The following is a 72,089-nucleotide window of genomic DNA, read 5'->3' as shown; positions in this document are numbered from 1 at the left end:
AACGCTGTTTTATTTTGGTACTTCCTCCTCCTCTCGTGTGTTTCCCTACCCCACCTTGGTCAGTTCCACCTGTCCCTGAAAACCTCCATGGGTATTTAGTGTGTGGGCTCCCTCTGTCTGTCTTCACTGTTTGAGTGAGCGGTCCACTGATTATTTCTATACTCTTCTATTGTTTCTGTCTCCTGTGAACTCCCATGTTTTTGCAAAGTAAGGAGTTTTCTTTTTGCCTCCGACTTGTGTATTGCTCACTGTTTGCCTGTGTAGCCTGATAATCTGGAGCTATGCATGACTCAAAACTGACTCCATGAGCTTTTTAACAATGCACAATGAAAGAAGAACACCGTGAGACTAAAGTCAGACACACGGTCTCGTTCTTTCAAAGGAGAGAAACTCCTGTCAATCTCCACTCGGCGTCTCAGTCAAACACTGTTACATTTCCACCTTGTGACTTCACCACTCCCCCGAAGTGTTAACACCAGACCGCAGGCCTGTCTTTTGCATGTCCCTCGTCCCAAACCCCCTTTAGCAAAAGGTGTGCTCATACTTCATTGGGAGAGCTCCAAGTTAAATGAACAAAAGAAAAGGCAGTGACTCCCAACCCTACGAGCAGCGAGCATGTGACACAGTTTGAAGCCAAGCTTTCCGTTTTCTCGTCTCGTGGCCCCACGCTCATATCAAAAGGAATGTCTGAGAAGACTCTTTACCAATTCTGCTTCTTCTTAATACATGGGTTGGCATATTAAAGACCGTCTGGTTGGCTTCGACACAGTAACAGCAACGTTGTAAAGACATGAGAGGAGAAGAAGATGGATAGAGGAAATCTGAGTGAGCTGACGTAAAACAACCATGTCCAGAATATCTTCACATACACAATGTTCAGTCGGCCATAAATCAGCTGGTAACTGTTGCATCATGGTTAAAGTACAAATGGGTAGAAATGATGCGAGTGCAGTGATCTGTCTTGAGAAATATAGACTATTTATCGTGCTCCGCTACTGTAGCAAAGCCACATTAACATAAAAAGCAGGTCAACACGAGAGCATGGAAAGCTTGTTCTACACATTACTAAAATGTGATTCAGTAGCAATCCAAGAGGAATCAAACAGAGAAATATTCTGTTAAGAATCCCAGTGAATGAACTCACCCTGGAGTTTGAGACCGACAGGAAAACAAGCGTAGAGTGTATCCTCAGTGAGCGACCACGCTCGAGAGAGTCCCAGAAGAGCACTACATTTAGGTCCCATGCAATCTTCCCAGGCAGCACAAGACTCCTCCTTCTTCACTCTCGCTCAAACACACCCTATTCAAGTGGCTTTGTAAAAAAAAAAGTCCAGAGGCACACGTTCCCACAGGTTGACGACACACACCTCTGTACGGGCGGGATCTGCACATTTATGTTTTAAAAGCTGCAAATCCACAAACGGCTTGTATGACAGCCGCTCCACTTCTCGTTCCGTCTGATTGGTCTGATGATTAACAAACAGCACAGTAGAGCAGCCCGGACCACCACGCACCGCTTCTCTCATCTGCCCGCTCGAATCTAAATGAAGCCCTAAGCCTCTAATCTAATATTTTAAACCATCATCCCATTAACTTCTCCTCCTCTGGCACAGTGTCTGTGCAAATATTTGAGACATAAAAACAAGACAACCGAGAAAAAAACCAGTCGACAAACTGAGCAAGTTGACACAAGCAACAAGTTATCTGATAAAACCCAATAACAACATACAGAGCTGAAGAAAAGGAAACAACCAAAAAAGAACAAGCTATTTATTGAACTTGATGTACCTTGTGCAGAAGTCCGGACAGGGTACTGCGACGTTAGATTCTCCATGTTCTGTTTCTATCCTGTGAGCAGAGCTGCTCCTGTTGAAGGTGCCAGCTCATTTGAGTGATTGCAGTAATGTGCAGTGGTTACACAGGAAGCCTTATTTTAAGTGTATGATATGGCAGAAATAGATCTTGTCATCTTCCTATTTGCAAATATGTGAACGCTCTGTGTGTGTGCATGTATACATCCACACACATTGTTCCTGGATGCTCACTGACGTGCATTATGTGTCACCAGCGCGGGATTAAAAGAAATGCTCGGTATTCCAGTAAACCAGTTTGACCAGTAGAAATTCCATTCTTTAAATTCCTTTGGAATAACCTTTACTTGCAGCACACTTCATTCAGATGAATGCAGCTTACATCGACTTCTTAACCACTGACGATTACAAAACATCCTGAATGATAATGTGCAATGGTGACCAGAACCACTTGCATTCTAATGCTCACATGACAAGTGGTGCCACAATAAGTCGGTGCCAATAAACACAACCGAGCTCCTGCAGCTCTGTTGTTGGCAGGGTCTCGCGTACATTCAGGATTGACGATCATCAGAGATGCTGCGACCTCTGACCTCAAACATTGTCTGCAGAGACATGCACTCAAACACTTCCTTACACTGTCTGTTATACAGGAAATGTATTTTACAATATAACCCACATTTAAGTGCTACTGTTTGGTAATTCAATCTTCAGATTTCTGCACGTCATTTTTCTCAATATCTGACTCGGCTTTCAGGTGTTTTTATGTTAGAGCATTTGTAGGCTTAATGAAATGATAGGTTCTCTAATGAAAGAGCACATGGTTGAATTACACCGTTAACCAGCTGTTTAGCTGGATAATTGGCTTATTTATTTTAGTAGAGTCATGTATTTTATCCACAAGAACACATCTTATTTTCACCTTTTCCTCTCCTTCACATGCACAAACGGCAAAATGCATACACGGCAAAAAAGAAGCCAGGTTTCTCCAGCAGTGTTAACCTGGTTCTCACACCATGATTAAAGAGACCGGGAACTACTCAAGTCCCATAATTGTCATCTTTATTAGTATAAGTACAGTGATCAAAAGTCTCTCCAGCTAAAGCCGACTGACAGCTGATCACAGCTGATCCAGCTGTGATCAGCTGTGATCAGCAGCCGCCGTCATCAGAAACAGACGTCGCTACACGTGACGCTTACGAGGAAAGGACGTCTCATTTCTCTGAAAACATATTTCCTCGTTTTCCTCTCTCCTGGCAAGGAAAAGAGTGAGGGAAACGGGGATGCAATTAAGAGACTTGGGATGTACCCCTGGTTTCTCAATAACAATAATAATAAATAAATAACAGAAAAAACAGGTTGCTTCAGTGCATGTACACGCACACCTTACATTACAATGCTTTGTTGACACAAAAGGTGGGACACACCAGATACAAAGACAAAGGGACACTGCTGTTTCCCACCTTTGTCTCACACACACACACACACACACACACACACACACATCCAGTTTCTAACCATTTCTGGTGCCATACATCACTCAATGAGATTGGAGTGTGTAGTTACAGTTCATGTCTGGTCGTCACTTGTACCCAAAGCATTCATTGTGTCCATAATGCTGGCTCAGACAGTGTGTGTGTGTGTGTGTGTGTGTGTGTGTGTGTGTGTGTGTGTGTGTGTGTGTGTGAGACAGGCAGGGTGACAGTTAACTATTACCACCAGGCATGGGGGATTAGCTGTTTCTGTTCAACTACCCAGACTTTCTTTTGCCTCATCCTCTAATCCAAGGGCCAGCGTGAGATTAGAACCCCAGTCTGTGCCGAACCAGGAGGCGCACAGGGGAACAAAACGGGGGGGTCGTGATGAAAAAAGAAGATGGAGGGTGGCGGAGGTGAAGTAAATGGAGAAAAAGGAAGTGGAGAAACTGAGAATTGTACAAAGAACCGGACACAGTGGTATTATCTCACAGCAATGAGCTCAAAGCAGACGGTGAGAAAAGTGCTGAAGAACAATAGTGCCGAAGTGAGGGCGTGTTGACAATAGACAAACACAGAGAAGACGGACAGATGGAAGAGGGGTGAAGGGACACAGAGGGAAGGACAGGCAGAGGAGAGAAAATGATAAAGAAGTGAAAAATAGGAAGACACTGCGGGCATCACACAGATGCAGACTGTGAGCTACGCACACACACACATGCACACACACACACACGCGCACACACACACATGCACACACACACACACGCGCACACACACACACACACACACACACGTTTGAAATAAAAATAGAGCAGAGACCAGCAGCTTTCTTCACACCCCTACTGCAAGGAGGAGTGCTCTGCCCTTCACAGCATCCTCCTGCATATGAACCCTTTCTTAAAGTTCACTTCACTGCAGCCGTAAAAAGGAAGCAGAAGATTTCGCCAGATTCGCTCAAGTAATAAAAAGACTGAATGGCTTAAAATTCTCAGAGTGATATCGACTTCAAATGCTAAACATGTGCAGCCCTCCTGCTGTGAACAAAACAGACAAGTAACAAAGCTTTGCGACCTCTCACAAATCACACAATGACAGCAGCAGCCCAAACACGAGCACACAGGAAGCCACAGAAAAGGAAGAACCCTCTCAGACAAGTGGGACGTGAGAAGCTGTACACCTATAGAACTGAACACCCAGGGGTGATTTATGCGACAACATCTTCAAACCAACGGCTGCATATAAAAGAAAGAGATAGAAAAAAGCATGGAGGTGAGTGAAGGTGATGCTGCGTACCTCTGGAGGGTTCAATTTTCACCGCCACGCAGGTCTCATCAGCGGTCCGGGACTGGAAACAGTCAGCTTCGCTTTTCTTCTCTGCAACAACAAAACACAATTCACTGTTAAAACAAGAAGTGCGAGCAGGTATTTTAAATACTCATCTGAGGGCAGGAGTTTCAAGCTGTTTCAGGCAACCCCTATGTTTTATTTCAGAGGAGCACCGACTGAGTGAGATCGATGAAGAACGAGAGCGACACCTTTTCTTATTTCCCAACAGCTGAGACTGGACGTGCACGAAGGTGGAGATATTTGGGGCAAAAGCTGGCACGGTTTTGAAGCGCTCTTCTGGTAGCTGCATTTATCAAGATCAGGGGGGAGACTCGTGTTTGTTTTGAGAAGGAAGAGGAATATACCTCCCCTTGGAGATGGGAATCCTAATTAGTCTGTCTGTGATATGTAGGGCACAGTCTGTGGGGAGAGCGAGCACTCTTTCAACACAGACGTTTAATATGCACATAAAAGATTAAAGAGGAAATAGCAACGTCGTAAAAACAATGATGGGCTCACACACACACACACACACACACACATGCTCTGTCTGATCTATTATGAAGCATCTGAGCGGCCGGATTATGATCAATGTCGCTGTTGACATGCAGCAAGTGACGAGCATCACAGCTAAATGTAGAACAAATTTAAGTTGAGGGGACTTCATTCATTCATGTTGGCAACGACATCAAATTGGTGATAACAGTGTCACCAACCAATCAGAGCAGTGCACACCCTGTTCTATTGTCTACCGGCCCCATTACTTTGTAGACACATAGCAACATCAAGTGCAGTCTCCGAGAAGTTCTAGCATGGCTGTAGGCCATTACGGACAGATTTACTAAAGCTAACCGGTACGCGTCCTGCCCCAAACCAACACAGTTATCGAACATGCATTATTAGAAATGCAAATAAAGAAATTACTTTATTATCAATGGACGCAGTATTTGATTACCTGCTGAGGACGGGGCATTGTAGTCTGTGCTCATCAAACATGAATTTGAATTGTAACCATCAAAAGTGTAGAATCACTACAGGCTGCAAATAAAGGTTTCTTTGTTTGGTTTCCACATTTCAGTGTTTATTTGTCACAATATCCTCTGAGTCTATTTACACACATTTTGTCATGGAAGTCATCTTTTAGTAGACTGCGGATCACTCATCATTGTTTCCCTTAATACATTGAACTACTATTTGCATCCAGTATTTAGCACAGTTGGGGTATATCAACGCAGCCGTGCTGAACTGAGGCCGACATAATGGAGTGTGCATAATGCCATGTAAAATAAAAGTGGACAAACTCAGTGTGAGGTTGTGCACACAGTTGAGGCGAGGTACAGACTTTGTGTGCGTGTGTGTGTGAGTGTGTGTGAGTGTGTGTGTGTGTGTGTGTGTGTGCGCGCGCATGAAGGGGGGTGTAATATCCTGGCTCAGGGATTAAAGAAGGGCTTTCTCCACCCACCATCTGGACTCCTCATGACAGGCCTGCCTGCTGTTCACACAACCACACACACACACACACACACACACACACACACAAACACACACACACACACACACGCACGTAAACAGTTAAAAAAGTGTACCTCAATCTGTTATATAAATTCTCTATCCAGAATATACTGTAACACACGTAAGCAGCTTATCAAAAGCATTACGTACATATCAGACACGTTTCTAGAAAGAAAACCCACTCAGTCAACTGTGACCCCCTCCTCCACTCTCGGCCATGTGACCAGTCATCACACGCCTATTGTTTCGTGAAGTGGGGGATGTCTTATATGTCAGCACTGAAAACACACACACACACACACACACACACACTCAAAAAAAGAAAGCCACCCTCTCAGACAGAACACAAGTGCATGAAGGATGTAAAGGTTGAACGCATGTTTTGCTGAGATGTGGGTGTGGGGTAGACCAACTTCAATATGATGGGGAGTATCTACTGGTCCTGCTACTGGCCTGACCCTAAACTTCCTCTTCCTGTCTGTCAACTTCCTGTTTTTCATATTCTATCATCTTAACTCTCAGCAGACCTAATCACGAAAGAGAAACTGCAAGAAGTCCCATGCTCATATCAACACGATGTGACACACAGTTCACTCAGAGCTGCAACCTTCAAGCAGTGATCATGACATATTTAATAAATAGACGGTGAATTGACAGATCCTGTAACACAAACTGCACAGGGGTAGGTGAATATAAAGGTATTGAACATGTCAGATTTACATTATACAACCAAATAAAACATAAATCATCTGCCCCCTGTATGTCTTTGAGTGGCCACCATTCTGAGTTTTGTAAAGATATAGGGGCTGATAAAAGGCACAGCAGATAAAGACAGTTAATGAACTGTGACATTTATCAAATCATCAGAATTGTGTGTGTGTGTGTGTGTGTGTGTGTGTGTGTGTGTGTGTGTGTGTATACAGTATGCCATGTAGAGTGGTGCCATTTAACATTTTACAGATGCCCTCTATTTAGAAGAATCAGAGCAGAAATAGTCTACTGTTGGAAGTATTCCCCTGCACCAAGTGCATGAGTAAAACATTCATAAACAAATAACTTTAAACATACTTTTAAAGGAGTTAACAAATCCTGTGAAAAGTCCACAATTAATTGACCCTAATCATTACCAATGCAACCAAGGTAGACACTACTCCACTATATCTTTACATCAATACTAGTTGTATGCTGCTATATTAATGCTCTGCGTCCTGCATATTGCATCTTTAATAAAGCACATCAAGTTTCTTCATTACCACGATAATGGGCATTGCACTGTGCTTTCATTTTTGTACCCATACAGCATCCTGCTGCCGTGAGTACAAATCCACAGCTGAAATTGTCGTACCCGACTGCGTGATTCACCTTTCCACAAGTCATGAGTAATTATCCACATAGTTTCTCCACGACAGATAAGCCGCATACTTGAAATGTTTGTTTTTGATGACTGTACCCATTGATCTGGCAGCACCCGTGTATGTGGGTTTCAGCGTTAAAACCTGCACTTCCTCCAGTTCCTCCAGTTCACCAAAAGCTCATTCCTAAAATCAAAACAGACTATACATTCTTGATGTTTTTCCGCTGCTTTAACAAAAGAAAACATCCCTACAGTACCTGCGAGCACTCTTGTCCAGTAAAGCTGCTTTTCCGCCATCCTGGCAACAACACGACGTTTATCCATCTCAGAATTTCTCCGTAACAAGTTTTAACGGCACCTATGGGGCAATTGAAGTCCGTTCTTCTGATACAAGTCTCTCTGTCGCCTGGTTAATTCACGACTGTATTTACCCATCAAACCCTTGGAGTACTTGTCCCGTCACTGTACAAACCGGTTCCCCGGAAACCAGAGTCACCAGGTGTGGGAGAGACTAAAGGAGGGAGGGAGGAGGCGGAATTCGTCCTTGAAGACCATTTAAGATTCACAGTCACTTTTACCTATTTCCATAATAATGTTTTGAGGGTTAGCCAGCAGCCAAGTGCAAAGTCACCCAAAGGGTGGGAGGAGGAGAGACTGGGAAGAGGAGGTGGAAATATTGGGGAAGTGAGAAAGATGGAAATAAACCAGTCGTAGCAGCATATTTAACCATCTGCAGTCCTGCCAAACAGTCTAACAGCCTATTATTACAACTGTAATACACTGACTCTGCATCATTCCACCTGAAGGCCAATTTTAACCTAATTTCAACCCTGATATAATAATAATAATAATAATAATAATAATAATAATAATAATAATAATAATAATAATAATGTACACTTTTATTGATCCCACAGTGGGGAAATTCTTCTCTGCATTGGACCCATCCTTAGTTATTAAAGAGCAGTGGGCTGCAGTGCCCGTGGAGAAACTGATACTGCAGCAGAAATGAATGGGATTTTGAAATAAAAAATACCTAAATCACTGAGGGGAGTCTGCACTTAAAAAAACCCAGATACTATTAAATGTTTAAAAATAAAATACTTGTTCTACCTATAGGGGACCGAGTAACCTCAGCTTCATTAGCACGGCCACGGCTGCCCTTGATCAAGACAACTATTTAAATGTAACTCATAAATAATGGAAAGGAAATCATGTATTAATATGCCAAGTCACACCCCTTTAATCATACGGAGGTTCATGCTGGTGATAATGTGTGTCTGAGTGTGTGTGTGTGTGTGTGTGTGTGTGTGTGTGTGTGTGAGAGCACGTCTGAGGTTTTCATGCTTGACACAGAAGAGATTGGCTATTGAATGAGACCAGACGCGTCCGTCTCCCTTCTCTCTTGTCCTGCCATAATGGACAATTACCAAAGAGTTATGGTTTTCTGCCACAAACATAATACAGTGAAAATTAAAAGGCCTTGTCCTTTATGTGGTAAAGTCAACCAGATGAGACCCCAGTCTCCAGCTCATGGAGCAAACATGGACATGTGATGTAGTTTACTCTCCATCTAACAGCGATGTACTAAAAATGTGCAAAGAATTAGCCAATTAGTAGAGTCTTCACAATATATTTATGGCTCTCCTTTTAGCCTTGTTTTGACCTGGAAACAGCTATGAGCTGCGGCCAAAAAACTAAATTGGTAAGTGTGAACAAAAAAAACTGAAAGTGGCACTCTTTAAACGCAAACGCAGAGGCTTCATCCACAGTGACACTTTTTACGTAGCAATAGTCATTTGATCCATATGGAAAATGCTTTAGCAAACAGTTGACTATATTCACATCATGCAAACACGCAGCAACATTAGCAATGCGAAGAAGTCCAATGTTCACACTCGTTTTCGCAAAATGCTCCACGATGTTCACCAGCTGCTCACTGACTGTCTGTCTGAATGTGCGGGATGAGAGTGATGAGAGTGATGAGAGTGATGAGAGTGAAGCATCGTTCATAGGACCAAAACAAGCAGCTAAAAGACACTACAATGGGCTGTAGAGCTGAGGGGGAAAGTAACTCTGTGGGTTAAAGTGACCCCTTTCCCTTTACGTTTGAGCCATTGTTCATATGAAAATGGTGATTAGAGCAGCTTTAACTTACTTAGATACTTTTCAGGCCTGTTACATTTATTTTTGTATTTATGTAAATAATGCTCCCAGTTCACATATACAGTATGCTATAACTTATAATGAGTAGTCAAAAGGTTGAACACCACTAAACTAGCAAATGCAAGATTCCCCCGGAAAGTCTTCCTCTCCAGCTACACGATCGTCTTCCTCACATTCCACCAACTTAAAAGCACGTGCTTCATAGAATTCATACCAATGTGCAGACACCGTCCATCCCCTGTCTGATTCCCAGCGTGCTTCCTGTTCGGCCTCAGCATGTGAAGATAAGCTCTTAGCATGATCTGAACATGCTCTGTGGCCCATGTCTAATGAGGGCAGGCCATGCGGGACGGGGCGGGGCGGGATCCTGAACCTGAACCTGTTAAACACTTCCTGTCCTTACTTCCAAGAACACATAAAGAAAGCGAGAAAGAGAGGGGGATAAAGAGAAAGAGAGAGAGAGAGAGAGACATTTCATGGGAGCGACGATCATCCTCCAGAGAAGGTTGACCGTAACTGAATATCTAATCGTGATCTGGATATCAGATCGCAAACACATTTAGTTCCATAACTGATCGAAGCAGGAAGGAAACCGGGGGTGACTTGTTACAACAACCAAAACTGCAACGGGAAAAAAGAGAAGAAGTTGGGGTAGAAATAGTGGCCTCTCGGATCACTGGGCCCTGAGAAAGGGATCGATTGTTGGAAGTGTACGCGATAACATCGACAGGCCGGTCATTCTCTCCTCCTCTATCTCTCTTACTTCCTCCCTTTCAACGTTTTCTTTTCTCTCCCAGCCTGTTGTCTCCAGTCAGAAGATAGAGAAAGAGACAGCACCCCCACCCCCTGTGACCTGCCAGTCTACCTTAGACGCCAGCTCACAGCTGCTGGGCAGGAGCCCCCAAATGTGTCAATCAATATCCTGTCCACCCAATCACCACGTCTGACTGAGCCCCAGCAGGCCAGTCTGTTCACAAATGAACAACAGTGTGCTCTTTCATGACAAGACTGAAGCTAATGGTTTTGAAATGTCTCCCAGATCAAGTGCAGATATGTGGATGGGACGTGTATCCATCATAAAAGACCAGTCGTTTGTTTGTGTGGAAAAAAAAAGAAGAAATCTGATGTTGACTATAAAAAGCAATAAACAACTCAAGCCCACCAGCTGCACTCTCATGTTTGTATTAATTCAGTGAAGTAATGCCCCGAGGGTATTTCTTCCTATAATTGAGTTTCCATTCAATGCAATCCATTTTTTGAGCAACATGTTTACAGAAGTAACCATACAAATTTCCATCAGCTCAGCATAAGTAAAAGACTTTCTAAACTTCAACTATAGCTCCTTCTCCAAAAATAGCCCTATGTGAAATTCTCACAATCCGATGCCGATGAGTGAGTTGTTGTTACTCATTCGATGCTGGCAACAACTCCTGCTGTCTGAAGATAAAAAAACAAAGAAATGACCTTGGTAATATTCTCATGCACCGGACTAAGAGGCATCAGAGGCCTTGCACACGAGGAGCGACAGCACGTGGCATTTGTGAAAGATCGCAGTGGACAGAGATTGTGTCAGAAACATTTCAGAAGCTGTTATGCTGTTTGTTTGCAGGGATGATTATCATAAGAGGGTTTTACTGTCTGTCCTGTAAATACAGTAACAACTGAAATGATGACGTTACAGGACTTTATCCATATTGACCAGCTGATCAATTGTCCAATCATAGCTTAGCAGTGGTAACTTAGCACAACCATTGCACATGTTGAGGTGATGCACATGCTGCTGTAGTCAGAACAATGTATATACATACCTGGTATGTTTATCTGGTCTTTGTTTACAATTAAGCAACTTAAGCAGCTTGATTTTTTTCTACTTCTGTCTGAAATCAAGGACCCATCGCTTAAAATTGCTTGGTAAATCAGGAGAGAATGGAAAAGCTTGCAGGCTTAGCAACAGTATCGATGAGGGCTGGTGCTTAGCGAACACTCAATTAATTCAACAAATCAAATTAAAGTACTCTTGATTAATTCTTCATTTTGATGCGTCTTGAATGACTCTTTGTTCATCTCCTCTATTGGATTCCAGGGCTTTGAGGAAACAGTAAGCAACAGAGATTCATTAATGTTAAACAGATGTGACTCAATGCATTATGGATGAAGTAAATAGATGGTGAATATAATGCCAATCAAACAGCGTGGGTAAAAACTTGTGGCTCAAACAGGATCATTGTGCTCGGTATGAATGAACCCTTCTGATTGGAGGCCCGGTGCCCATATTCTCAGCGCGTGGCTGGAATGCACCGAAAAGCCTGCAAACCCAAAAGTGGGCCTGCAGCCATTTTCGGGGAACTAATAAAGCAGAGAGAGAAAGAGCGAAACTAACATTTCAAATGACACAAACTTCCTCTTTTACAGTTCATGATTGAACTGAAATGATGTCCACGCTTCCTCATTTCTCCCAAACACGTGTGTCAGAAATCTTCTCTGCGCTCTCCACATTTAAACCCACAGTGAGCGACCTGAATTCACACACACGCACGAGTGCGCGCACACACAGCATTTAATCTGACACGTCCTGGTGGAATTAAGTGTCAAACTGTATCAGCGTTTCTTCTCTGTGTTGAAGGAGGCTCAGTGCACCAAATGACAAGATGCCACAAACCGAACCAGCGATGCCTGTGCAAAAAATGACACTGCATTTTTTTTTTTTTTACTTTGGCATTTAGAAAAAGAAGATAAACAAAATATTCCGGGAGGTAAAGTGACACAGAGGAGGCAGGGAGGATCAATCCTACGGTGATTAAGCTGCGGTTGCTGATTCAGATACGAGGCGGGGGGGATTTATAATATGCTTACAGACACACCTGCCAAAAGCAATGCAAGAAGAAGTCCTACTGTGAGGAAGTGAGCATTTTTAGAACCAGACTGTAATGTGTATGTCCTTGTGTGGACATTAGCATTCAACGAGATGAGGCTGTTAGCACTCCTTCCTCCTTTCAGCTTCTCTTTTCTCTCTCCTTTTTAATCCCGTTTTGGTTCCCATCACGTACCTGGCCCCTGCCGCCTTTATGATAGGTTCCCTTCCCCCTGAACAGTGCTGCTGCGAGCGAGGACGTAACCTCTGTTACTCAGTTATTTATCCCATTCCCACTTCATCCGCCAACAGTGAGTGAAGAGAAAGGGGATGAAAAGGACAAGGAAGTTGGAAGTCATCAAACCTAAAAATCTGCCTTTGCCTACTAATCCACCACAACAACTGCCAGGGTCTGTTTATTAAAACATGTTAAGAGTAGAGCTGCAATCCAGGCTCACTGGCTCACATCCTGGCACTTGATTCATTTGCTGTGATGACAACTATAAATGTGACGGATAGAAAAGTCGAGGGAACAATCAATCTGGACAACATCTAACCCCAGCACTCCATGACAACTTCTTCAGTGACCACGACGAGTCTCCCCTTAAAAAACCCCGTCGCGGATGTTTATTTGAGCCACAGAGGCCTCTCCTCTTCTTAACCTCTCTTTGTTTCCACCGGAGCTCTCAGAGTTGTTGCAGGGACTAGCTTGATCCTGGAGAAGCCCCCTCAGCTGCGATCCCACACAGACCCAGAGAGCAGCCTCGTCGTATGAGGACCACTGAGCGGTTGCCTCCATCGCAGCACACACAGCAGGATAACACTCCGGCCCCTGCCTGCCTGGATGGAGAAACTCAGAGAGCGTAGGAAGCACAAGCACTACAGAAAATATATTGCTGCAGATAAAGTTAATGGTTTCAACTGCAGAGACAGCATGCCCAATGAGGTCTAGTGAGTGCACACAACGGGGAGTTATAGTTAGGATATTGAGCCCAAAGAGGAACAAAGCACAGGGCAAATGTTCTCTTTTAATTGTAAAAGGTAATTATTGCAACAATTTATAATTTTATGTATACTAATTTACGAAGCCATTTTATTTTGATGCTGTTAGGAACCAGGATAGGGTGCAGCGACTACAAGCAGTTAGGATCGTGTCTATCATCAAGAGATTGTATTACAGCCGTAATGACAAGGTGGCTTTAAATCATAGTTTGCCGACAGTTTAAGAACATCTAGGCACAATATACACACAAATACACACACACACGCACATACACTTTCCCACAGCTCACTGTGGACAGCTGAGGCAGATTACACCAGTCATGGCAAACAGAGTTAACTGAAATCCGCAGCAGTAGCCTCTACGTGCACGACCATGAGTGAGTGTGAGTGTGCGTGTGTGTGTGTGTGTGTGTGAGCGTTGCAACGCCTTTAAGAAAATGAATAGTGCCTCCAGCTAATACAGCTCCTACTGCTTGGAGTACAGATCTCTATTACACACACCGTAACTCCCACACAGACACACATGCACACACCCACACACACACACACACACACACACACACACACACACACACACACACACACACAGCCACCGCTGCCACACTGAGCTACAGCACCCACCCCCCAGAGGAACATCCTATGGTGAGATCCAGGGCTTGTCTTTTGTGGTGTGTGCTCCCCTCTTTGTTAACCATCAGCCTCAGCAGGCGACGTGTGTCTGTGTCGCGTAGCAAGCGGCTTTTCAGTGTCTCTGTGGTCATGACATTTTCAGCTCTGGTAACCCAAACGCCCCCACGGCTGCATCGTGCACTCGATGGACACGGCGCTCTGGTGCTGACTGGTTAGCCGGTCTAAAAAGAGAGAGGCACTAACCTGAGTGGAGGTTGAGTCTGGTGAGAGCAGCGAGGTGGAGTCCAGGGAAGGAATTAAAATCCACTGCTACACTGAAGTGAAAAGACCTCTCCCTCCTCTCTCTCTCTCTCTCTCTCTCTCTCTCTCTCTCTCTCTCTCTCTCTCTCTCTCTCTCTCTCTCTCTCTCTCTGCGCTCTGTCAGGTTCAGGCTTGTGTTAAACTGCTGCTTCGCTGCATTGGTTGCATCCTCCCTTCCTTCCCTCTCCCTCTCTCTCTCTCTCTCTCTTTCTCTCACACACACACAGACACACACACACGCGACACTTGCACGCTCAGTGACAGACTGACTCGCCCTTTCACTCAACCTCCCGCCTTGCCTCCTCAGATGCTATCCGTCTATCCTTTTACCCTTTCCTCATTCCTCTCCATCGCGAGTGAAGATAATCACATTCCAGCGGAGACGGGGCATATGGCGGGGGAGCGACACTCAGCCCCAGAGTAAAGCCCCCTCTGTGTGTGAGTGTGTGTCGCATGGACAATCAGTCCCATTGTGTTGGGCGAGGGGAGGGCCAGTGAGAGGGGAAGAAGCCAATGGCCGTACTCATCTGCTGTCCCTGCTGCTGCTGCTGCTGGCTGTAGCAGATAGAGGTGCTGAGCGTGACATAAAAACAACGCCCGCCAGGAAGAGTGGGGTGTGGAGGAGGTGTGGGGGGGGGGGGTGACAGAAAACAAGACAAGGCATCTAGAGAGAGAGAGAGATGATGAACTGACGTGTGTGTGTGTGTGTGTTATAAAGTAGAGGCCTGAAGTAAAGGGTTATATCATGTGTCACCTTCTCACCTTCTCTCTGTGGCTCGTGTGATGATGTGCTTTGAACTCCCTTCTTCCAGGGTTCACACCGAGTCGCACATTGAGAAATATGTATGTCTATAGAAGACAATTCCCAAGTCAATTGAGACAAGTCCAGGTCAAGTCACAAGTCCAAGGTAAAAGTCGTCATAGGCCAAATAGCAAGTCTGTGAAAACTGACCATTTAAATGAAAATGTTGCTGTAAATATTTGTATTGATACAAAGCTCAAACCATTACATTCAATCCATAGGTCAAACATTTAAATATTCAACACATGGGGCTATGCAAGGGCCGTCTGACGCCTTCTGATTTACTTTTAGCACGAATGGCTCCGTGGACGGCAATGACGGTCTGTTGGTCGGTTCGACCAAAATATCTCAGCAACCGTTGAATGGATTGCTCTGAAATGTGTTACCAACATTCATGGCTCTCAGAAGATGAACCCTTGGTGGTCCAATGACTTTCTCTTTTCGCGCCACCATGAGGTTGACGTTTGTTTTATTTTGAGTCAAATGTCTTCAGAACTGTTAAATGGGATTCCATGAAATTGGATGCAGATGTTCATGTTCCCCTCAGGATGAACTGTAATAACGTTGGTGATCTCCTCACTTATCCTAGAGCACCATCACTAGGTCCACATTCTTTATTTGTCCAATAGTTTGGTTTATGACCAAATAGCTTCTGAACTAATAAATTCCCATCACTCTCAGCTCTACTTTGTCAAATCTTACCACGCTAACTAGAGTAAGAAGATGAACATATCATCATTATACCTGTTAACGACAATTGTCAAAGCATTGCCATCAAGTGAGCATGTTGCCATGGTAGCGTTACCACTGTGTCTGTGAGTGGGGCTTGTGAATTGCCAAGGACTTGACACACCTGTGTTTTTGTTTGGAAGGCGTTCAAGTCCCTTCTGTAAGGCGAGTCTCACAGTCAAGTTCAAGTCTCAAATGTACAGCTCTTGTGAAAGACTCTAAATGTCTTCAATTGAGGAACAACCTTTTTTTCTTTTTGCTTGATGACGATGCATCTTTTTTTTTTTTTCGGCAGACAATGTCACCAAACTTTCGCGCTCATCAGCCGAATGCAGCGGACTACCGAGCGGACAAATCTCTGCTGGAGTGGCTGAAGTGTTGACACGGTGAGGAAGAGAACTCTGTTGTTCTCAAATTGATAAACCTGTCTGTGAAAATGACCCGCAGGCCCCGATAAGTGTCACAGTGGCACGAGGAGAGAGAAGTGTTGCTGTCACAGGTTGTGTGAACAAACATGCTTCCGGTTGAATATGATGCAGACATAGTTACACCTCGGGCACTCTGTCCATCTCTTTTCTAATTCAGACTGGCAGTCATCACAGTCCTGACCTCTTTTCTAATCCCCTCTCTGACATTGCATCTATGTTTTTCCTCATTTCTTTTTTTTTCTTCTTTTCACCTTAATCCTCCATTTATTAACCAGCTCTTCTTCACCGGTCTTCATCTCACTTCCCAATTTCTAATGTTTTACAGCAGCTGGAAATTCAGCACGGTGCTGGTGATTCCCTGTATAATGACCAAACGCACCCTGTATTGTTATCCGGATATGGATGCCTATTAAAATGAAATCCATTCAGCAGTTACATGAAATGACCTGGTCACAGCCAACATACAACACACACACACACACACACACACACACACACACACACACACACACACCTCTGAGCAGGCCTCATTACACAACACAGTAATTAGTGACCGGAAGGACCCAGAGAGTCAATAACTATATCCAGACATCACCATCATCAGCGGCATGTCTCTGCGGACTGTGAGCGCGTGTAAACCACATGCAGGATATCAAGTGCCACAGAAATAACTGCTTTCTCAGTTTCTTTCTGGTCATTTCCTGCAGAGCCATTAAAACCGACGGGTCAGTACTGCTGCTCTGAGGTCAGACAGCCTGCAGCCATGCAGACGCACACAGACACCCACTCACACGGAAACACTTGCTGTTTGAGCCGAGAGGGTCCGTGCTCATAGCTCATTAGGACCCACAGACTGTACTGCAACAGGTATAGGTCTGCCATTAATAAGCAGCGGAAGATTAAAGGAACTCAAAAGGCGGAGGAGAACCTAACTTGGAATCCTGTGCACAGCTCCACTTTGCTGACTTTAACGAGGTGCTGTTGTTTGCATCTAAGGCTAGAACTAGGAAAGCTGTTTCTTGAATGTATAATATGAAACAACTTCCTAAAAAACAATGTATACTATAGACTGATGCAAACATGACCAATCAAGTGTCTGTATCTGCAGAAGCTCTCCCTGTGCCTGTATTTTCTCTTTTCTTCTTATTGTGCTGTGTTCGGGACTCTGCTGTGACCCCCAGCTAATAAGCAGGGTGTGACTATACATATTATACCTTTAATCAAAAGTGACAAGTGAGGATATTAAAAGAAACCCTTTCACAAAATTAGTGTTACATGTATCCTACTGTACTGCCCCCCGTCAGCTTTTCAACCTAATTGGTGCTAATTCTGTGGAAAACATTAGTGAGCCTTTTGCAGAGGAGCTGAGAGAGCAAATAGCTCAGCAGCAGCTAAGCCAACAGAATATGCACAGAAATTATACAAATACTCAATACAATTACAGAATCCCCTTTGGCTTTTTAATGTCAGTGGAAATAGTTGAGCACTGCTTTAACAGGAAATGGCTTTGAGAAGAACGTCCGGCCTCTGGGGTGTGCTGAACATTTTTATATTATGTGAGCAAATCATACCTCTTATGAGGCATTACATTCATTGATTACTATCTGCAGGATGACATATTGTTTCCATGGTGACTGACATATTGGTTTTCAGACAGTGAGTAATGGACCTGCTTAAGTATTCTCCAAACTATGCAATTTGACTTGAGTGCCCAGACATACACGCACATACACACGCACACACACACACACACACACACACACACACACACACACACACACACACACACAGGCATTACAGTCATGCAGACAGCCCACAAATCCATGGATTTTATTTTCACAATGTTCGTGCACAGCACACACAAGAGGAGGCAGACACAGACAATAACTCATAAATACACACCGGCTGGTATGAGAAATGCAATCAAACCCACGAATGCACACACGCTGCACGGCATCGGCGTTAAGCCCTTCATTGCTGCTTTGCAACCACAGATCAATGTGTTGCCACACGCTGTGAACATCAGTTTACGCACATGCACATACTCCTCCTCGTTCAGACTCCATCCGGTGTCCAGTTAGAAGTCAAAAGTAATAAAACACATCATGGACGACCACCGCGTCAAGGGTTGCGCGGCTTAATTATTTCCCGCTCCTCTTCACACCTGGGTGACCCTGAAGGTCTCACGTGTAGACGTCCTCATCGCTCTCAGGGTGTGGACGCACTGCTCGCAGAGAGGAACGAGTTATCTCTCGCCCTGAACTCATACGCATTAGATGGTGTTAAGCTGTTGAAAGTGTAATCTAATTATACATTTTCACTATCATTTAAACGTGTGTTTATCTAATCAAGCCCAAATTTACGAGGGATTAGATTACTATTTAATTGGTTAATCAACTCCTACAATCATTGACTAGTTGGGACACTCAGACAAATCCCCCATCCTCCATCAGGATGTCAGGAGATACGATCTACTTCAGACAACTACGGCCTTCAAGTAGAGCTGTTCTGGCCAGTGGGCATTTACTATACATGGATCAAACCTATTTTTACTGAGAACATTTCTAAAATTATTCCTTGGTAGTCGGATCGTCAAGCAAATCAGCAGGAGCACATTAAACAGGAATCAGTCCAGTAAATGATGAATAATATGTCTCCATGGGATCAAGCCCAGTGTGCGTTATAATAGCAGGTATTTACTTCAGGATGTCTGTTTTCTATGTCTCCATGAGTTTTTATAATTTCCAGACAAGCTATGGATTTCACACATTTAACGTATTATATGACTATTACTTGAACATACCTTACTCATGGGGGTGTAGTCTAAACATTGAGTCAGTTCTGTTTGTACTGACACTGGCTTTCATAATGTTAAGGAGTTAATAGCTGATTCTTTAAGTGGATACTAAGCAACACATCTCCACATCTCATCACTATCTAGACAATAAACTAAATCATTTGATCTATGGTAAGTTTAACAATATTGATTAGTGCAGTTTTGAGGCACTAGTCCAATTACCTTTTCAGGTCAAAAAATCAGCTCAGTTTCCTCCTGGATTCACTCTTTATACTTCTGCCCAATGGAGTGCAATATTAAAACCTGTCAAAACATTTTAACTCTCCAATATTTCTTCGCTATGTTGGTAGAAAGAAACAAATTGAGTTCATATGGATGTTAAAGGATTTGATTCAGTTGGCTTTTAAACCGAATCTCGGTGCATTGCAAGTGGCCGTTTTCAGTTATGGTTACCCCCACTTTCAAGCATGAAGCAACATAATATATGTGCATATATTTTCTTCTGTCCTTTTTCTTCCTTATGCCTCATCACCTTCCTCCCACTCATCACACACACACACACACACTTCCCACCATACACTTTTTTCTCCCTTCTTACCACTGCAGCTGGCATTTCCCTCTACCCTAACACACTCCCCCCTCCCCTCCACACACACACCCACACCACACCCCTCCAACACATCCATCCACCACTCTGTTACTCTAGTTCATCCCTCCCTCCCTCTCTATTTGGTCTGATGAGGGAGGAGAGCAGCATGGCTCGGGGCCATTACCCACAACATCTCTATAAGCACAGAAACACAGGCCTTCCACACACGCACATCATTCATTAAATTCACACACACACACACACACACACACACACACACACACACACACACACACACTTACAGACACAAACACACGCGCACACACACACACACACACACACACACGCACACACTGCATTTGAGCCCTGGCCATTTCCATTGACTACCCCCTCCTCCCGGTGCACCACGCACATTATAAAGGTCAATGATGGATGATTGGTATTGTCTGCGTGTTCCTACACACACAAAGATACAAGAACAAAAGCTACAAAGACTCAGCGAACAAGGTACACTGGCTGAATCTCCATCTCTACAGCAGCAGGGCACATCTGTCATGAGGGCAGAGCAGGCAAGGGGTCGGCGTCGGCGTCGGCATCTGCCCCCCCCCACACCCCCGCATCAAAGCAACAACCCACCTTGGATTGGTTCCCATAATCAGCCTGGCACACACACACACACACACACACACACACACACAGACACACATCAAGCCATCCCTGCTGTCAATCTGCCTCTGAAAAACAACAACAACCTGTCAAAAATGAATGCTGACTCCTGAGCTGCACTGCGAGATAGATAATGATTTCCAGACACCAAATATCTAGACACCAAATTGATTAAACAATTAGTTTGCCATCTCAGAACAGGAGACGCTTGGTTGCTTTCATTATCCACCTTATCTGTCTCATCTTTCCTTGCAGTAAACACACAGTAGAAATCCCGCTATAATCCACCCGGAAGACTTCAGAGCGATCAGTGAGAGCGATACGTACTTCATTATTTTCATGTTTAGGTGACCGTGTGTGTGCGCGTGCATGTCTGCATGAGTCCACAGTACACACATGATGACATGTACACTGTTACCTTTGCCAGCACTGGCCTGATTTTCATAAAACTTGGTGTGAGGGTGTAGCGTGGGCCAAGGAAGAACCCGGATCACAGGCGGAGACATACCATATTTTTCACTTGTGCAATAAGTATATGTATATATGTATATGTATATGTATATAGGCAATGATCATCTGTTATCGATCCACCTGTTTTGGCCAAAAAAGTGCATTACTAAAAATAGTGCTGTAAGAATTCACTGCATGAACTTGGGATTGCACTCACCTTTCTACTCTGCCTGCTGGAGTGAATAATATTCTGTGCGGACTTTATAAATATAAGAGGATTGACTACGTACATACTGGCTAAGAGGATTGACTACGTTCACACTTCAGCATATAGGTAGGATGAACAACAAGAAACACAGTGTTCTGGTGGTGCATGGGTGCCTTTGATCAAGCTTGTTGACAGCGAGCCCTCGTGTGGCCACAGTCTAAATTACAGGTCACGTGATGCCTTCTGACCAAAGAGTCTCTTTTTTTTGTCATCTCAATGTCATATACATCATCCATAATTCTCAGAAAGAGAAAGAGAGAATATAGTTCATGACTGAGCGTATTTTCGTATCTTAGTGACAACACATTTCTCATGGTTAGTGAGTGGGAGCACACATCTCTTGTCACCTGTCAGTAAAACAACCTAAGCAGGATGTCAGGGCTCAGGCATGCCAGGAGGAATGCTTATCAATGTAGAGAGATAGAGAGAGGAGAGAGAGAGAGGGAGAGAGAGAGAGAGAGAGAGAGAGAGAGAGAGAGATAGAGAGAGAGAAGCTTGAGGAGAAGAAAGAGAAAATAGCAACTGTAGAAAATATGATGGAGGTAAGAAAGAAAAAGACTTCCTCGAGGCCCCTCCTGTCGAAGAGGCTGACAACCACACAAACAGACTTGCCAAGTGTGAACAAACAACATTACTAAATTTAGCACGTCATCATCATCTTCACCTGACTTTCTTGTTTTGCCTCCAGACTCAGGCATCCTCATACCGGTTCTATCTAGTTCTTTCAGTGCGGTGGAGCACACACAAGTAAGTCACCGGGAAGAGAAGTAGTTGCTAAGATCAACCACAAATGTAAAGGTTTTATCCCATTCGGTGCATCAATGCCTGCAACAACTTTCTCCATATTGGATTAATAGATATTTTATGATCCAAGTTTGTGTAAATTCAGAAGTGAATAAGGTGCAAGCGGAAAGCTCACGAAATGGATCAGGTTTCGTCTGGCGAGCAAAATACCCCCCTTAGACCAAGAAGAGGTTTTTACATGATAGTAGTGACAGACAACTGGGGTGGGGGGTTGGGGGTGATACGTATGAATATGTTCGTATTGTATGGATTTGGGGATGAGCAATTCAAACTGAAATAGTGAAACAATACTCACTCAATAAAAGAAATAATAAAAGAAATATAGATTCAGTCATTACGTGCAAGACCACCACACACTCTCAGCCATTTCCCAGAACTGCTGGAACTACCCTTTGAAGGCCGACAAACAAAAAGAAAAAAAAGCTAATCCAAACATATGAGTGAGTGTATACGCGCTGATATGGACAAGTTGTGTGTTACTGGTACTGACTCCATCTCCCACATTGAAACAATGAGCGTGGTGAAAGGACTCGGGCCTGCTGCTGTTCCCAGCCTTTTCCTTCCTGCCCCTGAGAATGAAAGCAGAATGCCTCACAGTGTTTCCTCTCGATTGCTGTTAAATAAGGGTGACTCACCCCCAGCTCACCAGCAATACACGCCACCCTAAGAAAGGTGCACAGATGAGGGGTTGCAATGTTACAACACACACATACTCCCACATCCCCACGCTACTTATAGACACACACAACACAAACGCAGTTGGGCAATGGGCCATCAGGGACGTTGCCAAAAGGACAGAGTGGTTAGAAGAGGGTCTTGGAGGGGGGGGGGGGGACGGTTCCCAGGCCTCTGAGAACAAAACGTTCTTCCTTTTTTTCTTTCAGCATGGTGGATTTAAATGCTCCCTCACACAGCAGCATGGAGACCAATCAGTGAATCAACACGCTCACTCCAAGTCCGTTCACTCTATCTGACAAGTAATGACACAAATGCATTTACCAAACACTCACGTTGGTAAACCGCTGACTGCGAACCTACTCCAAAAAAATAATTACATACCTATACTGCAGAGTGGACCATTTCAGATCATTTGCAACAATAATAAAAATTTGAAACAGCAACACAGCAGCAGAGTGTGAAATAAATGCTCTGTGAGGGAGAGCAGCCAGATGATGAGATTAGAAAAGGGATCCTGCTCGCTGGTAGAAACAAGAATAACAGAGCAGCAGGGACGATGCAAGTTAAGGAATGTTTTATGGTAATGAGAGAGATGACTCACAGGTGATGTTTGTGAAAGGATGGGCAGAAAAAAAGAACTTTTTTGAATAATAGTTTTCATAACTTAACATCAAACCCTCCTTGATTTTTCAGTGCAAAACCAAACATGGAGTCTCAAATTGCTTACCATAACAGCAGAGCAGACACATCTTTGCGTTTTTACCTTTCCGCCTCCAAAACCAGTACTTGCGCCGTCGTTTCATTGTCAGTTCAGTGTCTTTTATTTTGAAAAAGGAAATACCAACCCACGGTCCTCTCCTAACACATATACATTCAACTGATGACAGTGTTCCTCCTCACTGTGTCGTCCAGCCTGTGAGGATCACCTACCCAAGGCAGCGTGTTTGTAACCAGCGGCCATGCAGTCCATGCTGTGTCCGAGCCGGTGGACAGAACCCAGCGGAGACAGTAGATTGAGAAAGTGAGTTGTCTGGACAGACGACGACCCCTTCCTTCCTCCCCCCCCGTGAACCAAAACGCAGAGGAGACCTCCTGACAGGACGTTCTGCTGAGACCTACGACACTCTACCGCTGAAGAGGTAAAAGACAGCACTGAAGAGGAAGTCATCCAACCACCAACACCGTCATCTTGAAGACGTCCGTAATTTCGCAAAAAGGTGAGAAAAAAAAAGTCTTACTTCCTCACTCTTGGACCCTTCGTGCCCAGCGGGTCTGAATTCTCAGAGCTCATGACCGAGCTTGGATGGTACAGTAGCTTTCTTGAAAGAGCCTCACAGACGAACAATGCCAATCAGGAGGAGGAAAGGACACAGCGCGGTCAGGAAGCTGTGGCCGGTGCATGGATAGAGAACCAGTGTGTCCTGGCTGAAACACACCTACTGGCTTATCACGTTGTGATGCAGGCCGTAAAGGTTTTGGTGGCAAAAGTGCAGTAAATTACAGATTCCATGAGAGAATTTTATACACATGACAGTCTAAATGTAGCAAATTGTTATTCTTCTCTCTTCATTCACTTCATTGTTTTTCCAGCAGGCATCATTGGTTTGCTAATTCTTTTCTTTCTTAAAACATGTATTCGCGAGTCAAAATGAAATCATTCAAACAGCATGATATAGTATGTACACTTATAGAGGGAAACACTTTTTAAACTTTTGATAAACTAAAAAGAGAATTTAATTTAGGAAACAGGGACCTCTTCAGATATTTACAGCTAAGACACTTCTACGATACAGAAATTAAAAAAGGAATATCATCAGAAGGTAATGAAGTGATCAAAGTATTGACAGGTGCCTACAAACAAACCCCCTCAAAGTTGGTCTCCAAACTGTACAGTAGTTTACAAAAACGAATCGGAAGTAACACACTATATGTAAAACTGAAATGGGAAGTAGAACTGAACATTAAATTGTCGAATAGTGATTGGCATTCCATGTGTACAACGCAACAGACTTCCACTAGTTCTAGAAAATGGAGGGAATTTGGATGGAAGAACCTAATCCGCTTTTTTATTACACCATATACAAAATATAAACAATTAGGTATAGAGCAACCATGTTGGAGAGAGTGTGGGCAGATGAATGCCAACCACTCACACATTTTTTGGTCATGCTCAAAACTCCAAACATACTGGGACCAAGTCATTCAGACTCTGGAGGAGATCTTAAGCTATAAGATCCCCAGGGACCCACGGATTGTTTATCTGGGACTAATACATGGCGATCTAATTCATAAGAAAGACAATTATCTTTATAAAATCTTGATACTGGCAGCTAAAAGGCCATCACAAGGAACTGGATTAAAAGTGACCCCCCAAGCCAAGGACAGTGGCTGGACATTGTGGAGGAAATACATAAAATGGAAAAATTACTCATTTACTAAGGTTAAAATCAAGGACCCATGAGCAGCGCTGGGAGAAGTGGATAGCATTCAAGGTATTAAGTGACCAGAAATGAATGATCCCAAATAGTGTAAAGAGCGATTGTTGACCCCCTATTGTTTTTCATTTTCTTCTTTTTTCTATTTATTTATTTTAATCTTATTTTTTGTCATTTACAATGTTTTGTCGCATTCTTTGTTACTAGAAAAAAAATCTATAAATAAAAAGTTAAAAAAAACAAAAAACAGCATGATAATGTTCTTTGAAATGGAAGGACCTCTTGGTTTTATGGAGACAATCTAACAAAAGTGATGAACACTGATTGTTTTCTTATTGATTTGGGAGCAACAGCAGCACAATATCATGCAGAGATATAGTACACGTGGATGGTTGAACATGACTCTGCATGGGTCCACACCGCACGCTGAGCCCGGAGGTCCACCTGCTGGTTCCATGGGTGAAACATTTCTGAGCCTGCAACTCCACCTACTGGAACACTGGCAAACTGGAGACAACCAAACTTGATATGTAATACGGACGTTTGTGAGAGCATGTTTGTGCAACACACACACACACACACACACGTATTAGTTGTTTCCTGCCGAGTGCAGCACACGCCCACTGTGCTTATAGATAGATAAGTAGATAAGTTTGATTGACAAATTGTATTTATTGTACAGTTGTATGGCTCTGGGGATGAATGATTTACACAGTCTATCAGTTCTGCATGGCAGCGAGCGCATTAACATTTACTGACAATCTGGTGACCTGGTCCAATCAAAACAATTTAGAGCTCAACGTGGAGATGGTTGTGGACTTCAGGAAGAACACAGCCCCACCCACCCGCCTCCATCACTCTGTGGGACTCCCCCGTCAACGCTGGGCAGTCCTTCCTCTTCCTGGGCTTCACCATAACCCAGGACTTCAAATGGGAGCCGAACATCAGCTCCATGACCAAGAAGGCTCAGCAGAGGATGTTCTTCCTGAGGCAGCTGAAGAAATTCAACCTGCTCCTCCATCAGCGTCTGGTACGCTGCAGCCACTAACAAGGACAAGGGCAGGCTACAGCGCATCATCCGCTCTGCTGAGAGGTGATTGGCTGCAATTTGCCGTCCCTCCAGGACTTGTTTGCCTCCAGGAACCTGAAGGTTGTATCCGCCCGCTCTCACCCTGGACACAAACTGTTCGAGTCCCTTCCCTCTGGCAGGAGGCTGCGGTCCATCAGGACCAAGACCTCACGCCACAAGAACAGGCTCCCCCACTGACCCTCGTGAACAGAGCCCGGATCCCCCACTGACCCTCATGAACAGAGCCCGGATCCCCCACTGACCCTCGTGAACAGAGCCTGGGTCCCCCACTGACCCTCGTGAACAGAGCCCGGTCCCCTACTGACCCTCGTGAACAGAGCCCGGTTCCCCCAATGACCCTCGTGAACAGAGCCTGGGTCCCCCACTGACCCTCGTGAACAGAGCCCGGGTCCCCCACTGACCCTCGTGAACAGAGCCCGGATCCCCCACTGACCCTCGTGAACAGAGCCTGGGTCCCCCACTGACCCTCGTGAACAGAGCCCGGTCCCCCACTGACCCTCGTGAACAGAGCCTGGGTCCCCCACTGACCCTCGTGAACAGAGCCCGGATCCCCCACTGACCCTCGTGAACAGAGCCCGGATCCCCCACTGACCCTCGTGAACAGAGCCCGGATCCCCCACTGACCCTCGTGAACAGAGCCCGGATCCCCCACTGACCCTCGTGAACAGAGCCCGGATCCCCCACTGACCCTCGTGAACAGAGCCCGGATCCCCCACTGACCCTCGTGAACAGAGCCTGGGTCCCCCACTGACCCTCGTGAACAGAGCCCGGTCCCCTACTGACCCTCGTGAACAGGGCCCGGGTCCCCTACTGACTGACTCTGTCATCCCCAGGACCATTTCCTATCAGTCACTCCCCTGCACATCCCTTAATTCTTCACTTTAAATACACCTGACGCTTTCAACTTACACTTACACTTACATTACACTGTTTAAAGTACTGTTATCTCTTTGTCTGTGCACTTTATTTTATATTTCATATTCTTCTGTACATTTAATATGTTTCAATTCTTGCACTGTGTTGATTGTTGTTGATTGTTTCATGTTATTGTCCAATGCTGCACCACCCGCCATGACAAATTCCTTGTATGTGAAAACATAATAATAAGCAATAAAAGGTTCTGATTCTGAAGATGTGTCCGCTTACAATGCATCTCTCTGGTTTTGCTATGCGCGTGCATGAAATGAAACTTGCGCTTCAAACATTAAATTACAAATGCTATGCGACCACAGCCTATAAGCTTATGATTACATCTTATAGCCAAAGCCATTACATAATAGTGTGAGGACTAGACTACTTACCATGGGCACGCGATCCAAAGCTCAGTGTTATATCGTATTACTTTCTTTTATATTTTCTGCAATTTGTAACTTAATGTTACTATTCACTCATCTCAAGATTATATAGAAAATGAAATAAATGTTTGATTATACCTCATTCTATTCCGTATAGGTATACATGGTTTTAGACCAGGGGTGTCAAACTCATGTTCACCGTGGGCCACATCAGTGTCATGGCTGCCCTCAAAGGGCCGGTTGGAACTGTAACACTGTATGAATGTAACTACTCCCGAGCATATTGTTAAATAACTGTCTTTGCATTTGATTATTGTTTATTCGAGTGTAAAAATATTGTACATGCATTTATATAAATCTACAAATATATATGCAAATTTCTCTAATATTATAAAATAAATCCATTTAATTATATTTATTAAAACCCACATTACTGTATCAAAGATCAAACACACGTTATTACATTAACTTTGTTCAAAGCTTTTTTGTCACAGTTGAGAAGAACATAACTGGTCCAACAAATAGTGAGCTGCTAAGAACATGTGTGACAGATGTGGTCCGGGGCAGTGGTTCTCCACTGGTCTGGGAAAGTGGTTCTCCACTGGTCTGGGAAAGTGGTTCTCCACTGGTCTGAGTCAGTGGTTCTCCACTGGTCTGGGGCAGTGGTTCTCCACTGGTCTGAGTCAGTGGTTCTCCACTGGTCTGGGAAAGTGGTTCTCCACTGGTCTGAGTCAGTGGTTCTCCACTGGTCTGGGGCAGTGGTTCTCCACTGGTCTGAGTCAGTGGTTCTCCACTGGTCTGGGGCAGTGGTTCTCCACTGGTCTGGGAAAGTGGTTCTCCACTGGTCTGAGTCAGTGGTTCTCCACTGGTCCGGGGCAGTGGTTCTCCACTGGTCTGAGTCAGTGGTTCTCCACTGGTCCGGGGCAGTGGTTCTCCACTGGTCTGGGAAATTGGTTCTCCACTGGTCTGGGAAAGTGGTTCTCTACTGGTCTGGGGCAGTGGTTCTCAACTGGTCTGGGAAAGTGGTTCTCCACTGGTCTGGGGAAGTGGTTCTCAACTCTTAGCTCTCCCTCCGTCTGAAGAACGTTTAGAACGTAAAGAATGTGAAGAATGTTTTTGGAATGTTCTGTGTTTTTAGAATGTTCTGCGTTTTTGGAATGTTCTGTGTTTTTAGAATGTTCTGCGTTTTTGGAATGTTCTGCGTTTTTAGAATGTTCAGTGTTTTTGGAATGTTCAGTGTTTTTGGAATGTTCTGTGTTTTTAGAATGTTCTGCGTTTTTGGAATGTTCTGCGTTTTTAGAATGTTCAGTGTTTTTGGAATGTTCATTGTTTTTGGAATGTTCAGTGTTTTTAGAATGTTTTGTGTTTTTGGAATGTTCAGTGTTTTTGGAATGTTTTGTGTTTTTGGAATGTTCGGTGTTTTTAGAATGTTCCGTGTGTGTTTAGAATGTTCTTTACAGCTTTCTTCCACTGCCTCAAAATGGCCCCCAAAAAAAGAAATGAATGAAATATATTTATATTTTAAACTACCAATCCCTCTTATTTGTCCACAGTAATTATATTTTAATTCACAACGACATACAAATGCATCCTGTAGCATCTTTTAGTTTGTATCCACACAAACGTCTCAAGACCCCTCCAGAGCACATTTCACAGCCAGCCTTTCCAACCGATCCTTAGACGGATGGAGCACACTGTTTTAAAGTTTACTAGGACAGAGCATGTGCATGCGTTGATGTGATTAAAGCCCATTGACTTGACCTTTTCGAGGGCCAAGACATTTCTGTTGGCGGGCCTGATCACTCACAAAGCAGTGCATCTCTATACCCTGGAGCTATGATTAGTGTATATCGATGTGGTACAGCAATGCACGGCATATACAAATTAAATCATGTACATGCCATCATGAACTGGGCTTGCACAGGGGGACTACTATTAACTCAAGTGACTTAAAGCCAGTAGAGGACAGTGAAAGGGTTCAGCTCAGGATGAATGGGCAATAGTGTAGTGAAACAATACCAGCAGCAGTAGGCTAGCGGGCCACACAGCATCTGACACATTCAGTCCCACTGCCTTTGTCATAGCAGACCGAAAACAAACAGGGCCATTGTTGAAGCCTGATACAGCTGTCCTCACAATAACACCAGTTCAAAACGACATGCCCCGCAGCTATTTGTGCTATAAACACAAATTAAATTCCAGTCCAGTAATAATAGGATGGATACCGAGGCAAACTCGACCTCACACAAGTGAGAGAGACAGAAACAAATCGATCTCTTTGAAGTGTGTGATGATATCCAGAGTATAGTGTTGAGGTTTACATTGCACTGACAGGGTAATGATGTGTTGCAGCTTACGTTTAAGGATGACTGGGCTGAAAGGACAATGCAATTATTGACTTGCTATTTCCTAACCATTTGTCCAGGAAGAATAAATCAAAATAGATATAAAATCGTTTTCAGCACAAATAGGACGGCCTAAAGATCACATTTATTCCTACTCCTCTTGTAAAACCGATGCAGACGTATAAAGTCTGCATCTGTTATTGTAAAATAACAGAGCGGGCTAGATCATTAGAGGTGGAATACAGCTTCTCTACTGAAATCATAATCGTGGTCCAAGACAGAAATGCGAGATCAGCCATCATTAAAGTTTGAACCAAGTGAAATTAAATAAATGACTATTTAACTGCGGCCGAGGAAATGTTGTTATGCTTATTTCAGTACAGTGCTTTCACTTTATTAAATCTACGGAGGTTCATCTCAAGGTTAATTAGATTTCTACAAAAACATCACAACAGATACGTTTACAGTAGCTCAGTAATGACACAGTGGGGCTGTGACTGGGGAGCAAAGACAATGGGATGACCAGAGGAAAGCTGCATGTGAGGTAGAATCCATATATTTATGATAGAAAACACAAATCTAATGAAACCAAAATTGTACAGTTCAGCACTGCATACTTTCTGTGCGTAATAAAGCATTAGAGATTCAATATATTGTACAGTATAATACAATATACATGGTTTATATTATATATGAACCAGTAACATTGTGCATCTATATAAACTTCCGAAAGCAGGCTCCAGTATTGCTAACACAAAGTGACCCAATGACAAATAATATCTCTGGGAATATTCCAGTGTTTACCTCACTTCCTGACATATAGCTCATTACCCATGAGACCCGTGACTGAGGCTGACTGCTGGCAGAGTATTATGTCCTGATTTCAACAGTGACATGATCAACCACAGGGCAAAGTTCACATCCAACTGCCAGTATAGTGCAGTGTCCTCATCTGCATGTTAGCACAAGCAGTCCCCAGTACTGCAAGATAGGACGAAGCGCCCTCCTGTCCCAGTCGCTCATGCCCAGACAGCACCCACTGCAGGAGTGCTGACTTGTATTTGGATCCCAGTGTTTGGAGTATTTTATACTGCTTAGCTGGGTTAGGGTTGGGGTTAGACTAAAGCCTGGGAAAACGGTCAGTTACAGCTGCGCAAAGATCCACCTGGAAGCCTGCAGGGATGCAGATCCCAGGGCTTGTTTCTTGATCAGGCTTTTTAAAACTGAGACACTGAACTGCACAGGGACACCTGTAAGATAATCTATCGTTATCTTTGCATGCTCCTGAGAGTTGCATCCTGAGCATAATGAGTTCTGGGATTTCCTACCAAGCTCTGTTCTCTAGAGAGAAAAAAGAAGTGCCCTGCAGGCACAACAGGCTGGGGCTTGAAAACCGTCATACCTGCCGAGTAGCCATGATACTCAGAGGTGGTGTGTAAACAAGGGCTGTACTGTAGGTGTGTTGAAGTCTGGCTGTTCCATGCTTTCCCAACCAGACTGACAAAAACATTGATAACTAAAACAAGACCTGTTAGAGCCATAACACCGTTAAAGACTTTACAGCTTGTAACACACCTTCGGGTTGTTACGCATGCGCTTAGCAGGAGTGATCAGGAACGTTTCCATAATGTTGATCAAATATATATATATATCAAATCCGTCCGGATAATATGTCTTAGTAGTATTAAGGCGCACTGGGTCGCTACAATAGTTTGGCAAATCTCTTGCAATAGTTTTCCGAAAGTGTGGACAAGATGTCTCCCAGCATTCCTTAAAGAACTCACCTGCTTCCTCCACGGTGTCCAGGCTGTGTTGCTTCTTGCGAAAAGCGACTCTGCTGAAGCCGTCCATTGTTGTACAAGCCGTTGGCCCCTCCGGCATTTGGGATACTAAAGTGAAACGCATTCAAAGTGACCGGAAATAACTATTAAGAAGCACGGTCCCCTCCTTACGGCAATCTCTGAAGCTCGTCCAGCTGCGCGGCGGCAGCCCATGTGCGCCTGCGCGGGTCAAAGTAACATCGAATAAACAGCTGTACACATGTGTGGGTTGACTGGACCGCACTCGTCTCTGAGCGAAGTCACCTTGATAGGGGTGTTCTTCAAAGGGCCGCCCTTCTCCCTCCTCGGTGCGTACTGGTTACCATTACACCCTGTCAATGTCTGTACTGTTGTAACCCCCCTTACACACACACACACACACACACACACACACACACACAAAAATAAGAACACAAATATGACCAATTTTTATTGATTTTCAGTCACACGAAAGAGATTCCATAAAAAAGTATGACATCACTTAACTTACTAAAGTCCAGTGGTGGGAAACGTATTCAGATTTGAATTAACCTACTACAATTTTTCATCAAATTAACAAGTAACTAAAGAATGTAGTGGAGTGAAAAATACAATATTTTCCTCTGAGATATAGTGAAATAGAGGTAAATAGAATAGAGGTAAAATGGAAATGCTCGAGTACAAGTATTTCTAAATTGCAGTACAGTATTTAAGTAAATGTTAGTTAGTTAGTTGGTTAGACACTGGACACACCCATTCTTATTTATTTGGCAGCAGTTGATACATGATCTAGAATTGATATCACTGTGTGTTGTTTGCTATTCAGTTAAGCAGATCATGATGGAAAAACCCTTACCGTGAACAATTCATCATTATTTGGAAAATAGTTGAGACTGAGAAGTATTTATTATGACTGGACATTACAGTGAAGCACATCTAATTCATTTTTTGTTTGTGATTATATTAATATAAGTGATAAGTAAGCCTAATAGTTTGGGCATTCAAGATATGACCCAGGGGAAGGAAATTCAAAAGAGACATTTAATAAGAAAAGAGCCAACTTGAAAATAATCAGTTTCGTTTTCGGACTGTAAAAAGTACTCTGACTTTATGGTGATGCAGAAAACAAAATATGAGTCTAATCGTTGGTGTTTTTTTAACATTTAAACCTATTGTTTGCTGTCTATGTGAATGCATGCATACAGAGTTCATGTCTGCGTAGTTTATTGATGAAATAGAGAAACGGACACAAACACAAAAGCGCATACAAATCCAAGGACAGGTCTTTTATTTTCTTGTGTAACCAATTACACACTGTTTTGAATGTTTAACCCACTGTAGTACAGCTATTGTTCCTTTTTTCCTTTCACTGGATTAGTCTCTCTCCATCCACTGCTATATTGTGCAAACAAACCAAGAATTAGGTCACCAATGAGCCTGCGTTGACTCATAAGCTACTTTTGAACCAAACATATTTACATCACTCGGTAGTTGCAAAAGTAACACAATGTTAACAAAGACAGATCCAACAAATGTATACACAGAGAACAAAAAGAGCCCACTCATTCATTGTTGATGTAACAGAAAGGCTTTTATCTGTCATTCCAACGCTATACTGGCTATGTAGTTTCAGTTTATCAGTTTCACATCCATCTGGCAAAAATATGTATTCAGTGCAGTGAGGAGAACATTCACATTTACAGACATTAATATGAGGGAATAAAGACTGAGAAATGGGACTTTAATTATGTAGCAAACTTCACACATTACATCCATCTCAGTCAGACTTTGCCCAATTCCTCTGTGATCGAAACAGTGTTTCAAAATGCAACAATCTTGATTATGTCCACACACTTGCTGTCTTATGTTTCTTGTGAGCCTGCTGGTTAGTTTATATTGGTAGAAATGGTTGAAAGATTGAGTAAATCAGAATCAGATCAGTCTACGACCGGAACTAATCTATAATGCATAGAGCATAATTGTGCTTGGACTGAACTGCATAGTGTGTGAAGGAGGCATGTAGGGACAGCTGAGCATGGAGAAGCTAAGATGACCGACAAGTGTAGCTCTGGGTGCTGAACATTTAATTTATGTCACTCTCAACTGGAGGAGCTAGGGGTGATGACAGCAGCTCCCTGGGGTTGTGGCCAATAAAGTGAAAGAGCCAACACTTTATGGGGAGAATACAGTGTTGACATGACAGTGACGGTAACTGTGACACACCTTCGGGGGAACTTAACTAATGTCAAAAAGATAGAGGTCAGTTCACTCACTTAAACCTGTGCAATTCAAAAAGGCAAAAACCCAGGCCAACAGCCCTAGTCCTGATCTCAAACACTCAGTCTCTGAGCTACGTAACAGACACAACCATGTCACTAGAGTTTGCTGCAAAAGTAAATACAAATAATAGGAGGTATAAAATAGTCTTTTCTGTATCCACATGCAAAAACATCTCAGTATAAAAAAAACAACCAACTTAAGAAAGACTAGCGACGTAAGAAAGGTAGTGGAAATCCACCAATCATCACCACAAGAAACATGTTTACCTTCATTAGTTTGAAATGTCAAACCGAACTCTTACTGTATGTAAAGGTGGCATACCTATGTTTTGATAATTATACTGACCCTATCTAATATTTTAAATGGATGGTGAGGCAAGTTTTAAACCCGTTCAGTAGAGCAGAAATAACCTTTACAGTTCTGCTAGTGGATGCTTTGGTTTTCCTTTGTCCAGGAGTACCGGTTATGTACAGTAGGGAATGTGGTACATTGTCTGTGATCACTGAAGTCCTCACCACAGCAGTAAAACACGTCTCGATTTTCACATTGAAGAATGACCAACAAACACAGAAAAAACTAAACATTCCAGTTATAAATATCCCAGAAACGTGACACAAATCAATATGTAAATAAATAATCCATGAAGCGAAATCAATTATAAATAAATATGAATACGAGTAAAGGAAAAATATTCCCCCGTGATTTGTCGCTTCAATTCAGTCCTTTCCAGGACATGATGTCATATAGGGGAGAGGAGAGTGTCCCGCTCTTCGTCTGCGACCCAGGTAACCAGGAGGCCTCCTGCTGAGGGCCGGACCATGTAGCGCTAAGGAGGAGGGGGAGGGGGGGTAAGCACCAGGTGGGACGCTAGGTTGGGGGGGGGGGTTTAATGAGGGAACCCCCATCCAGAGTGTCTCTGTCTCTGCGTGACTCTTTCCAGACCGCAGCAGCGAGGTTAGGTGCCGGGGGGCTGCGGTTGCTGGGCCAGATAGTTACGAGGGTCGCAAGGGGAGAGAAGGCTACTGCTACTGGACAGGACTGTACCGTGTTCCTGGAGGTCTGCCAACAATTTAGGACTGTAAGAATGCAGAGAGACAAGAGAGGAGAATTAATACGATTGAGGGGAAAAAAGACTGCCGACCAACGGGAACAGTGGTTGGATGAATGAGGTTACCCAAAATCAACAAACAAAAATGCCGGCCATGTGATGAGGGCAAAAAGGCTGACATGGTTTTCTTAAAGGAACATTTTAATCGCTTTCTTGCAGTAGGAAACCAATATTCCCCCATAAAGTCAAAGTATTCCTTTAACACCACAAGGAAACGAGGAACAAGGACAGGGCTGTTCATAACAAACGTCAAGAAAACATCTAGAACGAAACAGGATTGGAGAATGTTGGCTAACCAGCAACACTAAAACCAACAGAAGATGTGGTCATTAAATAGAACGGGAATGGCGTGTTTATTATGGCGCGTAGTGGATGGATGGACAAAGAGATAGATGTCAATGGGCCGACTACTAGCAGGTTGGACAGCGTGTTACCTGCGGGCTCGGGAGGCTCTCCCTCGCCTTAGTTGTAGGGAGAGTGACGGTACTGAGGCAGCAGGCTGCTGACAATCTACAAGAAACTGATAAATTAGACAGATATACAGAGTGGTGACACTCCGGGTTAGACAATGGGACAGAGAACACACGGAGGACCAGACAGGGGGAGGATCTCGTCAGAGAATATGGTATAAAATGTTTAAATAATGTAATTGGATAATCATCCTCATTTGGTTTCTCTTGGATAAGAGATGTGTTTCTCTTGCGGTGGAAATCAGTGTTTCACTGTGTCAACGTTATATACTGCTTGTCAATTACAGAGTATGCTTGATAGTGTGGAGGTATCTAAACCAGGCTCATCTGATCACATTGACCGGATCAGTCTCTGCACCACGAGACAATCAGCACTGGACGAAGAGACACAGATATGGACATATTTACACATGCACACACACTCACACACACACACACACACTGGAAAATCCAATACTATATTGATTTGTAAAGCACAAAAAGAGAAGAACACACATGCAGTGGACATACTGCTGAACAATCCAGTCCGGCTCAACTCCAGAACACCTGCTGCTCAATTCTATTCATAAACTCCACCAGTCATGCTCTTCTGTTCCACTTCAACGTTGTTCGTTTATATGGCGTTGTGTTATCTTAAAATGTTGTTTATGCTGTTTTGCTTATGCTATATACATCCATCCATCCATTTTCAATACCGCTTATCCTCATTAGGGTCGCGGGGGCGCTGGAGCCTATCCCAGCTGACATAGGGCGAAGGCAGGGGACACCCTGGACAGGCCGCCAGTCCATCGAGGGCAATGCTATATACACTGTGTGATTATTATCTGAGTTAGGACACAGGAGAGAGACAGGATAGAGTGAGAGAGAGGTCGAACAGCATTTGACAGGAACCAGAATGTAAATGTTCTCAAACACTGCTATCTGGTGGAGAAAACTGGGAATACTGTGAGAGGTTTATCAAGAAATGGATCTAGTTTATCCTCCTCTGCCTTTCTTTTTGTATACTACGCATGGGCCAAGTAGAGAGGTGTACAAAGGGACTGTCAAATAGGAGGTTGAGGCACAGAGAGGAGGTCTGACTTGTTTACATATTACTCTGGACAACTTATCAATAACCAAGTAACACACTTCAAGCCTGTCAAATGCTTTTTGACTGAACGTTTGAGGTGACGAAATAGGCATGCAAGAATGAACTGGAGGAAATATAACTTACAACACCCACTAGTTTTATGGAATAGAATAGTTACATAACATTTGAATAAAAATGTTAAAAAGATTATTATAACATGTTATTAATGGAGTCTGCCACAGGGAGGTGCTGTGAGTAGCTGTGTGCTGAAGCAGAGGCTGCAGCCATATTTTGCTTGGTTTTCACTTTGAAACACTTCCCAGTGCTCTAAGAGATGGATACTTAATGTCACACTTTATGGTAGCAGCTATTTAGATGCAGAGAAAGACGCCTGATATCACATTCATAAGGTGTGCGTGAGAAAAGTATATGCAGTCCAACCTTAACAATAAGAAAAAGGCTGTTGATTGCTGCTTTGGGGATGGAGCAAGCTGTCAGGGGCTCCTTCTTCCTGAGTGTTGCTGCATGTTCAAACCATAGACATGTGAAACCAGTTTCCCTCCCTGCTGTGTCCCACATAATCCAGTGGCTTCTGTGAACTGTGTACATGGTGGATATCGGTGCTGGGTGTGGGGATGTTGATGCGTCATCGCCTTCTTCGAATGTGAGGAGACACTGAGGCAGGGCTACTGGCGCTGTGAGACGGGGACAGTCGACCTATGTCTTGTCTCGAGTAAATGAGTCGTCTGAACTCTAAGGTTAGCCGCTCAGGGTCGGCCATGATGGGCTGTGGGCCGAAAGACAAGTGAGGGTAACTGATGTTCGGTGGAAAAGTTAGAGCTGAGGTCTGGATTGTTTCAGAAAGTGTGTCTGAAGTCCACGCAGACATGGATGGACAGGCGGTTAGTTCTACAGAGGGAGGACTAGTGAGAGTCAGGGAGGTGATAATGGGGGGGCTGTGGAGCCTGGTGGGACTGGAGGGAGCCGTGAAGGCGCCTCTGCCACTTACTTTGGGCGGGTTGCTTCTAATCCTGGGCACTTTAGCGCCGCGGCCCCGGTAAGTCTCCTCGTGGTCAAACTCCAGATCCTCCAGCCGTTGGGTCAAGGCCAGTTTCTGCTGGATGGCCATACGGAGGAGGGAGTTCAACGTCTTCTTCTCATCCTCTGCTGCCGCCAGCTGCCTCTGCATCTCATCCAGCTGAGTAACGTACTCATCACATCTACAGAGAGAGAGAGACAAAGGTACAGAGGGAAGACACAGATTCAGTCTGGACCTATTTATGTTTTTTACGGAACGTTTACATTTCCCCTTTTGCAGCTACAAAAAGGCCTCGCACTCCCCCTCTCACCTTGTGGCAAACATGGCCCTGAGAGACGAGAAGGTGGCGGCATCTTCTTTCAGAGCCTTCAGCTCGTTCCTCAGCTTCATCATGGTCTCTGTCACCATCGTTTTTTCATTCTCGTACTTGCTCTTCAAATTTGCCAGTGCACCCTCTGCTGTCTGCGGTGAGGACAATGTTACATTTTATTACAGATCTCTGACACAAAAAGGACAATCGCTAGGTTTCCTTCAGTTTGCACGGATATTACATCGTTCCTGGTATATTAAGTACAAAGTAAAGTTCTCTTTCACCTGTTTATTGGCCTTCAGCACAAGCCTGAGCGTGGCTATCTGCTCTCTCTTGGTACTGAGCAGGGACTTCAGTTTGAGGATCTCCTCCAGGCACAACTCCTTGTCCTTGTCAAGCATAGGCGCCAGCTCCCTAGCTGCGGCCCTCTGCCTGGACAGCTGCAGCGAGCGGTCCACAGCCCTCTGGAGGTGTTTGATCTGGTCTCTGATGATGGCGTTCAGGTTGTAGATATTCATGGGCTCCTTCCGCAGGTCTCCACTGGCCTCCGAGGGCACCGGAGACGGGCAAGGAGAGACGCTGATGACTGGGGAGCCCGTGGGGTTGCGGGTGGGGCTGCTATGACAGGAGTCCACTGTGCCGGTCGTTGTCTCATTGTGACGGGCGTCCCTGGACGGGGAGTCCATGGGACTGCGCGGGTGCTCGGAGGAGCAGGCTGCGGATGCTGCAGCGAGGCGCCGGGCCAGGCGAGGCGAGAGCAAAGCCCGGTGGTCGTCGGAGCCCTTCAGGCTGCCACCGCGTGTGACGCGGCTCTGGCGGTAGTAGTCCAGCATGACGCGGTTGGGTGTCTCATTGTTGCACAGACAGACGTGGTGGTAGAGCTGCGCCAGCTCCTCGCTGAAGGTTACCAGCTCATCCTGTGCTGCATTCAGCATGCCCTGGCTCTCTGTGGCTGTGCCCGCGGCAGCTCGCAGCTCTGCCTCCAGGCTCGCCACCCTCTCCCTGCTCTCACGATAGCTACGCTCCAGGTGAGTCACCTGCGTGGAAGAAATCAGTTGGACCGAGTGAGGTTAATGTCGTCCAATAAAATCGATACTTTGTTGGCTGTTGCTATGGATGCAGTAATGAAAACATAATAATGACGAACCTGGTCACTTAGTGCCGGGACCCTGTCGTCACCGTGGCTGTCCCCCTGCCCCTCCACAGCCTGGTTGTACTTCTCCTTCAGGGCCTTGAGCTCTGCTTTCAGGTCGATCACCTCCGTCACTGCCACCTTGTACTTGCACTCCAGGATCTCGAAGCCGTGGATATCGGGATCCCGGTGACCGTTGGCTGGTGGTGAGAAGGAGCCGCCATCCGGTTTCTCACTCTCCTGCGGGTCATCGAGCTCTTTGTCCCCGTTGAGACATTTCATGCCGCTGACGCGCTCCGTGAGGCGATGGACCCGCTCGTTCTGCTCGGTCAGGGCGCCCTGCGTGTGCTGCAGCTGGGTTTGGGACTCCTCCAGGTTCATGAGCAGTGACGACTTCTCGCGCTCCACCTGCAGGACCGGAGACACACGAGAGAGTCAAGACAGTGAGGGAAGAATGCAATGCTGCATACATGTTTAATGTGATACTTTATATATTCGTATATATAATACTGCATTGATGTGTTCTGTCATGTTAACAGATCAAACATATTTAACCTAAAGAAAAAAGGACACACACTGTTAGTAAAGACATTTGGTACTAAAATGAGGTGCTGTTCAGTACTTCTTGTGGAGCGTGCTCCCCCAGCGCTGAAAGGGTGAAACTTTATTGATCCAACTCTTCGATCGCCGAAGAAAACCAAGCACATTGGACTCAAATGGAATGGAGTGTTCTTTATACATTGAGACAGAAAAATCAAGTGGCAAATTAGAGGCCTGATGCTGTTGATCTTTAACAGAGTAATGAAATAACTTGAAAAAGAACATTGATTAGTAGGTAATTGTGTTTACAGAGAAAGCCACACCGCTAATATTGCAGGCATTAATCTAATTGTTTGAGTTTCCCTGAGGAACTCAGCTCGGGCAAAAATGAACAGTAATGACTTGATTAGATTTGAGCATGAATCTGATCTACCTTTGATTTGTAAGCATTCATCTGGTGTGTGGTGATAAATGCAGTTCCTGTACTTTTACATAAGCCCTATATCTATAATCTGTTTATGGAAACTTGTCTGATATTTTCTCTCTTTCTTTGGGTGTCACCTCCCAGTTAGGCCTTCATGTCTGTCTCCTTGTCTCTAAAGTAAAAGCAGAATATAGTCAGATTATGTCTCTGTATTGCCTTGGCCTGTTATCCCCTCTTAAGACCCACCTGCAGCAGCTGCTGTTTGAGCTTCTGCATCTCCGACAGGTTGAGCTCACTGAACAGGTCTGGCACGGGGTGCAGGCCTTCTCCTTTCCGGCCCGGTCGGTAGTCCCCGTTCATCTTAGCCAATCCGGTGCCAGTTTGAACGTGGCCGTTGCGGCGATTGCTGTCGTCATTGTTGCCGTTGGCAGCAGGGATGGCGCTGCCGTTGGTCCCGTTGGTGTCCTCGGGGAACTTGATGCCCTCAACGGCAGTGACAGTGAGCGCCAGATGGGCCCCTGCGCCGTAGACACTGTCACTCAGGCTGATGTGGTGGGCCAGTTCCTTTCTCAGATTGTTCTTCTGCTCGCGCTCACTCTTGAGGGCATCCAAGGCCTCCTCCAGCTGACCCTCAGAAATGTCCTTCAGTCGTAATGCGTCTTCCAGCTGGCTGTTGAGCAGAACCGTCTCCTCCTCTAGTACTTTGATTTCATGTTTCAGTCCCTCATACTCCACCTGAGGAACAGCAGGAACAGGAAAGATAGAGCAGAAAAGCTTGAATTGAAATACTTAATTACATTCTGAAGCATTCTGTTTGTTCGGGATTTGATGGCCCAATCCCTGGTCACAGATAAATTAAGAAAAGACATTAATAAAGTATTTTCCCTTTTAAACTCTTTGTTTAAAAATGAAAATATTTGTACACACAAAACTTATTTTTACTCAGTATTCAGTAACATATTTGGTTATGCTTTTTTCCAATATTCAATTAAAAAACAAGCTGGAAGATGTGGTAAAAATGTGATGTGGCTTTTTTTTCATTTGAGGTAAAACCTGTCACTTATTTTAATGTAATATGTACAGAAAGATGAGCAACATTAAAGTCTGACATCACATCACAAGATATACAACGTTAGTCTACTCCAGCACAGGTATTAGAGAGAATGTGACTAAAGCCCACACAGGCACTGTGACTCTAATTGAAGAAGGGATACTGTAGCACCTTAAGGCAAATAAAGGAGGATGAGCAGTGTTTGACTGAGGGCATCCTGGAACTCAAAATAAAGGGGACCACATTTGAATGTGGTTTTGGAAGGGATTTCAAGGAAACTGAGCGTGAGTCATTGATCTCCACTGAGAAGGGGCTTGGTGTCTCATCATTGAAGGCGATGACACATCTGCATGAGGCAGAAGTTATTCTGAGTTGATACTGACCTGGCTCTGCTTGAGCGTAGACACCAGTTTCTGCAGCGTGATGTTCTCCTCCTCCAGCTCTGTGTAATCCTGAAGCAGTCTGGTCTCTCTGAACTTGTACTCCTTGACCTCTTCCCTCATCCGGCTCCTCTGTAGCTCCAGCATCTCATTACTCTGGAGCAAAGAAAGATCGGTTCAAGGAGGAGGAAAGGTTTATAACCTAAATCTATGCTATAATGGACACATAGTTTGTCCAGAGAAAGTCATATCACTCATCCATATGTAAAGTCTACACTCTCAGACCCCTACTGCACATACTTCTCTCTGATAGCAAGGGATCAAACTATTTTCATTATCTTAAATACAATGAGTCGGCACGTTCAGACTTTCAGAAATATCCTTATTTCGGCTCACCTGCTGAGCAAAGATAGAAACATGAGCATCTGCTGGAGCAGACAAAGTGTCGATGAAAGGAATGCACCTGCAGCAGAATTAATAAAAACGTAGTAGCACTGGGAATATATTGAGACCTCAGCAAAACCATCATACACAACTACTAGTTATTGCATCAAAGTGCCTTTACTCTGGCCCCTTATGACAAGCAGATTAGGAAGGATGGTCTTTTTTTTTTAAAACAGACATGAGTAAATGTGTACAGTACAATGCAACTGTACTGGCCTAAAGCATTGTATTAAGTATGGAATAGAAAATAATGAGCATTGCATAGTATACATGCTCATGTGTGTCTCACTGCAGAGCTGCCGCTCAGCGCATATGGCCAAAGTGCTGACCCAGAGATATTGTCAGGAGTGGGTGGGTGAACTCCCAGGGGGAAGACACTCAGAGAGCTGAGACACACAGCCTCTTCTGTGCTGTTTCTAAATGTATGTGTGCTTTTTAGAACTGGCAACTGGGCTGAAACTAAAGACCATTATGATACACTGAATCTTGTGATGTCTACAGTAGCTGACAGCAGCGCCTATACTTTTAGAGCCAATGGAGCTACAACTGTAAAGTACAGTAAGACTGCACACAAATTTTATAAGTACCCAGAAAAAACAAATGACATTTTAGTAACAAACCTTATGAGCATAAATACCAAATACATTTTTGGATGACGTATAATTGATTATAATGACCTTTCCTTGTGACTTCTTGTCCAGTCACATTGTCATGACAGTACAGATAATTACACTGAGCTGGGTAAGAAGTGGACCAGATTAGAGGTCAACAGAGGCCATAGAAGCGTAGCTGATCAGGGGCTACAGATGCCGGGGTCAGGGTCAGTGTGGCACACAATGCTGGCAATGTGCCTCAGCCCTCATCGGGAGTTCACAGCACAGACTGTGACTCTGACAGCTTTATTGGATTCATGATACAATGGCAAACATGGCAGAGGTCCAGCAATGCTGCAGATATTCATCATTACCACCATCACTGTTGCTGCGGTAATGAGGAATACATGCAACATTTTAATGCAGGATGGAGAATAATTATACAGTAATATGACTTTTTGAAAGTTTAGAGATTTCATTTATAAGGATAGGCAGAAGTAAAAACAAACTGTAGGTGGTTACTGCAAATACATTTCTTAATCATTCCATGTTCTGACTAAAAACTGCAAACTAAGCACAGCAAATGAAACTTTCTCTGGCAATGAGTCAAACTTTTTTCCATAAATTCTTTCTTTGATGAATCTGAATAAATAAACTAAACTGAAACTAAACTGAATATGTAGATCGTTTTTGTGAAAGCTGCCCAATTGAAAACATTATGTTGCATAATGTGGGATATCCCAACTTACATGTGGTGTGTGACATTACTCTGCTTACATTCACACTGTCATATGTTGAGAAATGACGTGCAGCGAGGACCTCATGACACTCGCTGGTGGATAGAGTGGATGAGAGTGTGTGTCCTGTGGGTGTGGAGCTGGTCGTGGGACGAGAGCAGCCTGGCTCACTCTGGCCCGACACATGTGCCGAGCTCAGGGTATTTCACTTATTCCCCAGCTTAGCACCGGATTTGCCCCCCACAATGGGGTCTGACCCCAGCTCGAACTCTTGCGCTGCCCGACACCAGTAGCTGCAGACATCTACGCACATGCATATTGTTTTCTCTGTTGGGTTTGACCCCCTTTCTGCCACTGTGAGCATTTGGCATTGTGTAAAAATGTAAAAAATATGGAAAATAGTTGAAAGATGCAAAAATAGGAGACGGTTTGTTGTAGTTTGCTGACAATCCTGATACAAGATGCAGCCGGTGAGAAAACCTTTCAGAAGAAAGGAGATCTTTTACTGAAACTCAACAATCACCAAACCGTTATGTAACTACAGCTCATATTGCACTTTTACAATAACATCTTTTCCCCATTATAGTTGAAGTGTTCCCAAGTTTTAGCAATATTACCATCTACACAAAAACACATTTTAAAGTAATACAACACATTAATGTGTTAGATAGTTAAAACTACTAAAAGCAATGTCCAAATCTACTTTTAGCTAATAAAATGTTGTTTTCACGCGTAAAAAATATTCCAGATTTGTTGTGTCTGGCATGAACTGATAAATTGCCTGCAGAAGGTGCACTCAGTAGCTGTTGACAAGCTCACCTCTCGTAGGTCCTGCGTGAGTGTGTTGAGCCTCTCGTTCTCGGCCTGGGCGTTGGACGCCACACAGCGGCTTCGTGTCACCTCCGTCTGCAGCACCAAGATGCGCCCCATGTAGTAGGCCTCCTTCAAGGCCGACTCCTGCAGCAACGTCTCCTCGTTGGTCTCCCCATCCTCTGCCACCTTACGCTGGTTGCTGTAAGCTTGGCCAAACGCCTGGAGAGGAAGAAAAGAAGGGGCGGAGTAAAAGCAATGCAATAATAATAATAATAATAATGCATTTAATTTATATAGCGCTTAAATGCGCAATAAGGAAAAAGAAAAAAACTAAAGTATATACATATATATATATATATATATATATATATATATATATATATATTTGTAATGACCAACAAATATCTTTTGCAAAGTAAAAATCGAAGTGACACTGATCCAAATCCTGTCATATAACATAAACATTCTAATCCATGTAAGGGATTTGCGCCCACTGGCATGTCGAGTAAAGCCAGCACATCTCTCACAGTTATGGCCACCGTGCGTACTCCTGCTGTACCTTTGACCACCGGCGGCGCTGAGGCTGTCCCTCAAGGATACCTGCTCCCTGTCGATGGGAGATGATGTTTCACAGGGATCAATAGACACACTGTTCCCATTTTCCTGACACAGGTTTTCACGGCAGTGAGAGCTGACTTGTCAGGATAAAGGAGCCAAGGCTTGATTGAGAAAATCAAAGCACGCATCAACAGCAGAACGGGCCTCCCATTCTAGGCGAGCATACTGTGAAGCTCAGCTGCATGGACCAACAACTAGTGAAATTTAGAGATATACTGTTACATGGTGCAAGGTTAAAGGACTATCATATCATTTATATTGTATGAACGTGCAATCCTGCATTATATTCCTGACAAGGTACTCCTCGACACACATGCAGCAGCTGCCTTGGTGGTTCAATAAATACGATAAACCATCCTTCAGTATCTCAGCAGATCAGCACGATCAAATTGTTATGTTGCACACAGCGGCCCCTGGGAGAGATTATGGATCGATACCGTCTCAGAAAACTATTTTTATGGTTTACAATTGCCACATGAAATTGTACACAATTCAGCATGTGTAGTTATTAGAGGATGCAGTTTGTGGACAGAGGTACGTGGCCTAATTGTCAAATGCAGCCTAAATCACAAGGGAGCCGTATATTTTGGACTAGAGTATGAATAATTCTCAAATAGCCTTCCCAACCCCACCTCAACATAATAACAACATTTTCTCTGTCTCTCCCCGCGATGAATCCTTTATAAGGTACAAGCATCCATTATTTGGAGAAGAAGTGAGCTCCAGTGTGCATCAGTCTTTTCTTCCCACTGCGCTATAGTCATTTTTCATTTTTCTATAATGTTTCATGATTCATGAGTAAACTTGACTGCCTAAGAAAGCAGCATGGAGTTTGCTAAGGTCCTATTGTGAGGCTGGGGTAATTTATTACAGCCAGAAATCTACTTGGAGTATATAAAGCACGGGCTTGGAGAGAAGGTGAATGTTCAGCCATTATGATGATATGTGAGTCCACGCCTCTATGCTGCTAAATAAATTGGTGTGTAGTTCAGGGGGAATTAATGAGATGAGATGATTTACCAGCAGAGAGATTTTAAAGTCACCTAATTAGCCTAATTGACCACCTGCCCCTGTCACATCTGGCCTGCTGTTTGAACACTCATCACCGGCAGAGCAACACTGAATGCTGGTTGCACAATAGATTCATCAACACTGTCAACAGCTCAAATACATGGAAATGCCTAACACACTTTTTTTCAACTCATCATTGAATGATATACATTTGATTACAGCTGTAAATCAGGTAAATAAAGCATTTTTTTTCCCAGAAAGCCACTGTCACTTATTCTAATTCAACAGACCCTTTTATTTCCCCTGTGAAATACAGATGTAACAGTTGGCATATGAATAAGAGCCAGTAATAATCGGTCCAGTCACGGGTGTAAATACACCGAATATTTCGCCCAAAACTGTGCTCAAAGGACTCCAAGACTTTATAATGAATAAAAAGCACTCATGCAAGAATACTGTATTTTAATCGTCTCTAATTTCCCCTCCCTCGCTGCATCTCTTTTATTTCTCACTCTCTTTCACTCTCTCTTGTTCACTCGCCCTCATGCCCTCTGCAGCTCTCTGGGGAGGCACAGTGTGATTGTAGTGAACGATTAAAAGGGGGCGGGGCAAAAGAACAAAAAAGCTGATTAATTCTGAGCACAGTGGGACTGAATGAGCTCACATTCTTGCGTAAGTTGAAAGGCTGTCAACGTCCGAGTGGGCCTCACAGCAACAGCTGAGCCATGCAGGGGGACGGGCAAAGAATCCAGACCCACAGGGTCCGGATGGATTTCTAGTATCACGAAGTCAAAGGAGAAAGAAAAGATGTACTTTTACTGTAGTGACTGGGGGGCGATTAAGAACAGAAGAGGCTGGGTATTGTTTTAACTTTGTTGGTTTAGAGGAATAGAAACTCTTTAGAAAAATACGCCAAACCTCTTAATGCAGAAGTGTATTCTTCGTCACCTTCATGTTGAGAGAAAGATGAGAAGATTGATGCGAAGTACAACACTTTGCAGACAGTTAGCTTAGCATAACAATTGATAGCAGGGAGAACCAGATAGCCTTGCTCTGCCCAAAGGTGACAACATCCACCTCTAAATCTCACAAATTAACATATTATATCTCATCTGTATCTCAAACTCCGAAGTGTACTTAGCAGGATTATTTATTGGCAGGAAGGGATGAACTCCTGAAGTCTTCCTGAAGTAATCTTGGCCAGCAACTAGCGCATACTTCATTAAGTTGCTGCTCCCGACCAAGAAAGACTCTGGCACAACTTTTTTGTTTTTTGTACGGATTAAACACATTTAATAGAAAGTGTTAAATAGTGAAGCAGAATTAATTTCCTTTGGACATAACCAGGTTAGCTTCCTGTTTACGATAAACTAAGCTATTCGTAAACAGGATATTTCACAAAATGTCGAGCGACTTTTTAACATTATCAGGTGTGCAAAAGAGTTCTCCTCAAAATAAAGACACTTAAGAAATTGCATGTGTGACTTCATGAAAATCCACATTTCATTTTGTATTTAGGCCTGATGAACATACAAGAAGCAAGCAGACGAAAAGGCCAAACAACAGACACGCAGACACAAGTGCTGTCACAGTTGCAGGCTGTGATTCAGCAGCAACTCGTTCACGGAGAATCGCTGGGTCTCGGATGCACAAGGAGAAGCAGATGGTTTCGTGACAGCCCGCCTTCATGGGCTGAGCCGTGCTCTTCCAAAGTCCGCTCACTCCATCTGCCCACTGCTCCTCTTAAAGGGAGTACCAGTGATGGCTGAGGCGCAACATTCACACATAAAGGAGCACACAGTATCCTCTGGCCCTCCTGATGCTGGTGCACCATAGTTTCAGGGTGGGCTAAAAATAACACGGTGACAGCTCTGCGTTTTTCAGGCTAATTACATGAATGCCACCAACAATACAGCATGCTGTATCGTTATAATGATGGATTTGAATTGGACCTGTATCTGTGACCCAATTACCAAACATAACACAGTTATTCGAGCCCGATAACATGGAGAGAACAGTGGAGAAGATTAATATGTAATGCCATTACCTCAGGATGATTTTAAGATGGAGTCCCTGATTGGCAGCTGGCTCATTTCTGTGTACTGGAAACCCCGTAATGCATTCAACCTTGAGGCTCCTCGGCCTTCTGTGCTCCAGTGGATAAAGTCCGAACAATAGAGTCCCCCTTTATATATATTCATCCTTGGGGCCAGAGAAAGAGGAGTAGACAGAGGGAACAAACCAACCGCTGCACTAGTGTGAGAGGAGGAGCGTGTGCAACCCTGAAATCCTCCCCTGTACGTTGCAACTCCTAATTAGGAGTCAGGGGAGGATCTGTCAGTGTGTGTATATACACCAGGAGTCTATTTTTATACCAAATAGGGAGAAGCGAGTGAACTATTTCTACATTAGCAATTAATAACCAAACCTTTAGGATTAAGTGGACTTACCGGGAATTCCGAGATCAAAATCCTTGTTAAAACAAGTTTATTTATAGTACTGTTAACAGAGCAAGGGGTCCAAACTTTAATTACATTTTAAAGGTCGGAGAGCAAATATGAACACAGGAAAGAATAACTTATATTGATGTTCCCTCGTGTAAGTTCTAATTAATGTAGACTTTAATTTGAGGATTGTCTAATAAAAATAAAAATAATGACTGTGTCAAGTATGTTCTTAAATTAATTGTTTATCACTGTACAGTCAGAAATTAATTCATGGATAAGGTGACAAAGAAAAAATGAAGTAAAACCGAGGACTTAAATTGTACAGTGATAGATGTGGCTTAAACTCAACCGGTTGTATTGGTTGAGAAGACTCGTATTGCTCGATTGGAGACACAAGCTTGATTCAAATATCAACCAAGAGCCGCCTACAGAGCTCTAATCTCTGTTTGCTACTACATCATTTTGATAAGTTATTGGGAAGCAGAAATCAGGGTATTAGTCAACTCATGAGAGGAAAAATTCTAATGAAAAACTCCAGCGTACACACGTACATTAGACATGAAGAGAGAGAGACACACACACACACACACACACACACACACACACACACACACACACACACACACACACACACACACTGTTGGTTCCTGTCCAGATGGTCGGCCTAGCCAACCACATCAGGGATTTCAGTACCATGGAGAGAGACATGCAGCGTCATGGAGAGATCTGTGTGTGTGAGGCAGGCTCAGACAGATTGTTCCTTGCAGCGGCATGTCATTCCCTCGCTTGATAATCAGTTGTAAAGCATGCAACGCCACCGTCACAATTGTTTAGAACCAAGCCAACTAATCCATTAAAAAAAAGGGACCAGCAGGGACAAAACTGACACTTAGAATGAATCTCATAAATAATCGCCCAAGAACAAGAGCATAAGAAACGGAAGAGACATCAGTCAGAAGCAGCATGCGATCTGTCAACCTCCAGCCACAACAAGGTAACACACACACACACGCACATCGATCTGAGGAGAGTGGAGAAAACACAAACTCACAAGATGTAGCCCTGACTCACTCACTCCTTTAGACAATACAAGTTTAACTGCAGTACACAAGTCTGGTCTGTCAATTATGTCTGTTACTAATAAAAGAGATTTCTTTTTCTTTGGTTAGTGATCAACTTTTTGATTCATTTTGGAAAACTCTAATGATGTCCATATGTGTAAACAATACTTAACTCTTGCATTATTATTTGGTAATAGAACTATTCACTTCCTACATGTCCCATAATGCCACCCATTAGCGTCTTTCATTAGACCCTCACTCCCTCCTAATAGCCGACTTCTTTCAAACACCACACCCCCTGTAAGTAATGCAGGCATTTAATTATAATGACTCTAGTCCAAGCTGAGATAACATTACATTACATTACATTACATGTCATTTAGCTGATGCTTTTATCCAAAGCGACTTACAATAAGTGCATTAAACCGTGAGTCCAAACTCTGAACAACAAGAATCAAGCAAGTACAATTTCTTCAATAAAGTTAAACTACAAAGTACTATCCGTAAGTGCCATTTAAGTGCTACTAAAGTGCTATCGGTAAGGGACATTTAAGTGCTACTACGGCATTTAAGTGCTACCTATTCAAGGTATAGTCGAAAAAGATGTGTTTTTAGTTTGCGCCGGAAGGTGTAGAGACTTTCTGCTGTCCTGATGTCAATGGGGAGCTCGTTCCACCATTGAGGAGCCAGCACAGCAAACAGTCGTGATTTAGCTCGAAGTGAAGGAGCTACAAGCAGATTGGCAGAAGCCGAGCGAAGTGAACGGGCTGGGGTGTACGGTTTGACCATGTCCTGGATGTAGACTGGACCCAATCTGTTCGCAGCACGAACCTTGACGACGTTACAATTACATCACCTGACAAGCTCCCGACAGGTCCATAGAAAATATAATTAAAGGAAGTTACATGCACAATATGCTGCACACTTCCTTTTGATCATTTAGTATAAGCACTCTAAATAAATGTTGTGTGATGTACTTAAAACTCATATCCATGATGAGCCGCTGCTGAAGCAGGCTCATGGAGAACGTTGCCCTTTCACAAGGACACAGAAACGTCCTTTGGTGTTTCTCAGCCACTGGGGAAAAGTGCCAAGTCAAGAGATCTGTCATCTATAAAAACAACACAAGCACAATTTCACAAGCAAGGTGGAAGCTGGGTAATCACAGCCCAGCAAGAATGGAGGTCAGCCCCACTAACAACATAGACAACTAAAACAGATGTTTAGAAGTAATTATATTATTTAAAATACATAAAAAAAAAAAAAACATATGTTTAAAATCTGAATTGTGTATGCATACATAATGTAGTGTAGTGTCCTTTGGGAAGCTGAAATTACATAATGATCATTAGATCAGTCAATTAGTAAAGACACAGTTCAAAAATTGGCGCTAGAGTACAGGCTTTGCTGTGTGTGTGTGTGCGTGTGTGTGTGTGTGTGTGTGTGTGTGTGTGTGTGTGTATGCGCTTTAAGCCCGCTACTGAATCAGGAGGGATGTTTATCGTTTATCATCGTAATGCCGAGTGCCTAGGCATGCTCTACTGCGCCCTTTGAATCCAGTTTAATTTCCTCAGTTGGTAGTCAGATCTTCTATTCATGAATTACAGTCTACATAAACATTGAGCTGGAGTGATATGAACACTTTATAGATAGTGCAATTGCCCTGCTTTCTGCTCCTCCTTTCTGAAATGCAATTTAGCACGCCAACGCCTATTATTCCTCTGATAACAATATGCCATTGTGCTGACACTCGAGGAAATAGCCTAAAAAAAGGCCTCAACGTGCTTTATAGTGGAAAATCCCTGCCAGTTACTGAAACAAATCCACAATAGCATCACATCTGTTGCTTTCTCACCAACACAATGTGCACAGTGCACGCCGTGTGAAGCCGAGAGCTCTGCCAGGGGACAGGCTGTGTTTCGTTAAAAGATCTGGCTTGTTAAAGTGATTTCATTTGGCTAAAGTCTGCTCTCGATAAGAAAGATGCCTGGAGTATTTCCCAGAATGCCTATCACTTGTGTCTCAGTCTGTGCCTGGATGAATGGCCGTTGAATCGGTAGACAGAGAGGCTGTTTAGAGAGGCTCTTTACATCCTATCCTTTCCCCTCAAATCGATCCTCCTCTCCTCCTCACTCACGCTCATAACTTCAGCACACTAAGCCGGCGCTGCCTCGAAGACGAGCCATTATATCTTGTAAGAGGTTCATTTTGTCACAACATAAAGAGTCATAACATAAAGAGGCAGACAGGATGTTACGCTTTGCCTTTGCGTAGGACGCTGCGCGATCAGCGTGAGCAGACAAGAACCATGACAACACCAACTGCTCCAACTGTATACCTGCTGTCACTGTGTCATGGTGTCTCTCTGCTTGGTCATGTGCCCCGCAGGAGACCGTGAGCAAGTCAACCAGGAAAAACACACATGGCCTACCCTTCAGGCCGTTTCAACTCACAAATACGTGTTAAGAAATACACGTGGCTACTGGCACACTCGTGCATGCACTTGACATGAATGCATCCCAACTCCTTCCTTTGTCGCGAGAGCAAGAGCCATTGGGCTGCAGCACTGAGTGAGAAGGAGGAGACGATATGCGCTTACTTTACATTATAAGGAATGTAAATGATGACTACATTCATCATCAAGTAATCTGCCAGTTGCCGTGACATGTGTTGTGAGAAGCTAAAGATTTTCAGTTTACTATAACAGCAGACACAAGCAACATTCACGTTTAGGTGGCAGATTGTTTAGTTTTGCTTTCAATTACCTTAAACATTACCTACATTAAATCAAATAATTCATTTAGGTGAAATGACTACTTACTTTTGTTCTATTAAGGAATATTAGCAGATATAATCTTTATGAGCTGAAAAGGGAAATATGCGATTAATATGTTTGATGTGTTTCAGCCTCCACTTTACACAACAATTCTTTATTTAACATCACTGTGTCATCACTGTTACGAACAGCACAATAAGAATTTGCAACCCAGAGCTTTTTTTGTCTGAAGGTGCATATGATTGTGTGTGCAGATGTGTAACTATGCGGGTACCTAAATGTGGCATGTAAAGCTGTTCCGAACATATATCCCCTCCCTCAGGGTACACACTGATAAACAGTGATTCATGGACACCAAATTAAAGGTTATCATGATCCCACAGGTCAGTACATTACTCTATTTTTCACTATTTCACTAACTTTCTTTATATTCTTGATTCCCTGTTTGTTTTTTTATGCTCTAAATCTCTCAAAGGACAAATGTTTTCAGTCTAAATACTTCAATTCATCCTTGTCCAGAATCCTTTAAGTGGTTTCTGCATCATAATCTTCCTAAATGACAACAGCCCACTTTCCATTATGGGCCTCAACGAAGAACCAAGTCTCCACAGTCATTTAAGTGTTGAGGGATTTGCCTGAGGGGGGAGGGGTGGGGGGGGGTCGACCCACTCTGTGCTGCACACTTCTCTCCCTCCTTCCTACCGTCCTTCATCCCTTTGTTTGACTAAATGGTAGAAGTGCTCCATGGGACAAGGAAGATTAAAGAGAAAACAACTATGCAGAGGGAAAGGGAGCTTGGACGAGTGTGCTGAGTTTAATGAGCATGGCATTGAGAAAAATAAAAAAGAGGGAGGTGTTTGAACACTCACAGGCTGATTGGTATTCTGCATCAGTGCCAGCAGACGCACCCAGAGGCCCACAAGAGAGAGGGACAGAGCGACAGGAGACAGATTCCACTGATAACATTGTCTCCTCTCTATCGTGGCTCTCTGCTGAGAGAGGACTCAGCCGAGCAAGACAAACACCGACGACAATGGAAAAGCTAGTAGTCCGCACACAGTGACCCTCTTGGTATTGACACGTTGGGCCTCTGGGTGACTCTTTTGTGCAACCACAGGAAAGCCTCCATGCAAAGCCCGCAGACCTGTGGGAATCCTTGTACAGGCCACTAATAAAAGCCATGTCAGGCTCATGGAAGTCTTCACGATGCTCTTTCCTCTCTGTTGTTGTCTCTCGTCTACGTATCAACCACGTGTGTTCCTTCTCAGTCTACTAGCTAGAAATCTCTTTCTTTTTCAAAATGTTGTAAGATTACCTATGGACAAGATTGTTTCATATATATGGATTTTAGCAGTTTCTCCACAGAGGAAAGTGCTAGAAGTTTTTGAGAAAGGGCTAATTTCACTGAATCTGCCAGATGGTTTGTTACACAGAACCATCATTGGAAATGCCTAGGAAAAGGGCAGACACTTAAATACTACCGTGGTGCACTGTGCTAAATGGTATACGCTCAGAAGCTCACAATGACAATAATAACACCTGCTAGTTAGCATTAAAATAAAGTACAGCTGGAGGGAATGTCATTAGTATCGGGAAGAAAAACCTGATGCCAGAAATTAGAAAAGTAAAGGCTAAAGAGATCTAGTAGATGAAGATATATTTCACTCGATAAATGAGCAACTAACATGCTGGTGCAATTAAGAGAAAAGGGCGCTAGAGGAAAAGACAAAGTCATTAAGATTCATCCTCTGAGGACCCTGAATTTGATCTGTATTTCAAGTGATCTGAGTTTTTTTTTTTTTTGCAATCCATATAATAGAAGTTTATGTCTGAACCAAACTGATGGAGCCAGCAACTAACTAACAACCCAACACTGCCTACTCCTATAGAGCCATTCCAAAGTACACAACCTTTACTTTTACAACTCTCAAATAGGATTAGCACTTCTGTTTTATATTTTATTACATGTAATATATGTAGGGCTCTAGATAAATTGTAATGTGACATTTTATAGGCTAAATAAAACACAAATAGAGGCAGTCAGCTCCGTCGCTTTAATTCTCAGGCCTATTTCTATGTTCTTTTTCAGCATGTCCAAAACCTTTCAAAAGCAGGCCCACAACAACATATATACTTCCTTCCTCTCAGCTCTTTCAGTTTCATGACCTCACATGACATCAGATCTCTTGTGATGGAGGAGAGGATTAATTAAATGAGTTAACTAGGGGATGATTAAATACCTGTCTAATCCTATACATCCCCTAACAGCGTAGAGGTGACAAAGAACGATCGTATAATCCAGATTCTGTGTCGCACACCCATTGAAAGTGCATGTTTGGGTGTGCACGTGCTCATGCATGCCAGAGTATGTGCTCTTTAAATGTAACGAGTGGGGGGATAGGCAGGAACATCAGAGGATGATGCTCGTCTTTGCTCTACATCGTTGCTGGATGATATAATGGCCTCTGGTCATCTAGATGGGAGGCTTCACTTGCCGAGATGATAGGCATGAAAAAAGACTGGAGCTGAAAGTAAATCACATTGTCTAGACACAAAAAGGCCAGAATGACTGAAGCCAATGATGCTTTGAAGTACACGTACACAATCACGTACACAATAACAATAAATATAGGACGCAGAAGGCACAGCCATAGTTCTAAATTCCCCAAAAAGAAGATCTTTGGGATGCAAAATTAAAAGTTTTCCTCGAGGGAACAAGCTGCCATTTCTGCTATCCTTTCAGAGTTTGCAGCGCACGCAGCTAAAGTAGAGGACTAATCAATACAGCAGCCTGCAGGCACCGGAGTCCGGTTCCCTCTTACCCACTCCTGTGTTTCACTGCAGCAAAAAGGAGCTTTCTGAAAAACATAATCTATGTTGGCCTGCCTCTGCAGAGAGAACAGCTTCACTAAATCCTGGTCTTTTTTTCATGCGTGAGGGTCATGGGATTTTGAGAAACAGGGACAAAAGTAGATAACGAGGGTCAGATTTAAATAACTGGATATTCTTTTTGAGCTCTGTTGTGTAAACCATCTTTTCTGCAGCGACCAGACCCAATTGTCTCTCTCCCTCCCCGGTTCTCTGTCAAGTCACCCATAAAAAACACCTTAAACAACAAAGAGAACACTCCCCCACGGGTCACTCCCCCCCCACACACACACACACACACATACAGACACAGGAGAGAAACAACAAAAGTGGTCCCAATGTGTGACTCAACTACAAAGATAAATGACCTTCCCTTCAGGTCCTGACAAAACACACATATCAACCACCCCCATAAAACAGCATGGGCCAAACACAAGGACAGACAGGTCCTTATCTGCTCAACTGCATCCCCGAGCCGGTTGCTGACGTCACAGGTCAACACCACCAAACCTGCTCCTCATTGGATCAACCCTCCCAACAGCAATGCCATTTACACTGAAGGAACAATACAATAATGTGTTAATGGCTTCGCTTAATGACTTTAACAGACAACATTCTTGAGTGCGATAAACACAGCGTGTTTAACATGGCTGACTGCCACCCAGCAGACACCCCAGTGTCTCCTCTAACAGAAGCTCTGTAAGTGACCGTTCTGTATGATCCACTTTGAGGAACATGGAATCTGTCAGATACGTTTTCCCAACATGCACTGATTCCCACAATGCACACTACAGTACGCACAATAATGCGCAGCTTAGCTCACAGAGACAGAAATCAATGCATAATTCCCGCTTCACTCCAGGGAGGGATCATAGGGGAGGATGAGGAGGGAGGGAGGGAGGGAGCGCCACAGGAGTTGAGGAGGGGGATGGTGGGCTCCTGGTGTAGGGCAAAAAAAAGAAAGAAAGGAGTAACACCATCTCATGGGATATTGATTCTGCCCCTCCGTCCTTGTTGACTGCCCTCCCTCGAACCCAAGCTAATGTAAAAGAGGAGGAGGAGAAGGAGAAGCAGAGGGGAGACGACACTGTAAAGTATCCTTCCTCCTCACTCAGGACAGATTGATTTACAACCACAACTGCTCTCTTTTCGTAATTGTCGACCCTGAATTGGAGGTCCGGTCAGACACACCGGTGCACGCTTTTTAAAGTTAATAAATGCTAAGAGGTTTTCAAGATTCGCTGTTATTCAATGACGATTCACCACCTTAAACAAAAACACCAAAAAACACCAAACATGAACTCTGCTGCAGCGGTCAAAAGTGGGTGGAGGGAATATATTAAACACCTCATCTGGAATATACCTTGTGGTTGGGCGGTTCCCTGCTTTATGAGACGCAGAAGGTTTGACAACCAGTGTGACGGACAGGTCCTGTACTGGGCTTCAATATTCCCTCTGAAGGAGATCAAGTCAAACACAGCTTCACACCTTCATAACTAGGGCCTGATGACCGAGCAGTCACATGCTATTAACTTGTGCAGATATTTACTGTGGAGAGAATCCCAGAGGGAATGGACTGACAGCAAATCAATCATCACCCGGACAATGAAAGCGTGTTGTTGCTCTTTGTGAATTTGACAGCCGACCCTTCAGAATAAGACACTGGCATAACATACCTCGGAAAGTGACAATTTGCAGTGCCATCTGGTTGGAATTGTAAAATTTATCTTCACAACACAAATGCATCAAAACACTGAACTGTATTTACCACGTCACTTCCTGAGAGCCTCCTTGCCGGTTGAAGATATGTAACCATGGTAACCTGTGCCAATCTCAAGTGACCAAACGATGATTAGGGAGCCGAACTAATCTAAAAGGACATATGCCTAAAGTGGAATCTTATACTTACACTTACATTATTGATGTTACAGAGCTATCCGCAACCGTCTTATGAATGTATGCATTGTGGGATACTTATGCCAGTATTGCGTCCCGTGATGCATACTGTAATATTTCACTGGAAATAGTATGCAAATGTTGTAATATTGATTTCATTCCAAGTTGTATTAGTTACTTTTCATGTAAGAAGATCGACTCACTGATTACGATACTTGACTATAACAGATTGTCATGCCCTAAATAAACAGTAAAATATAGTCATATACTGTAATACAATATACAACAATATACTGTTAAATTAAATTACAGTAGATGCACTGTACAATTAAATGACATTACATTGCTTGTGTCTCTACTGCGAATATTTTACTATTATTTAACAGTGAAATTATTTTCTATGAATAAAAATCCACCAACTAGAAGAACCTTTTAAACTCACTAAAAACATGAAGTTTGTTGGGCAAGTTTGAAGCTATTATAAACTAATTGGCTGCTGGCTCTAGCCTCAAATGTAGTGTAAAGACAAAGAGTGGTGTCAACCTTTTCATCCAATTCTTGAATGAGCGTTTCTTTTTCGAAAATGCCAGAATATTCCTTTAAAATAAAGACATTGGCAATAATAAAATAATGTCCATAAAAATGCACTTTTTGAGTGATTATTTCCCGTCAGAAGCATATATTTCTACCTGTGGGTGTGAAGAGATTATGACCATAAGCATGTGACACATTGATACTAAAGTACTCAACTGGAGGACAATCAATGGAAATACAATTTCAGAAAACATTTAGTGCCCGCTTCTTGGTGCGTATCCCAGTAATCCATTTTCTGATTCCGTGTGTTTTTTTGCAAAATCCAAAAAAACAATTATTCATAACAGACCATGTTTACTGCACTGGCCAAGTTCTCTTCAAGTTCAATGGCAGAACATACTGTGATTCAAGAATGTTGTGCACAGACAAAGGTGTAAAGGAGAGGGATGACGAAACAGCTGCAGGGAACACAGAAACACAGTCTTGGAGCTGAAGATTTCATGCTGATCTGATGAATTATGACTGAATCGTTCTTTTCAGGTATGTGAAGAGTTTGATGTGGATTTCTTTTGGCATCTTTCTCAGCCCAAAAGCCTTGAGAACCGAACTGACCTGTGAACTGCCTGTTGTCAACTCATCCCAAATGTCAATTGCAATCTGAAAGAGCTGAGAAGATGAGTTATGACAGTAGCGGATATGACTAACTTCTTTTTCACACTCCTCTTCGAACCTAGGAGTTGCAGAGATGTTTTTCTTTGTATGGGAGATTCAAAAGACGTCTTAATTAGAGACTAAGATAGATTAGAGCCAAAGACTAAAGACTCAATTGATTAAATAGAACAAAATAAATAATCCTGGCATAACATGACTTAAGGATGACGAGGCTGCTCTTCCAGTGCTCTCCGTCTTTTGACGTTTTCAAGCCGCGTTGACAGCGCGACGAAGACATCACTGAACCATATGAGCACACAGCTCTTCCTCCTCCTTCCGCCTTTTACTGGGTGCTATCTGAGGTCGATCTGCCCGGAGACAGCACTAACATGCCAGAACCACGGGGTAATGGTGTCTCCGTCACTGCTTAGGCCGCTTTACAGAGACATAGACACAGAGATACGAGGAACGAGAAAGAGAGAGAGAAAGAGAGAGGGAGAGGGAGAGAGAGAGAGAGAAGGGGATGGAGGATGAGTGAAAAAGCTTGGTGAAGGAAAAGACACTACAGAGCAAGACACCGGTTCAGCTTTCAGAACCAGACCGCTGTGCGAATAGTAATAGTAAGAAGATAGTAAGGAAAACGTTTCACTGATGAACCGCACACGTGTTTAAGATCAACAGAAATCTCAAATCAAGCAAATATTACCTTTTTCATTTGAGTTGAGGAGAAAAACAAAGAGGCCACGGGACATTTAACAAAAACATCTTTGTCTGTATTTGAGAAAATGATTCAGGGTTCCTAAGACCACTCAGTCCCAGAATCAATTCCAATTTCCATTTGCAGTTTCCATCCACTTTCATAATGCACCTCTCCTGAGCATGGATGTGATGTTATTGGAGTGGCAGGTTTGCACTCTGCCATTCGGTCTCATATTCATAAACGTACGACAGACGGACAAGGACGTGTTTTCCTGTGGAAGTAATATCACCTCCGGAAAATGTCCCCTCTCTCAGAGAGCATGGACAGAGAAACAGGCGGGCGGAGAGACAGGCAGATGGAGAGACAGGCGGACGGAGAGACAGACGGACGGAGAGACAGACGGACGGAGAGACAGACGGACGGAGAGACAGGCGGACAGAGAGACAGACGGACGGAGAGACAGGTGGATGGAGACACAGACAGACGGAGAGACAGGTGGATGGAGAGACAGACGGACGGAGAGACAGGCGGACAGAGAGACAGACGGACGGAGAGACAGGTGGACAGAGAGACAGACGGACGGAGAGACAGGTGGATGGAGACACAGACAGACGGAGAGACAGGTGGACGGAGAGACAGACGGACGGAGAGACAGGCGGACGGAGAGACAGACAGACGGAGAGACAGGTGGACAGAGAGACAGACGGACGGAGAGACAGGTGGATGGAGACACAGACGGACGGAGAGACAGGTGGACGGAGAGACAGACGGACGGAGAGACAGGTGGACGGAGAGACAGACGGACAGAGAGACAGACAGACGGAGAGACAGGTGGACAGAGAGACAGACGGACGGAGAGACAGGCGGACGGAGAGACAGACAGACGGAGAGACAGGTGGACAGAGAGACAGACGGACGGAGAGACAGGTGGATGGAGACACAGACGGACGGAGAGACAGGTGGACGGAGAGACAGACGGACGGAGAGACAGGTGGACGGAGAGACAGACGGACAGAGAGACAGACGGACGGAGAGACAGGTGGATGGAGACACAGACGGACGGAGAGACAGGTGGACGGAGAGACAGACGGACGGAGAGACAGGTGGACGGAGAGACAGACGGACAGAGAGACAGACGGACGGAGAGACAGGTGGATGGAGACACAGACAGACGGAGAGACAGGTGGACGGAGAGACAGACGGACGGAGAGACAGGCGGACGGAGAGACAGACAGACGGAGAGACAGGTGGACAGAGAGACAGACGGACGGAGAGACAGGTGGATGGAGACACAGACGGACGGAGAGACAGGTGGACGGAGAGACAGACGGACGGAGAGACAGGTGGACGGAGAGACAGACGGACAGAGAGACAGACGGACGGAGAGACAGGTGGATGGAGACACAGACGGACGGAGAGACAGGTGGACGGAGAGACAGACGGACGGAGAGACAGACGGACGGACAGATAGGTGGACGGAGAGACAGGCGGAGAGACAGACGGACAGAGAAACAGACAAACGGAGAAACAGACAGACGGAGAGACAGACGGAGAGACAGACAGACGGAGAGACAGACAAACAGAGAGACAGACAGACGGGCAAACGGAGGATACAATGGGTGCAGATGTTAACGGATGACAGATCACAGCAAAGAGCTGCGGTGATGGCAGAGTTACAGCTGACATTTTTAGAGCTATGACAATTCAATTTTTTCTACACCGAATGTTTTAATTCTATGTTACAGTAAGCACAAATATTGCGAGAAACACGATCCTTAGATGTGTAGAAAAACCAGCAGCTGGTAGAGTATGGCCGGCACATCCACCTTTTAATTGTGATTGGTATGTGGTATTCTAAAGTTTAGAAGAAATATGAGGCTATAAAACACTCTTTAAAGTCTGATTTTTTTCCTCGTGTCGCTTCGTCTTCTAGCACGGAATTATAAATGCAAAATACTTGCTTATGAAAACGTACACTGTGAATACGAAATACTTTGTTTTCACCAATACTTTCCTTCTGATCCCTTTCCTGCACAGCCAACATGTTTCATCTCTCTGCTTTTTTCTCCTCTCTGTCTCATCCTATTCTCCATATTATCCACCACATCAGCCATAATAATCCATAAGTGCGAGATATCAGCTGGACAGCGCTCTCCTGCCGGCTTTACAAGGTTGTCTCTTTGTCTTAACGTGCTGCTGTGAGCCGCACAAAGATACTTCTGATGCTTCTTCTGATGCTGCATGTGAGTCAAAACAAAAAGCTCCGCTAGTCACGCGGCTGAATAGAAGAGCACAAGGAAGAAAGTGGAAGATGTGAAAATAAAACCATGCATGCACAATGCAACATGCAACAAACATAGGCTGAGCATGTGATGGTATCATGTTTTTTTAAATGTATATAAAGATAAATATACAAGTTTTAACTCATTAGGAAGAGGGTTGAACTTGCTTAAGTAGAGTGAAAAGTGCAAATGAAGGCAGATGACAGTTCTGTCCACCAGACATATTTAAAATGTAAAAGACCACGCTTAGAATGGTTTGGTTGTATAAACTACATATTCATGAGATTCATGGGAGAGGAAATACAAAAAACAAAGTTCTGCAACACAAATTTAATTTATTCATTTATGTGTTAATGATTGGGCATTGAAAGAACTGCTAACAACTCATAGACATCTGCAACGGGACCTTGGGCACCAAATACACTGCTTGTATTTATTCAGTCAAGAGCCAAAAGGGTTTCATTGACAAAAACACATTGTGTTTTATAAGTGTAACTTTTTTTCTTTGGTTAAATAACTGCAATATTTTTCATTTAAAATGTAGTGGGTTAGAAGTATACTGTATAGCGCCATGAAATGGAGAAAGAAATCGGAGAAAGTATCTCGAAGCTGTATTTTAATACACTTATTGACTTTCCACCACTGTCTACTAGGTAGGTCTATCCGATAAAAACAACACTAAAACACATTGCCATTGACATACTTCCTTTCTTAATGTTATTCTCTTTTTCTAACAAGTAATTCACACATGTGTAAAACACTTGCTTAGAAGAATGCTTTCTCAAGCGTCTTCCTTGTGACTGAGCTTTTATTTATACCAAACTGCCTGATGTACACATGATTAGAGACGGCAGTGTGTAAATAATGATGAGAATTAAAATGTCCCTTCTCGGTCTCTCCACCCCCCCCCTTGAGCTCTGAGCCCTGTCAGCATCCGCCTCTTGTTACTATGCATGTATGCATTAATTACTGTATTAAGAAGGCCCAATATTCACGTAGCACTTTTTTTGGAATGTGAACTTATAAAATTGCTGACCCCCCCGGCCCTTCAAACTTCCACAGCACAGCATCCCGGGACAGCAGTGAATGGGTGTGTGCGATCCAAAAAAGCTCCATCACAGGAAGTCTCAGTGTCCTTGCATCTTCTCGCACTTCACACTTCCTGACATTTAAATCAGTGGACAACTGAGCCACCAACTGTAGGGGACTTGCTCTGAAGATCCAATTACTCAAGGATTTCTGGGGGGGAATCTCGACAACACACCAAAAGGCTGCGAGTCCCAGCAGAGTTGCCTGAAAGTAATGACTGTTGCTATGCACACACAGGGAAGGAATCTGGGAACAAGCACACACACACACACACACACACACACACACACACACACACACACACACACACACACACACACACACACACACACACACACACACACACACACACCCACACACACACACACACACGCACACACACCCGTGGGAGGTCCTGAGCTTGCAATACAGATATGTCCTGTTTGTCTCATGGAGTCACTGCACACACACCGCGCACATCAATCAGCTGTTGATGGTTATAACTTATTCATACAGGAGGAAACCGATAGCATTATGGGAATGGACACTGATTCAGACATTGAAGGATGTTCAATCTACTTCATTAAACCGACGCGTGGACATGAGCGCATCCAAGAAGACATGGTGAGGTGCGAGGACGACGCAGCCCCTCTCACACCTGTCCGCAGTGCGCTCGCCCCTCCACAGCGCCAACTAAACAACATATATTTTGTTTTTAAAAGCTCCAGAAGCCTCTTCTCTTACCTCCTGCATTTGCGCCAACTCCTTTCTGAGAGTGTCTTGGTCGAGCTCCAGGTCTGCGTACCGCTGCTTCAGCGCCTGGTTCTCCTCCAGGACCACCAGCCCACACTCCGCAGCCCGGATCTTCTCCCGGTTCGCCTCGGCCAGTTCCTGGGTGAGCCGCTCCAACTCGGCCCGGTACGGATCCATCGATTCCCCGCACTCTGCATCGGTGGCCATCGCCCCTCTCTCTCTCTCCTCTCTCTCTCTCTCTCTCTCTCTCTGCGTGTCTCTGTCTGTCCCCCTGTAGGTCTGCCCCCTGCCCCCCCCCCCCCCTCACCAAGTCTCTCCACCGCTTCGGACAGAGCCACAGAGGCGGGCGGAGGCTGAGAGATGCTGAATATCCGCCCACCTCCCGAGAGAGTCAGGCAGTCAGTGGGAGCCCAAACACACACTATAAATAATATTCTTCCCAATAATAATATCACCATCACCTCACCGCAACTATCATATCACTAAAACGTCCATCAGAGCTCAGATAAGAAGAGCTGCGACATGAAATCAGGGCAGCGCACCCTCCTGTGTGACACAAAGTACACGGCAGTAGTTTTGCTTATTCATGGGTGGAAGTGCGCCACCTATCATCTGCTGCGAGACATAACATTCACCTGCATCTGTGCAAGGCAGATGGCTCTACATGCTCTCAGTATAAAATACATATAGTATAATGTCTCAATGGAAGAGGGAGTAGAGGGATTGTTTTTCACTTTGCATGTACAGTTTTGAATTTAATGGCGGTATATATTTACCGTCAACTTTCGTTTTCATACTTGCAATTAACTATTATTTAATTAATAAAGTGTAACTTAATTTGTAAACAGTCTTTAAATGTATTTGCGAGAAATACAGACATTATAACAATTGCTTCCAATATTGAAATGAATAACGTAAATAACGATATTTTCTCTTTTTAAAACAAGTTACAAACTGCTTTATATATAATTCAATATATAAAGACAATAAGCAAACAGTTAATTAAATACAACAGATAATGAAACATCAGTCAAAGTAATACAAAGCAAGTTTTTAAAAGTGGCTTAAAAGAGGAACATGTGCTAGCTGGTCATTCCACAACGGAGTTGTCTGTAGTTTTAAGGGTTGATTGAGGAATGGCCAGTAATAACCTACCACAGGATGTCACGTTGCATTCAGGCTCCTGAGTTTCAATTTATTCCATAGAAGTCAGTTTAACTTATTTCTTTTAATTATTCTCAATATTGAAATATCGTTATTTCAGTGGTATCTGAAGGGTTTTGCTCTTGAATACAGACGACAGTGAATGTATAGCTCTACCATTTCTACATCTCGAAAATGATTGTTTCTACAAATGTCCAAGGAAGTTGTGATTTCTCGGTCACATCTAGAAGATGTCTGTACTGTTCGTAGACGCTGGTTAGTCATCGCAGTAGCATAACAATGTACGCTTTCACCCTGCTCCCCTGCAGCAGGACAACAGTCAAACATGTGCAATAAAAGAAGATATGACCGGGGAGAAGAGTTGAACCGCTCTCAGAGGCTTGTGAAACTTAATCAGTTATGGTACTATTAACTGAGTTATGGTATTGATAGTGAAGGCGATGCTGCGTTATCGTTCCTATAATTGATGATTATTCGAGGGATTCTGTAACATTTCTCAGAAATAAGGGTGCACGAGCAGTTCAAGTCATGGTTGGAGTCTTTTCACAGAGCATTATCACTGCCACAAGAAGCCGGTTGAGTATGTGTGGTGTGACATTATAACGGGAGAGGTTATGAACTACATTAAATGAAGAGGAATAAAGATATCCAAAATGCACAGTTTTTTGTATACTTTTTCTCATTTAAGTCACGATTATGTACACATATTTACAGTTTCAACACATAGTGACCCGTTTACACCTTCAGCCGATATTTCCCCTTTGATCTTTTTCAACAAGTTCTCAAATTCCACTCGGCTGACCTGCCAGTGACTCTGATTTAGAGCCCATATTAAGATAAGGACAGGTTGTCAGAAAGTCAAACAGATGAACAGTTTATGGCGGCGCTGTATCTTATCTCTGACAAAGTAAAAAAAAAATGCTCTCCAAGACAATAACACAGTTCTCTACCGAGAAGCAGTAGCCTCGAACCTTGACTGAAACCGGGACGACATCAGTCCAGACGTGGCACAAGGTCCTTTATGATATAGAAAGCCAACTGCTTTCAGTAGGCACGCAGGATACTCGTTTTTAAAATCAGCTTTATTGTTCAAACGGAAACAAAGTTCAGTTATGTGTCGTGAGTCGTTGTAGCTCAGAGATTACAGCCCAGCAGCATAGTGTGTGGCGTGTCACCGGGAACTCATTACGGTGTGATTCAAACACAGTGGGGTCATCCTTTGTACTATCTGTCCGTCTCCAGAGGGTCAAAATACAAAGTCCTGTGATCTGGGGAATGCGTGATGGTCAGCAAGCCGGATGTCGACGGCGCTCTGAGGAACAGCCTTGGTTTGAAGGGGTTTCGGGAAGCAGCATGGCAGCCAGAACGCCGCCTGCAGCTGCGCCTTCTGTAAGAGCTGCGAGAGCACATGCTGATGAGAGGTTACAACAACACAGGGATCACTGGTGCTTCTCATCAGATGTGTGCCGCTGGTCCCTATTTATAAAAGCAAAAGTGTTGCATTACCTCATAATAAAGCAAGTGATGGCTGGCTGGCTGCATGTGCCGTCTGGTCATCAGTTCTAAATCCTTCAGCGTCTTGGCCTTCCTCCATTTGGCTCTGCGGTTCTGGAACCAAATCTGAAGCACAGACAACACATGTGAAACACATTTCATATCACACCTCAGCCATGCATATGTAGCAGAGTAAAGACAGGCCGACAGTCTTTTGTTATCACTTTCCACTGAGAACAAATCACCGTCAGTGACTAATCAATGTTTTTATCCACTTTTATCCTGTTATGTGTCATTTATTGTCAGCCTTGCCTAAGCAGCTGACCGAAGACCTTGTTCCATTGATGACTATTTAGCGCCGTAGTAGCACTTTGGTAGCACTTAAATGGCTCTTACTGATAGCACTTTGTAGTTTAACTTTATTGAGGAAATTATACTTGCTTGATTCTTGTTGTTCTGACTTTGGACTCATGGTTTAATGCACTTATTGTAAGTCACTTTGTATAAAAGCGTCAGCTAAATGACATGCAATGTAATGTATTTAGTATAATCAGTCTGTTTCAGAACATTCACTGCATTGTTGGACTTATTGACTGAAATACCCAATATCTGTGGTCACTGGTTGTTGATTTGACCTTAATCACACGATGAATAAAATGATAATACTGGTTTCATAAGGAAAGCTAAATTGTTGCTATTGTACATATTTCATACATCAGCAGTATAATCATTCACTTTATTGAATATTGCCTCACGCTAATATCTTATATTTGAAGAGAAAAAACTATCAATAACGTAATATTTAATGCTGCCATAATAATTCTTTGTAAAATCATCATGGACACTAGTGTTTGCTCATTTCTAAGGACTGGGAAATACCATAAAAAGCCAAACAAATACACTCAAGTGAGTTATCACCAGCGATGAACTGCTTGTGTGCTACCTGTATTCGGCCCTCGGTGAGGTGCAGGCGGGAGGCTAACTGGTCTCTGCTGTTGACTTCTGGATAGTGAGTCTCCTGGAAGACTTTCTCCAGCTCCTGCACCTGGAAGAGTGTAAACGTGACCCTCGTTTGCCTCTTTTTCCTCCGACCTGGAAACAATTCATTGTCATTGACATGTTCCTCATCAGCATCGTTTAAGCATTTTATTCATGTCTCTTTTTACTCCTATTTCAGAAATCACAATACTTACTCATGCAGGCTGTGGTCACCTTTGGAAGCTCTTCAAGTTGTCTGATTTGTGGAGTTTCTATTGGCAGAAAGAAAAAAACCTTTTAATTTGTAATCGTATTTTAATGGTGACTACGATGTTGCAACTGCTGTCGGGAGATTACAAATAAAATAGAAATACAACACATACCTGCACAAGAGAGCTGGTTAGATATTCTGGTGTTCTGCTTGATAACAGACCAGTTACGATGAACTTGTTTCTCTCTTCTGACACATGTCGGCCTCCTCAGAATTTCTTCAATCGAATGTGATAATGTTTTGCGTGGCTGAGATTCCATTTCTAGATCCACGCGTGACTCTTTCTCCGCGTCTCCTCTATTCCACATTTCAGAAGTTTATCCCCTGCCATCAGCACCGTCGTCATCAAATGTAGATTTGTAATACAGACTCACCATTCACCAGTATTCAGAAGCTCAAAATATCCTCTTATGACCGCGTCATAGGCTAAGACTTCTTCTCTTCCTCCTCTCTGGAATCTTTGTTGCACTCTCTTTCTGCAAGGTGAGGACATTTAGGTTGTGTCCCCACGCCCTGTCAGCCTGTGTTTGACCTGCATCACATGGTCGTTATCAGGGAGGAGCGACAGGCAGTTTGTGTAATTGCATACCTCAAGGATTTTTTGTTCCCTTTCAGTGTCTATTAAGAACTCATTGTAAATATGTAAACTTGATAATGTTATCTGCCCTTAACACACACACACACACATACACACACACTCACACACACATGATTGTTACATTTACACTGAAGCTTTAAACCAGCATCAAAGCTCATTTTGCTCAGGAGGGCCAAGCTGCAGACTAAATCTGTGTGGTTCTGTAGTTTGATTAACAAACATTCAACCTTTAAACATATTTAAACTGTTGCTTATCTTTCTTATCACCAGATTTATTGGAAGCCTACTCTTTATCAATTTGGCCTCAGCATGCCCTCTCACACTTTAGATCATCTTTCAGACACACTGGGAACACGACGCTGTCAGTGATGGCGTGTGGGGGACACTGTCTCCATCTCCATTTGAGTCTGATCATAGGAATGTAACATTATCAGAGATCAGGTGATCTTAATAGATCTTTTAGCACATTATAGCACATTGGAAAGGTGATAAAAACAGAATGTAACAGGTTTCCCTGTTACCCGGTGAGTCTCGGACTTGCACAGAGGCAGCACACAGCTTGAGGTAGTTCAAAAATGCCTTTATTACCAACAAACACACATACAGGCTCGGTGACGCTCCTCGCTCTTTCCTCTCGCCTCTCAGTCCCTCCTGCTCTTTATTGAGAAAAGACAACTCGATTAACCCCAGCTGAGGCTGATTAACCCTCAGCCCCAGCTGAGACTGATTAGACATCATTCCGGCACTGTTCCCTGAGCCACACCCCCGCTCCACCCACTCTACAGCTGAGTCTAACCACACCCCACTGCCACACAGAATTACATCACTTCTCATATGCCAGCCCCACGGGCTACGGCCAATGCACATACCTGAGACTGAAGAATGAAAGAGGAGACATTCACTGTGTTCTTCTCATGGGAAAAGCGCGCGTCTCGCCGATGAAGGTCACAACTATACCCAGGTTAGAACTTGCCGCAGCAGTTAGTCTCAGTCACAGTGAGCAATATGCTCAAAGAAGAATTAGGCTTCTGTAATGTAGAAGAGTTCTTTTGGCCAGATTCAAATGTTGTCTTAGGCTACATTAATAATGATGCTCGCCGCTTTCACACCTTTGTAGCAAATAGTGAAGAAAATCCATCATGCCTCAGACCCCAAGCAATGGTTCTATGTACCAACTGATTACATTACATTACATTTAGCTGACGCTTTTATCCAAAGCAACTTACAATAAGTGCATTCAACCATGAGCGGAGTCGTGTGGGTACATTTCGGGAGGTTAAAGACCAGTCGAGCTGCTAGACGCGAGATGATCAGAGCCTGGACAAGAACCTGTGCTGCCTTCTGAGTGAGAAGGGGTCGTATTCTCCTGATGGTGTACAGCATGTACCTACAGGAACTGATGAAAACCCAGCAGACTACGCATCTACAGGGAAAACAGTAGATGAGTTGCGTTCTTCTGATTGGTTCACTGGCCCCAGATTTCTGTGGAAAAGGGAGATAGAAATGCCAACGGAGGTGCCTTTAGAGCTACCTGTCGGTGAGCCAGAAGTTAGAAAGGCTCAGACATTCCAGACAAAGACCACAGAACAAGTTGACCTTGCAGACTGAAAAAGTTTTAATGCTGGTCTCGGGCCATCAAGGCAGTGGTGCGTCTCTTGCGGCATGCTAGAAAGGTCAAATCATGTGACCTCTCAACAGTTAGTGAAAGACAAAGTGCAGAACGACATCATCAAGGACATACAAAGCCAAACATACGGAGAAGAGATAATGCTACTAAGCAAGGGAACATCAGCTTCCAAGACACGACAAGCTGTATCACCTCGATGCTTTACTGGATGCAGAGGGTGTGCTCAAGATGGGAGGTAGGCTCAGCCGCTCATCTCTCCCTAACACATTCAAACACCCAACAGTCATTCCTCAGGGAACGAATCTGATCATCGCCCACCATCATGAAACGGTGAAACATCAGGGCAAAGGCTTCACCGTCAATGAAATTAGGTCCAATGGCTATTGGATCTGTGGACTGAGCAGAGCAGTCGCAACCTACATCCGTCACTGTGTGACATGTCGAAGGCTGAGAAGGCCAGTTGAAAGCCAAAGGATGAGTGATCTGCCTGTTGAACCAACAGAACCCACCCCACCGTTCACTTACTGTGGGATGGACTGTTTTGGTCCTTTTTGGACAAAACAAGGGAGAAAACAAGAACAAAGGTATGGGTTGCTCTTTACCTGCTTCTGCTGTAGAGCCATTCATATCGAAATGCGAGAGGACTTGTCCGCAGACACATTCATTAATGGACTGAGATGCTTTATTGCTTTAAGAGGTCCTGTGCGACAAATTAAATGTGACCAAGGCACTAACTTCATGGGTGCAAAAAAATTTACTGAATTCTGCATAGCAAGAATTGGACATGAATAGACTGAATATATTTCTCACAGAAAAGCAGTGTGACCTTGTAATGAATGCACCTCATGCCAGCCATGCAGGAAGGGGTGTGTGGGAACGGCAAATAATAACTGTCATTGCGCACGTTCTTTTATGAAACCATATCTATTGTGAACAGCCGTCCACTCACAGTTGATGCTTTGAACAGCCCAAATAGTTTAGAGCCACTTACTCCTATAACCACCTGATCACAATAAAATCCACCACAGCATTGCCTCCACCTGGCAAATTTGAAAGAGAGGATCTTTATGGACGAAAGAGGTGGCGTCAGGTGCCGTACTTGACAGAACAGTTTTGGAGTGGATGGAAAAAAAGAGTACCTCCATAACATCACAACAAGACAGGGCTGGCATAGCACTAAAAGGAACCTGCAGGTGGGTGATATAGTACTGGTTGCTGAGGACACTCTACCATGAAGCAAATGGAGACTTGGGACAGTCTCAGAAGTCATTCAAGGCAAAGATGGACTTGTGAGACGGGCCAAAATCTTGTTTGGAGAACTGAACCACAAAGGAGAGTGCACCAGCAGGCCCGTTTTGTAGCGCCCTGTCCAGAAATTAGTTTTATTGCTAGAAGCTGTTTAAGCACTATGCAGTTAAGAAATGTGTTATAGTTTTCTGTGTGGTATAGCCTATACATTTGAAGGGTTATTCTGTAAGTGGAAATTGTGTGTTTTAAGGTTTCCATTTTGTAAGAGCACTATAATTTGGTGGGAGTGTGAATAACCCCATGGAAGGTTTATTGTTTTGGGTTGATTGCCTGCTTTGTATTTGCCTTATTGGTTTTTCACGTATGCCTAGATGATATTGTATTGTTTGAAGAATGTATACAGGCTTTATACTTTCTCTCTGATAAATCAGACTTTTATTTTGAAAAGGAAAAAGGAATCGCAGATTTGTTTTACATTTGAATGCGAACTTGACAGTCCTTGTTATGGACGGATGTGTCAGGATCCCTGTCTGACCCATTGTGTGTTTACCTCTGTTCTCCCAAGTCTCCTTACCTCATGTGTCTGTCATCCCCTGTTTGTGTTTTTGCCTTGTGCTCGTTGTGTGGGTGTGTACCTTCAGACGCTGCCCGTGGCCACTCCCCCGAGTGGTGCACAGCTGTTCCCGTTTGGATCATCACCCGCTCCATATCAACCCTGGTCGTGCAGGCCTGGGTTGTCAGTCTGTTACGTCTTCTGCCTCGGTAGTTCCCACTGCCGCTCCATGAGATTGTCCACTGGCTCGTTACGCTCGGTAACTCTCTCTCTTCTTGTTCGCAGAGTACCTGCTCTCTTCTGCCTGCCTCCGGTGTTGTGCCTCGGGACTCACACCGTGATTAGCTGTGCCTACCTCCGACGTCGATCCTCGGGACTCACATCGGAATTGCTAAAACATCCTTACGGAATAAAGTTCCTTATCCCTATCCTGTCTCCTGTGGTCTGCTCTTGGGTCCTAACCCTGTTCTCCCGTGACAGGATGCGCATTTATACATTTAAGAAAGTTTAATAGTTTAATGGAACCGTATGAAGCTAAAGCTCTTATGGTGGTGATAGTTTACAAGTTTAATGAATGTATTTTTCCCCAAAGGAAGAAAATAAAGGAGTAATTTCACCAGCAGTAAGTTTCATATACGGCGGATCCGTTACATCTGCTGTGAGAAAGGCCTATTGAGTGGATTTTGGTAAGGTATTTTCAAAAAACATGAGAATAAAGGGTTAGTTTGAGGAAGATGACAAAAAGGTTCAACTTGACATCATATAAAGAGGGCCTATAAGATAAGAGTGCAGTGATGAGATATAGCTATAGGAGCCTTCATGTGATAATTTATTTTCCTCTGGTTTCTCATGAGTCACAAAATGTGACCCAAACACGTGTGTGCTCCCCTAGCACACACGTGTTTGTTTGGGAAAAATACAAATTTTATTAATACAAATTTTGCTCTCTGCCACAGATGAGCGTGGGAACAAAGGTTAAGCTTATTGGAAGTGATTATTTAAACATCCCCAAAGCTGCATTCTTTAGCAGGGCCACGGGATGCAATGAGACACTGGATCAGAAGAAACTCCACTTTGAGAGCCAAAACATTTGGATTCGGGCAATTTTCATCCAGTAAGGACAAGTAACTGAATTGTTTTTCTGAATTGTGCCTGAACCTGATCTGTCTAGCAGAAGATAATATTTAATGTTGAATACCCTTTGAAAGGATAATAGGATTGCAAGTTCTGCTCATGAGAAACTAGACTATATGTCCTTTATGCTGTCCAGATTCATTATAATATCTTTGTTCACGTACATCCGAGACAATGCCGTTCAATTTGCGCAGTAATTTTAGAACAGAATATTTTCATGTCTCATCCAAAGCAATCAGTGTATCCTCCAACAATGAGGGTCTGAAAAGATTATGGTTATCATAAGATAAAAAGGATTATATTGCTACGAAATACTACAAATAAAAAACAATATATGGTATTTTGTAAAACTGTAAAAAATA

General features: G+C 43.8%; 2 protein-coding genes across 6 annotated transcripts in view; both read right to left on the bottom strand.

Moving 5' to 3' along the window:
* Nucleotides 1-31,722, bottom strand: part of fgd4a (FYVE, RhoGEF and PH domain containing 4a) — a 44,619-nt gene extending 12,897 nt beyond the window's left edge. The window contains exons 1-2 of one of the 5 annotated variants that reach the window (XM_034534795.1): nucleotides 31,591-31,722; nucleotides 4,583-4,663 (exon numbers count right to left, since the gene is read on the bottom strand). In XM_034534795.1, the coding sequence (XP_034390686.1) occupies nucleotides 4,583-4,663; nucleotides 31,591-31,711 (202 nt within the window). In that variant the 5' untranslated portion in view covers nucleotides 31,712-31,722. The other 4 variants (XM_034534793.1, XM_034534794.1, XM_034534797.1 and 1 more) reach the window with 4 other exon arrangements.
* A 1,143-nt stretch (nucleotides 31,723-32,865) lies between these two features.
* bicd1a (bicaudal D homolog 1a) lies at nucleotides 32,866-62,905 on the bottom strand. Its single transcript, XM_034535398.1, has 10 exons — nucleotides 62,652-62,905; nucleotides 44,002-44,214; nucleotides 41,412-41,564; nucleotides 40,224-40,712; nucleotides 39,029-39,421; nucleotides 38,166-38,918; nucleotides 37,882-38,033; nucleotides 37,542-37,752; nucleotides 35,428-35,503; nucleotides 32,866-34,961 (listed from the first exon to the last, which is right to left on the bottom strand). Exons 1-9 carry the CDS (start codon nucleotides 62,865-62,867, stop codon nucleotides 35,456-35,458), a joined length of 2,628 nt encoding a protein of 875 aa, XP_034391289.1. The 5' UTR covers nucleotides 62,868-62,905; the 3' UTR covers nucleotides 32,866-34,961; nucleotides 35,428-35,455.
* Between the last annotated feature and the right edge of the window lie 9,184 nt (nucleotides 62,906-72,089).

The sequence above is a fragment of the Cyclopterus lumpus genome, chromosome 6 (assembly GCF_009769545.1).
Source record: "Cyclopterus lumpus isolate fCycLum1 chromosome 6, fCycLum1.pri, whole genome shotgun sequence".
In the NCBI taxonomy this organism is placed as follows: domain Eukaryota; kingdom Metazoa; phylum Chordata; class Actinopteri; order Perciformes; family Cyclopteridae; genus Cyclopterus; species Cyclopterus lumpus.
Note: the sequence above shows the minus strand (reverse complement) of the source record. Positions and strands in the feature narration are given on the sequence as shown.

Coding starts and splice junctions, on each gene's coding strand:
- bicd1a (XM_034535398.1), bottom strand. CDS start 62,867: ATGGCCACCGATGCAGAGTGCGGGGAATCGATGGATCCGTACCGGGCC. Junction 41,565..44,001: donor TCACGCAGGACCTACGAGAG/GTGAGCTTGTCA, acceptor TCTTTGCTCCAG/AGTAATGAGATGCTGGAGCT. Junction 39,422..40,223: donor TCAAACAGCAGCTGCTGCAG/GTGGGTCTTAAG, acceptor CCGGTCCTGCAG/GTGGAGCGCGAGAAGTCGTC.